This window comes from Amblyomma mixtum, chromosome 10, assembly GCF_055824585.1.
Source record: "Amblyomma mixtum isolate Tamu chromosome 10, ASM5582458v1, whole genome shotgun sequence".
Taxonomy (NCBI): Eukaryota; Metazoa; Arthropoda; class Arachnida; order Ixodida; family Ixodidae; genus Amblyomma; species Amblyomma mixtum.
The window spans coordinates 77,593,064-77,649,795 of NC_143021.1; the positions used below are offsets into that span (position 1 = coordinate 77,593,064).

Genomic DNA, 56,732 nt, shown 5'->3' on the forward strand with positions numbered 1-56,732 from the left:
AGCTTACATGTTTCATTCGAGTTAGAGGCTAACTTCGACAGGGGTTCGGGCCAATGACATATACGCTTTCCCTTAGGTCGAGTTGCATGCTCTAATGCGCGGTTGAGGTGTCTACCGAGATGCCGAGATTTGAGAGCTACTGCGACCTTTCCTTTCTTCAAAAAACATGCTTTCGTATTCCTCCATGCAAGCAGCTGACATGCGTTGCGCGTGGCGGCTCGGGCTGGTCGCGTTCTAGTGCTGTGCATTCAGCGCGTCGGCGGAGTGTAGTTTTAATACAGTGGAGAAGTATCTACATATATGATTTCTATTCGCGCAGTACGCAGTTACGACGAGTAAACCATCGCACGCGCAAGCTAAGCCGGATATAAAATTCAAGCGTTGCGCTGCATCGGGTGCGATAGCGAAACAAGAAGTGTCAAAATTCGGTTTTGCTATCGATCTGCCTGGAAGGTCACAGCTGGCAGCCAGTTTTCAGTCAACTATACCTTGCACACAGATCGAACTTTACTGCTTCATTAGTACTTAATTGAGGCTGTATACGTGGTCTTCGTTATCTCTTTTTTTGTAATTAAACGTGCCCGCCAACCATGCAGGGAAAATGTACGATGACGCAAGCGGCATCGGGGGCAGCATCAACAATCGCACTATGGAACTATAATAAGTATGAGGTGGTTAGAGGGGTATGGAAGTGAATCATGGTACCGGGCCTCACATTTGGAAATGCAGCCCTGTGCACCACAGTACAGTCAGGGCTAGAGGTCAGACAAAGAGGTGTAGGAAGGCTAGCCTTGGGAGCCCATGGGAACACTCCGAATAAGGGAGTCCAGGGAGATATGGGTTGGGCGTCGTTCGAGATTCGGGAGGCAATCAGCAAACTGAAATATGATCAGAGACTAAGCCAAATGGAGGAAACAAGGTGGGCAAAAAAGGTGTACAAGTATCTGTACATGAAAAGTATTAACACAAAATGGACTAATAGAACCCGAAAGCTAAGAACGAAGTATTTACGGGTGAGGGATGGGACGCAACAAAATACTAACGTGAAAGCGGAGGTAAAGGAGACGGAAAGAAAGATGTGGAAAGAAAGAATGCAGGAAAAATCGGCGCTAGGCATATATAGGACACGAAAACAGGACATCAAAAAAGAGCGATTATTCGATAATTTGCGGTGCAGTTCACTGCTTTTTGAGGCTACGGCAGGGATTCTGAGAACAAAAACGTATAGGTCCAAATTTGAAGAAGTGGATATTTTGTGCTCTGTTTGTAAAACGGAGACCATAGAGCACTTGGTTCTGAGGTGCACAGAACTCCGCCCAGCCCTCCCAGAGGGGGCAGCAACAGCCATAGAGATAGCGCTGGGATTTACTGGGGAGGACGGGCGAATGGATGGGAAAAGCATGACATTGACGAAGGGGAGGTTGGAGGATTGGTGGCGGAAATCAAGGGAGGGGTGAATTTGGAGGGGAAAAGGATAGCCAGACCAGACATTGTAAGAGCGAAAGTGAAAGAAAGGGAAACCAAAAATAAATTAACAGTGGGGGAAGTATATAGGCTAGGTGGCGAAAGCTGCCGCCCGGTACACAGGGTAAAGCCATTATCGTCCATCCTTCCATCCACTTTTCGTGTGTTGAAGGTTGTGCCAGTTCTTTAATCTGTTGCTTTACATATTAGATTTTGTGTGTTGTCAGTCTGTGAGAAGAACAAAGAAGCTTTGCAGAAGGAAATCTATGCGCATAGAGAGCAACGATAACTGCATGCGATCCGGTGAACGTCACCTTTGCATCGTGCGCGTGCGAAGATATGGCCTGTCTTTGTGCGTGCGTGCCCAAATGTTACCGCGCAGTCACGTAAGATATTGGCTTATTAGCGCCTTTGCCAGTAGCATGAAAGCCGCAGAAGTGTATAACCACAATAACAGACAAATTTGCTTCAATGAAACCTACTGGAGTTATTCCTTTAGATCTGCTACTTCAGTACATGCATTTGCACCGCGTCTACCGACGCAACGATAACTGCATGCGATCCGGTGAACGTCACTTTTGCTCATATTTAAAACTGCGCGAACAAAAACAAGGACCGAGCAAGAACACAGTAACACACACAAGCGCAGGAAATATAGTTCAGAAGTATCTTCTGGTGGGCTAGTTGGTCTGAATCGTTCGTATTTAAAACTGCGCGAACAAAAACATGGACCGAGCAAGAACACAGTAACACACAAGCGCATCGTGGGCGTGCGAAGATATGGTCCGTCTTTGTGCGTGTGTGCCCAAATGTTACCGCGCAGTCACGTAAGATTTTGGCTTATTAGCGCCTTTGCCAGTAGCATGAAAACCGCAGAAGTGTATAATCACAATAACAGACAAATTTGCTTCAATGAAACCTACCGGAATTATTCCTTTAGATCTCCTACCTCAATACATGCATTTGCACCGCGTATACCGACGCAACGATAACTGCATGCGATCCGGTGAACGTCACTTTTGCATCGTGCGCGTGCGAAGATTAGGTCCGTCTTTGTGCGTGCGTGCCCAAATATTGCCGCTCAGTCACGTAAGATTTTGTCTTATTAGCGCCTTTGCCAGTAGCATGAAAGCCGCAGAAGTGTATACCCACAATAACAGACACATTTGCTTCAATGAAACCTACCGGAGTTATACCTTTAAATCTGCTACTTCAATACATGCATTTGCGGGTAGGCGCGGTCTGTGCGCACGACGTCGTGATCTTGAACCGAGAAAAGTATGCGCACGACACGACCTTAGCGCCCTCAGCCGCGGCGGCGCGCGCTCGATGTCGGCTCGGCCGCCGCGCTAGCAGACGAAACTACGAGTCTTTTCGGTGGTGGTGGTGTAAAACATTTATTTATACTACATACAGAGGTATTGCTTGGACCGTGCACCTGAAGGGCCCGGCCCTCACAATTACTAGGAGGGATCCCTAGTCCGGGACCCCTGTGGCCTCCGCGGCGGCCCGGGCTCTTGTCACCAGGGCTCGTTGGTCCTGGAGAGTTGAGCACCCGACAGCCTCCCAGTCCTCTCGGGTGGGGTGGGGGTGGGGTGGGAAAGCAGGATTGGCAGGGCATGCCCACACCATGTGATACGTGTCCGCAAACACTTCCCCACAGTGTGGACACTCGCCCGAAAAGGCCGAATTGAAATATTTGAGCACTGCCGGGCACAGTACCGTGTTGGTGTAGAGGCGAAGTAGCCAACGCTCCTTTGCCTTATTGAGGCCTTTACAGGGGGGTGGGTATCGGCCGTGAGCGTTTTGATACAGGAGAGAGATCTCCCGAAAAGTAATAGCCGGATTAAAATCAGTAGCCGGATCAGGCGGCGAGAGAGGCGATGTCCGGTGGTTAAGCGCGCGGGCGGTAGTGTCCGCTACCTTATTTCCCTCTATCCCCGCATGTGCTGGGGCCCAGATGATGGTGCGCCGGGTTGGGAAATCCCGGTACTCACATCTGTGTAAAATTTGTAAAGCACGATCTGGAATTTGGCCCTGTTCAAAATTGCGGCAAGCTTCTCTTGAGTCGGTGATAATGACTCGGGACGCTGGATCCGCAGCTGCAAGTGCGATAGCAACTTCCTCCGCGAATGTAATGTTGGGTGCACGGAAGGTGAGGCCCTGAACTGGGTTGTTTTGGTGGACAACGGCAGCCGTGTACCAACCCCCATGGTGTGGACCTGCCGCGTCCGTGTAAAATACCCCTGGTCGAGCAGCGTACTGCTTGGAAATGGCCTCCGCTCGCGCGAGGCGGCGGCCATCATGGGCATCTTTTGTCATGTTATTGGGGAGGGGGCAAACCTTTAGTGCGAAGCGCCAGGCCTCGGGCATGGATACCCGCTTCTCCTCTTGGGTTGTGTAATTGATGTGGAGGCGGGTCAGTAGGCGGCTACCCGCACGTGTTTTGCTTAACTGCAAGTATTGATTGCTGAGATGAGCCTCGCGCAGCTCCCCAAAGGTGTTCGTCATCCCCAGGCCGAGGAGACGTTGGTTGGATGTTGTAATTGGGAGTTCGAGAGCTCTCTTATAGATTTTTCGGAGAATCACTTCGAAAGCGTTCTCATCGCATTTGCGCAGGTGGAGGTACGGTGCCGAATACAGGATTCGACTGGTTACGAATGCATTCGCCAGCCGCAGGGCGTCTTTGCATCGCAACCCCCCTCGTTTGTTTGATACCCGGCGGACCATACGGCCCACCTGATCCCCCACCTTGCGGAGTTTCTTCAGCGTGGTGTCAATCTTGCGGTTCTTTTGTATGTAGAGTCCCAATACTCTGATTTCATCGTGTTCAGGTATCGGGCCACTAAGCAGGGAGAGGGCAATTTTGGTTGTGCACCTTGGATTGGGACGTATGTGCACGAATTCCGATTTGTTCGGGGAGCACTCAAGGCCGCAGCGGTGTGCATAATCGTCCACAATAGCCGCCGCTTGCTGCAGGTTGGCCTCGATTTCTCCAACCGAACCGTGTGTTGCCCAGAGGGTGATGTCGTCCGCGTACAGGGCATGCTGCACACCCGGGACCTCACCCAGCAGGGTAGGGAGCTTCATCATGGCCAGATTGAAGAGAAGAGGCGAGAGGACTGCTCCCTGTGGAGTCCCTCGCGTACCAAGTTGGTACGGGCCATGTTCACTGTCTTGGAGTCGGATATATGTTTGCCGATCTGTGAGGAATTGCTTGATGTATTGGAATGTGTTGTATCCACAGTTCACTTGGGACAGGTGGGAGAGGATGATATCATGAGTAACATTGTCGAAAGCCCCCCGCAAGTCCAATGCGAGGACCACCTTGTCATCGCTAGGGTGCTCGACGGGATCAAGAATCTCTCTATGAAGTTGCAGCAGCACATCTTGTGCGGACTGGTGTGGGCGGAACCCGTACATGGTGTCTGCAAAGGCGTTGTGCGTTTCTAGGTAGGTGGATAGTCTGTCACGGACCATGGTCTCCATCAACTTCCCCACACAAGAAGTGAGAGATATGGGCCGGAGGTTGTGAGCGCGCGCTCGATGTCGGCTCAGCGGCCGCGCTAGCAGACGAAACTAGTCACAATGCGCAAATTTCAAAAGGGGCCAATTGTACTTTGGCTAGCAACCATGCAACCAATTAAAGGGATTGTATAACTCCTTTCATTTTGCAACAGTGGTATGGCAGGTGTTGACCTTTCGGATCAAGCTGCCAACTACTACTACATCGGCATTAGGGACAAAAGGTGGGGGCGGCTGTTGACACGAAAGCTCCACTTTGCAATTATGAACGCTAGGACAATCTGCCAAATTGCTAGAGACGATGCTGCTGATTATCTTGCTTTGGTAAGAAAGTTACTCGTCATTACCTGCACCCCGACATGCAGCAACCAGCGGTTCGCACACACTGTGGCTAAATCATGTATGGTTCCTCTTTGGAAAGGAGAAAGCTTCCAGCTCAAATTAGAATAACTGCGATGCCAGTACAGCCAGAAAAGATTCATGAGGGCATGCAAGAAGAGTTATATCACCCTGCATAAAAATCACGGACACATTAATAAAATTTACACCACCAAGTAGGAATGTAGCGTAGAAGCCACATGTGCTATGGGGAGGACCCAGAGTACTATAAAAAGTACACCTGTGTAACTTTGGAAAGAATGAAGCAATCGTAACGAAATTTACCTGTTTTTATTTATAAGAGAGGATTATGTCCTAAAAATGAAGAAAATCCCTCAGATTTTTCTTGGGCCCAAATGGGTTAAACAAAAAAAGGCAAACTCAAAAGAAAATAAACATGCAATAAAAGCAGGCATACAGTTTAGTATTGCTCAGCGTGGGGTATTGTGCGAAAGCATGGTTTTTTTGCAGTTGGATATCACAGCCGGGTACCTCAAAGGCCAGTTGAGGCGTCCACTGACCCAGGGAGCCTTTTCTTTCCGCAAAACCAACGTAACGTAGAGCTTCTTTCTGTCGTTGTTGTATGGAATAACAGCAGCCTCGCTGACTATCTCCATATACCTTACTTCTGCTGGTCGAATGCAGCGATCTCGGCACACAGCCTCACGCCACCAGCAGTCCACTACTCCGTCTGCACATGAAAATTCCGGGAGGAGCACACGTCACGAAAGGGAAACCCGACACACGATTCAACAGCGTGTTTATCCATCACACGTCTTTAATGCAGGCTAAGCAGTCCTATGAACACCAAAAGTTCACACAGAATCCGGGAGTCTTTCATCAAAGGGTGAAATCATATTGTGTAACGCCTGATCTCAAGGTCCTTTTTAGGAGTGCTGAAGTATGTCCCAAAAAAACAGAGCATCACGACACAACACAATGTATTGTTCAACAGTTTCTCATTGCTCGGACACGTAACAACTGACTGACCACAGCATAAACGTTCCCTTGGAGCGAAGACATATTTAACGCGAAAGGTGCATGTGTGGAGTCTAAACAAGGTTTCTGCGGCCGATTGAATCTGCATGCGCTGAGCGTCAAGAAAAGCTAGTTAAGGCTATAGATAGTTTGGTAGAGGAAGTAATGACCGGTCAGAACTTTTGCCATCTGCCTTCTGGAAAGGAGGTACAGGTGTTCTAGGGAAAAGCGAAGAGTCAGGAAATCAAATGCACCAGCACGAAACTTTCCCATGACCACGTCCAAAAAACACGAGTGCTTAGACGCCGGTTAAGCACAGCTGCCAGGAATTGAGACGTTTGTGGTTTTGAAAAATAAAAGCCCCAAACAAGTTAGTGTACAAAAAGTGCACGACAGATTCATGAGACAATCATCATCATCATCAGTTTGATTACGGCCAGTGCAGGGAAAGGGCCTCTCCCGTGTCTCTCCAATCAAGGGAGCAAAATATTCTATCGACACATAGGCTGCTTCTGAGAGCACCCCAGCACTCACAAAAGTCCTATGCAGCCCATGTACAGTCTTGGTCAAAAGTCATGAGGCCACAGCATTCAGATGCACTGAAATGAATGTTTCTAGAATGCTCCGTGTAGCGGATCATTCAAAACACAAGTCAAGCAGAAAGCTTCTCTACTGTAAGGAGAAACATTCTGCGAGCATTTCAAGGTCATTCGTTTTTTGATAGTGCCGTAATGGCTCTATTAGGCGGCTGTAGCGAAAAGCGTTTCGACTTTTGTACCTCCATCCTTGCGCAATGTGCACTCGCAGCAGTGCGGTAACGAAGATGCTGCAGATTTGTCCCAGTGCAGGCAGGGGGTGCTCCCAGCTTACTTAGGCCGGTTTTTTTACAATACCCTTTTTATCAGTACAAAAGAGGTCGACGTCATCTGCATAGCCAAAGATCTCAATTTTGCACAGCACTACAGCGAGAAGCCACGATTAGCTGTGGTTTTGAAGATGCTGAGCTACAGGAGCTCAAGATATATAAAGCGAACTACAAAGATGATGTCGAGCAGGTGATATAAGGAAGCTATGTGCTTTGCAAGTTCTTGATTGTTATTGAGAGCCAGTGTTCCCATGAGGCTCTTGTCGGGCGGTTCAGGGGATGCTTGCACATTTTGCAAAGGGTTGTCCGAAACTGCTGGAGCAGTTTTTTTGCAGAACATTGTGTTTATTGCAGACTTCCGAATGGGTGGTTCTAAATCCAGTCATGTTATTAACTCAGAAAAATACAGGTAGCATCTAGCAAGTGCTTCTCGCGATGTTAGAGTCAAAGTGATTTCTAGTAAAACAGCAGAAACCACGGCAGTCAAGTTGTTTGATTATTTCCCGACTAGGGGTTTAAAACTTGGGAACCTTTGCGCAGTGTGTCGAAGAGCGGAACGACAACTGATATGCAAAAAGGACAACAAAGCTTTGGAGATGGCATTCTTCTTATTTATTTACTTATTTATTCATTTCAATACCCTTAAGGCCCAACGCGGGCATTACATATGGGGGGGTTTATCAATGAAAACCACGGTGTAAGAATAATTTAGGTGCTGACACTCGCCGCTCCCCGTAGAGAGAAGGCGCGGGCAGATTGTGTTCGCAGATGACCTTGAGTGAGAGATAGTTTTCGCCGCAAGAGTACAGATGGCGCTGTAGTATGGGAGCCCAGGGGCCCGCGCTGCCCGCTCGCGTGCGTTCGGAAATTTCCTGAAACTCGTGTGCGTTTGTGTGAAGGCTTCTCCGGGTTCTCGAAAATTGTTTGTTGTGCCTGTGAGTCCTGTGAGTGCATTGTTCGGCTGATTGGCATTCTGCTGGGATTCGCTGAACGTATACCACGCCGCGGCATGTGACGCCGAGTGCAATTAGTTGCGCTCAGGCTTGCTGCGCTTCAAAATGGGCAAGAAGTGCTTTGTATACCGAATTGCAAGTCGGGGTATCGGACATGTACAGAGCGTGTGTCGCTTTTCAAGGCTCCGCGTGAACCCGAACGAGTAGAATAGTGGCGACGGGCGATTCCGAGAGCAGACAGAGTTTTGCAGCCTACCGACCACGTGTGCGCGAAGCATTTCCCGAATGAAGTGATCTCTGCAACATATCACGCGGAATACAAGGGGAACGTCCTTCTACACGCACAAAAAAAAAAACCGGTGCTCTCACCCGACACTGTGCCTAGCATTTTCCCGAACTGCCCAGGATACTTGACTGTGCAGCAAAAAACGAGAAAACCTCCGCGGAAACGGCAGGCTCTGCCGCAGACTTCTCAGACGCCTAAGAAGCAAGGACAGCCAGAAGCGTCGAATGCTTCTGAAGAGCTGCACCTGGATGTTGAAAATACACCAAGTTTATTGCTGGTTGAGATAACGAGGTCAGGACATTCTGATGCCGAATCAACAGACGCGCTTTGTAAGAGGCCACGCTTGGATTTCAACAGCGTCGCGCCCCCTCCACGTGAAGAAGAGGTACTTTTCAACACGATACTGACACTTTGAGTGGCACATGCACTGCCGACGCACCCAGTCACACAGCTGAAAAGGTAATTTCCTGTTTTAAATTCAGGTGGCATTCCTCCAGCCGCCTTATCTAGGCGCAACAAATCATGATATTGTTCTACAATAACTACTCAGCGGAAATTATCGTAAATACGATTTGGTTGCCGCAGCCGTGTTTTCTTCCCTTCAGTATATTTATTTGATTATAATTAATTAGCCAGGATCTCACCGGACATCTAATAGCACAGTGTGCTAGTAATCGCATAAGCTTTGCTCACTATTAGGTGGCATCCGGAAAGTGAACATTCATTTATTTAATTTCAGCGCCGGCGTTCACGCGTTAAAAAACAGGTTAGTAACAAGAAAATTTTAGATTAATAAGAAAAAGCAAAATAGCACGAAACATAACACCAACTTGTTTAAGAGAAGTAATGACATAATATAGATGACGTAAACAAAACTTTCGCTTAGTTGGGACGGCAGAAACATTCCTGATTCTATCATTTCTTTCCATTCAGCAACAAGTTTCTTCCTCATCTGAAAAAACTACGGAGCAAGAGAGAAGTCATGGACCAACGCAAGAGCAGTGACCCACCGAGTCCCTGTTCCTCGAGGACGGAGGACAGCAAATGGCAATTTCCGCTCTGTCATGCTGTGCTTCTAGCCTTAAACTCCCAAGTGAAGCCTGGGCACACCAGGTTTCTGATGACAGATTTGGTGTTAAATCTGTTGTTTTCAGTGAGCTATAATTGCCGAAAGATAGTAACCAAGCGCCTTTTCATAGACAAGTACTAGAAGTAACCACACCACATAATGACTCCTTGTCAGTGAAATGTTTTGTTTATGGCCGTATTGTTAACATACAGACAATAAGTTCTGGTTTGCCCATGAATTCCCTAGCTGATATAGAGTGTGCAGTGCGGGTCTTTCATGAAATGCATGTGTGTGCAGGTGGTCCCAGTGGTGAAATGTACAATAATATACGCCCCGAGTGCGCACATATTGACAAATGTGGAACCTGGCGGCACAACAGTTGCCTACTAGTGACAGAGAGTACAAGTTGCAATGCATGTGCTAAGTTAAAAGATGTACTTCGTATTCATGCTGCACGAAAGAAAAAGAATTCTCAACTGAAACACATTCGCATTCCGGCCAGACCATCGAAAAAAACACGCATTGAAATGTTGCGTCGCGCCAGGACTACCTGCTACAAGTCAAAAGTGCGGCTTCAAAAACAAAAACATAATCTTGAACAAGAATTGGCTAACTGAAAATTGGCTAACTGCGACTGTTCAGTCGCTCGATGGCAGCAGGTATTGAATTTTACAGAAACCGTGGTGTGCGCAGTCTGGGAGACACTGAAGCCACGCAAGAATTCACATTGTTTCTTAATAATCTTTTCGATGCCTTGAACCGGCTGTTTCCTCATGAAGGTGTCACAAAGCAGTGCTCTGACCTAGGCATACTGTCAGGTGGGGTAGAATAGTTGGATAACTGGGAAAAAGAGCTGCAGAGTGGAAATATCACGAAAGATATGTTCCTGACAAAAAGCACCTCTGAAGGGCTCCGAGTTACCTTGAGATCAACTAAAGAGCTTTGTGAGGTTCTTTTGCATCAGTACGAGTTCAGATACGTTCTTACAAATAAAATGAACCAAGATCCGATCGAAAGATTCTTTGGCAAGATAAGACTTGCTGGAAGCCAGAATGACCATCCTTCAATGCCAACATTTCTGCAACTGTACAATACAATGTCCATTTACAGCCTTCTGAGGCCTCCCAAGATTGGGAATTGCTGCGTGGTCGATGAGAAGCCATTACTAGACGCATCAGACTTTAGAGCCCTGATCGAACTAGGCAGTGCAAGCAACTCTTCGCCTGGCTTCATTGATCAGCTAAAAGAAAAGCTTGATAAACTGATTCTTGTTGATGACTGGGAATGTGAGGATGTTATCACAGTAAACAGAAAGGATACAGCGCAAGTCGTTGACTGCATACTTTACTATGTGGTTGGATTCTTGAGCCGAAAGTTGATGAAAGCCACCACGTGCGATTGTTGCCTGTCTGCTTTTACCATTCCGGAAAAACAGCTCTGCTGAAGCATCCCTGACCAACACAAAGAGCAGGGGTGGACTGTTGCACCCCAACGTGAATCTCTTTGAGCTGTTGAGAACAGCTGAGGAGCATTTTGCAAAAAATGCCGACAGTCAGTCTGTATACTGGGAAATGGTGGAGTATGTGCTTGACACAAAGACCTTGACTTTTCCATGTGTTCAGCACAAAGAAGAGGTCATTGCACAAATTCTGCACTATTTCTTAACCATGAGAATGAGGCAGCACTGCAAAGCTGCAACCATGAACTTGAAAAAACAAGGTCAAGAGAAAAAAAAGCTCGCAAAACTTTGTTCATCCTGAATCTTGTTGCCAAGTTTACAGAATGTACTAAGTTTTGTTAGATTTTTTGCGAATGTATGTTTTAAACAGTTTGTGCCATGTAATGTATAGTTTTGTGACCGAATAAAGTATATGTTCAGCCCCCCTTTCAGCATACAATTCCTAATATTCTACACAAATGTAACAGCACTGTACACACCACCTGACCTACTTCAGGTCGGACATTTTTTTTTCTAATATAAGAGCGCGCATTGTTCTCTTGAAATGACAGAGTAGGATGGAAACATTATGCCCATTCTTGGGCAACTAGCACAAGATATACTGCTTTGAGAGTTGCGATGGATTTAACCGTGTGACATGCCCTTCATCAACCTGTACTGCACACGTCTTGGTGTACTGGCGCAAAGTATAACCGCCATCGGCTTAACACTGAGCAGAAGTCTGCGTAGGGGTCGCGTGTCGAGCGAAGTTTGTGACCAAGTACATGTGTAAGCTAGAGGTGCAATGGTTCAAGGTGCTTTGAGGACGTTTATTTTGTAAAGAGGAAGATGAGCAGCGGCGGCAGCCGCACCGCCAGTGCACAGCGCAAGATCACTGGGTTAACGACCGAAGCTCGGAACGGCATTTTGGCTAGCTGTCCTTAGGCTATTTCCCTGAAAATCCTGCTAAAATTTATTTATTTTTGCTTTACTTAGCTAACATTGGCGGGCGCAACTAGAAAATACGATTGATATACTGGCTTCAATTTATGCTAGCTATCAGAGCTATTACAAAAACTTCGTCGAGAAATAAGTTGCGCATTCATTTAGATAATCAGTCTCGTTACTGCAGAATCCCGGTGTATGCATGCCTGTGCATACTTTTCTATATACCCCGATATCGAGCGCGACAAACGAGCAATGCTTAGCATCGATAACCTACGCAGCGCGAATCCGAGCCTCCACCTACAAGCGCCACCTGTCGCCGCGAAACGGAAACAGCGCCAGCGGCGAACACAACCAGGACGGTGCGCCGGCCGCAGTGTCATCACCTAAATTATTCTTACACCGTGATGAAAACTTAACAAATATGCAACACAGAATATAAACGGCTGAAAAGAGAAATAAACAAGTTAAGCAGGCAGGTACAGGTTAATAAGAGAAAGAGAAAAAAAATAGCTAGGTACAGGTACTTGAAAAAATGCACATGTAGCAAATAACAGAAACCAAAACAACGAAAATCCCACCTTCAGAAATTACAAAATATGGCGCCTAAGATTTCGCGGAGCGTTATCGCCGACGCGCATACTCAAACAAATGAAAAAAAAAGTGAAGCACAGCGATTAGGATTAACTCTGCCGTTCGACGATATACGAACAACCTGTACAGGTCGCAATGGGAATCCTTATCTTGACTGTTTTTTCGCCGATGACCAAAATATGGCGAGTTATTGGCAGTTTTGCTGGTCTCTCTCGCCCTACGTAGCCTTGCGAAGCCCTCGCTATGCGCAAACAGAAACCTTTTAGCTGATGCGTTTGTTGGTGCAACTTCAGGACTTCCCTCCTGTACTCTACCCACTGCGTCGAGATCTGTTATGTACGCCCCGTTCACTCTTCGAGAGCTCCAGTGCTCAGTGGCCTGCAGAGTCGATGTGCATCAGTTCCCGAGGGCATCACCAACCAGACGCTGCAGAACCTGCCTCTGGAACACAGGAAGATGCTCCTAAGCTATCTCAATCAATCAATTGGCTGCAATCACAGCAATCAACTGGCTGATAAAACAAAAACAGCAATAATTGAATTTATACGATTCAGCTGTTGTCGCTGAATACCACGTGGTCATCCATTTATATTGTAATGTGCCGCACAATATTATAAAGATGAAAACACGCAAGCAAAAATTTGACTATCCTTCAAGTTTTCTTCGTCAATCTCAAACACATTTAGGTTAACACGACAGCCTGGTGTCTATTCTCTACAGTTCATCCATAATTCTGTACAGTTACGGTCCATACTTGTGTATGTTAATAAAAGCCTAAGAAGCTGGTATTCACCGTTCTGGAAATGATCTCAACTGTAGTTTCTGCCTTTCATATGGACTTTGTCTGGCTCCTTGATCAAGGGTTTCCAGAATACTGGAAGTCTACAAGCACGCTTCTATCTTTTGTTATAATTCTCAATTCAAAGTTGTTTGGAGTATGCAATATCTTACGAAAGACGCTACAAAAAACGATATCTTTTCTTTCAAGGCATTTATTGCTCATAAGTGCTTTGTTAGTGGCCGAAATACAAAAAGAAGCGTTAAACTTGCAGCTCCCTGTGTTTCCCTAGGTGGTTCCTCCCAAGAACATCCAGGGACCCTGGCATCTGATAAACAGATCATAATGGAGAGCTAGATTAGATACATGGATGATGGGTGATGAATGTGTACAAAATTGCACAGTATGAAGGCATCAGAAAAGGGCCACACGTAGGCAAATAATGACAAGGAACAATTTTGTTGCCACAATTACATACTTCTAAATGAAACAAAAACATAATTCTCATTTCTATAAAAGAGAGATAACAAATCAGTAAAACTTTCATTTGCGAAATGTGTTGCATTTTAACTGTCATGCACAACACAATGAACTTTAACCAGCCTCTTGCTGCGTGGCGTGCAAGGCATGGGCTTTGCCAAGCTGCGACGACCGCTCAACGCTGAACTATATCGCAGCTCGCGAAAAAATTTCACAATGTCAGTTCAAAAGGTGCACTGTCTTGTTCCCTTATTCCATATTCTTTCAGGCTATCCACGAGGTTACCTCTACATTTATCACTGGAAAGCAACGTAGTCACTGTACTTTAATTTGTCAATTGACTTATCTTGGCTGATCCTCAGGGTAAAAGAAAAAAAAATGCTTAAAGTTGTCCTTATTTCCTAAAACTTGAGATACGGTATGGCTGCCTCGACGGAGGTACACATCAGATTTCCTCCAGCCAAAGCTTTGATCAGCAGGCGACGGCGAATAAACCAACTTAGGCAGTCTTAAGACGGCAGGTGTGGAAGTGGAAGGCATTAGAAGCACCTCATTCAACTGGACAACTCTGGCAGATCAGTGCGTCTCGCTCTGGAGGAAAGCACTTGTGACCATCACACGGTATACAACATATGTACTGATAGAATTACGCCTTACTTTCTTCAAGTCTGAGCGAGCTGCACAGATGACAAAAATATTTTCAATTCACATAAATAACTCCACCAGGTGTTTTCAGCAGTGCACTGTTACAACCACAGCTTTGCAGATATTTTGCAGTGCTTCAGAGCACTGTGAAATATTTAATGCTAGCATGGCTAGAAAGTCTTTTCAATTAACACCATGTCTCAATATCTCACACATTGCCTAGAGTTCACTAAACAAGAGTATTAGATCTCACATTCTGAAATTCGGTGCCTTTGGATCTGCAAACAGAATAAAAGGCACCGGGTTTGATAATAGCACTAGCATGAATAATAAATGTTCAAAAATGTTCAGGCATCGAAAAATCCATGAAACATATCAACTAAAATGTGAATTGCTGAGCGAGCTGGTTATTCAAGTTATAGCAAAAAAAACCCTGCGAAAACCAAGACACAGGACTACAATAAGTCACGCACACTTTTGCAGAACTCACAAATGATTTATTTTTGGCTCATGCACGCACTTGAAACCATTTTCTCGCACAAGCGGAGAAGCAGATGAAAAATCAAATGCGGTCATCTTTCCATCCCCGGTAAAAAGCGCCGCTCATTCCCTATGCTAAGGAGAGATAGCTGGATTATGCAGGACCACTCATTGCTTCCGACTAAAAATACTTCAAGCAGTTCTCGCTCGTGCTTGCATATCCCCCTGATAGTAATACTCGTGCGGGGAAACAAAGGCAAGCATTTGCTGCAGTACTGAAATGCAATGCAAGGTTGCTCCCTGTGCCCACACGCAATTTGTTTCCTGAGGAGTGCATTCAAGCATTGCCCAGTCTGCCCGATGCCTACTTTCCCACAGCACATGAGCATTTGATACACAACCCACGCCGAAAACTTTGTGAACATCGTTTGGTGGTTGGTCTAGCGGGCTTGTTCTCTTCCGCAGCCAGAGAGATGCAGCCGCAAAGACCAGACAGCTCATGAGGGGCTGAGAACACCATGTTGACATCAAATTTTTCAAGCACTCTTTCAGCTTATGGAAAATTTTATGGAAGTACGTGATCACCTCAATTTTTTTTGTTTCATACTTCCATAAAAAACTCCCAGGGGTTGAAAACAGTGTCAGAAAATTTTGGTATCAACTTGGTGTTTTCAGCCACTTGTAAGCTGTCTGGTCTTTGCACGCGCATCTCCGACTGTGAAAGACAACCAGCCTGCAAGACCAACCACCAAACGAAGTTCACAAAGTATGCGGTGGGAGTTGTGTATTCAATCCCCATGTCCAGTGGGAAACAATACATCAGGCAGACTGGGCAATGCCTGAATGAACGCCTCAGAGAACACGGCAACAATTTGCAAGCAGGCACAGGTAGCAACCTTGCTTTGCATGTGAAGGACTATAGCAAATGGCCGCCTCTGCGTCACTGCACAAGCATTACTCGCAGGGAAAAGTCCAGGCACGAGCAAGAACTGCTGGAAGCACTTCTAACAAATTTTATTTTTAAGAAATGAGTGGTCCTGCATAAGCAACCTGTGTGTCCTTGTCAGAGAGAAAGAGTGGTGCTTTTCATCGGGAACGGAATCACGACTGGACTTGATTTTTTCATTTGCATGTCCGCTTGCAAAAATAAATGAGGTGTAAGTCTGGCAGTACTGTGTGTGTACATTCTCATAAACTTGTGTGTCAGTATTTGCTGGTTTTTTGCTGGAACACGAACTGAAATCTAACAAATCTGGTACGCACTGTAAACAATGATGCATGATATGAATAGCGCCATCTTGCTGTGCTATGAGCTGCCAAGTTACCAGATTACTCGCTACTGCATAAACCAGAAATCACTGCAAGAAAAGATTTCAGTCCCGCACCTTGTACTGAGGAACCCTATACAAACCCACATAACCAAGGCAGCTGACCATAGGTGCGGATATCTTTTTCGTTCGCAGAAATATTACTCGATTTTCAGTAAGGCATATTATTTGAATAAATTTTTTCCAACCTTCCATCGAAAAGGTCCTTCGCATTATTTCATACTCAATTACCTCTGCAAATATTCCGTAGTGGGAGGGCAGACGGGTGGATAACAGGTCTTGAAAACAAGAAAGGCTCCAAGAAGGAGTCCCACTGCCCTGTGCAGACTGCGTGGTTCTGCAGACGCACTCCTCTCTGTCGACTGCAAGGGCGACTAGGTGGATGTCGTCCGCACCTGAGCCTGCATGGGAAGAAAATTACCAGCACGTTATAGTACTGAGTTAAAACTTCTGTTGCGTAATTTCAAGACTAACTTAGACAACGCATACGGCAAGCTTGGTGCCGTAGGCTATCAGAGATTATACTTGGTTCACCCTCAAGGTGACAGGGAAGTGAAGGCTCTCGGCCTGGTCTAGCCTGACCTTTCTGCTTATTTTGCAGTAGATGACACAATCAGCAGCAAAAAACAAGCAGAAACAACACTAAATGAACTGCTAAAACAGGTCAGAAAGAATTAACATGCTAAAGCACATCCTTGAGACATGCCTGAAAGGATTGGAACACCATAAGAGTTGGTTGCATTAACAGTCAAATGATGTGAAGTTAGAAAGAAAGTTAGCGATCCTGTAGAAAACCAAATAGTCATTGTTGAGGTGCCTTCGTCTTATTGTAGAAACCTGGAGCTTAACATAGAAACATGCCTTGGAGACGTCTAAAATCAAAGATCTTTCCAGACCCAGAAACTATAAAAGTATGTTAATCATTACCGAACATTATAAATTGTGCTTCATGAAAGCATTTGCGGAACCAAAGTTGGGACGAGTGGGAAAACAAGTTTCAAGTGAGTTAATGAGGCCAGTGAAACATGATTGCTTGAATTTTTATGTGTTATGTTAAGATGAAAGATGTGGCAGTAGTTGGCAATTAGCCTGTCTTTAATGAAGAACTAGAATATATTTGGTGAAAGCTATTTGTTTTCCACAGGTCATGACTAATAACCTAAGAATGAAGCACGAAAAACAAGCATGAAAAACAATCAGTTTCATACCAGCTCTTTGTCTTGATGGAGCAAATGCAGCTAGTGAGTGACAACATACAGACAGCCTCTTTTCTCAACATGCTCTCCAAAATACCTGAAAATGAACAGGAGAGAAGGATGGTCGCACCCAGTTGCATTACAGGTCTACAATTTGCAACTCTCATTTTATATAATGTAACCCCGTACTGGGGCACACGAACAGTAGAAAGAATTTTCACAGCACTGCTTGCATTGACACATTGCAATAAAAAGAAATTTTCAGCAAAAGTTATAGAAACCACAAGCTGAAAGACAAAAATATTCAAGAACCAAATATCATGAAGTGAGCAACAACTGAAATAGGAGAAAATTACAAGTGAGAAAGAACCCACAAAGGTTTTTTAAAAGCACAAAAATGAAAAAGCAATGTCAGACCACTAAAGGCAAATTTAGACAGAACAGCTCGACTAAAAATAAAGCCCAGTTAGCTTTGAAGAGAAAAGCAGCAACGAAAGGGGACCTGTTAGCAAATTTTACACCAACATATGATCTGCCAAAACTGTCTTCTTGCGCCGCCGGAGACTGGAAACTGTCTACCTTTGTAGTGAGGGTCATAGCATGCCAGGCGGCCGAAATGTGCTGTGGAATGTGTTCCATCAAAGTGCAGCCTATTCCAACATTAAGGCACAGCTAACTGCCACCAACCTTGTTCGCCACAGCCATTCCCGCGCCACTACTGTACCATGTCTCCGCTTCGGGGACAAATCCAGTTAACTAAACGCCACGCATTTTTAAGCTATCAATGCACTCCATGAACCGATAAACCGGCTGGTGAAATCGCCAGCACGAAAACTGCACAATGCCACAAACGAACACTTGTTTGAGAGAAAAGTGTGCAAAAACTCACCATTATTGCCGTTCTTCACGTATAGTCCCCCAGTACACTGCACAATGCTGGCACAGGACGGTATACGACGCGCACAAGCTTTGCGCCACAACGAAGAAAATGTGATCACGCGAAAAAATAAAATGTGCAAAGGAACGCTGAAAGGAACCAAGAAAACATCGCTCCGCGGTCGCCGCGGCTAATGATGATGCCCATGGCCGTTAGGCTGCCTAATGTCAATAGAGTTCTAGTTGCCGTTCTGGTTTTAAATTCGCGGCGTTTGTGGCTTTCAGTCTAACTTGAGAAGTTTCTTCAAATAATCGTACTGCACATGCATTTGCTTGCATAAAATAAAATCAAAGCATGTAATTGCTGACTGCTTAAATAATTCATTCCTGAAAACTTCAGATTGCGAAAGCAAGAAAAATTAAAATCTAAAGGCAACATAATTTTAATGTGTTCACATATATGGATGCCTCCAAAAAAATCTGGTTCTGGTAAGCTATTCGCGCATTTCCAAATCTTCCACTGTGATGGAAGAAAAACGTGTATGAATGTCGTCTGAATATCCACTAACTGATATCTGAATCCGACAGTCCTCTCAACATGCATATGATATCGATACATAGACATTGGACGTTAGGACCATTTGTGGACATCCTCTGCATATTCATGGTTTGCTGGGTGTTCTGCGGCGGCAACCAGGACTGCGGGCTGTGCTCTGTTTGGCGCCCTCTTCCACCCCTCTCTCCCAGAGGCCGCAACGCGAGTTTTGGCGGGAAAATTTTGCCGGGCCACTGTAATAATCACCCGGAGAAAGGGCCGGTAGTGGAGGACGCTGTACCTTGCGCTGTACCATTAGCGGGCAATTGGCGTGGCTTGGCGGTGCGCTCGACTATTAGGACAGCGCCCGAGGATGGCCATCGCGCTTGGAGCGCGGTTCAAAGACTTTGCCGAGTTCGACAGAGCGTTCCGTGAGTTTCAAGTGCAGAACAATGTCCTTTTTGTAGTTAAAGCTACAAAGACGTGGAAGTGGTGAATGCGCGGCTCAGTGCTGGCTTGGAGCGACTGGAGAAGAAGCTGAAATATGCAAATGCGACAAATTTGCAAGCATGGAGGAGAGCTCAGGCGCACAGCAACAGGCGTACGACCTCAGCAACGGTGAGATTCAATACTTTCTTGGATGCGGCGACTCCGTCTAGGACACTTTGTGGGCTCGGGCCTGTGTACTGATAATGGTTACTATAATCTCATATGGCAGAAAACAAAAAAAAAACAACGTCAGGTTGCAGCTATTTATTTGCACTGTGCAAACTTTTTGACAACTGACTGAAATTTTAGTGCAGCGGCACTACTAGACGCATTTTCCGGTTTCCGGCATACGTTCCCGGGTTCGAACCCGTCCGCGGCGGCCGCGTTTTGATGAAGGCGAAACGCAAAGGCGCCCGTGTGCAGTGCGATGTCAGTGCATCTTAGAGATAATTATTTCGGAGCCCTCCATTATGGCACCTCCTTCTCTCTTTCATCTTTCTCTCCCACCTTCCCCCTTCCCTTACGGCGCGGTTCCGTTCGGTGTCCACCGAGATATGTGAGACAATTAATTACTGTGCCATTTCCGTTCCTCAAAAAACGAAATACTCGCGCCTACGTCCCTGAAGCCAGCGTTGTGGTAGGCGGCCCACAGGGTTGTAGGAAACCTGCCAGGTGGGTACACCTGGCAGGCCTTCACCTGAGTGAAGGCCTTTAGTGTGAAGGCCTTCATGGTAAATGTGTTCTGGGACCTGCCAGGTGTGTGCACCTGGCAGGCCTTCACCTGGGTGAAGGTCTTCAAGGTAAATGCCATCAGGGTAAAGTCCTTTGTGTCAGTCTTTAGGTGAAATGCTTCTGTTTTGAAGGCCTTTCGTGTAAAAGCCTTTAGGTAAAAGAATGCTTTCATATTCGCAGCATGTAAAGATGTTAAGTGCCCATCGTAAACTAGTGCTACTGACAAATTTCTGTGCTTAGCCAGTCTGCTATTTTTGCGACCTGTGTGGAAGGACAAAGACAAAAGAGAGGGTCTGTCCTTACCGTGTCTTCCTTCCTGTCCATGTCTTTCCTTTCACGCTTTACCAGCCATAAATACGAACAAACTATCCCAACTCTCTGGTCTTCTAAGGGTTTACAGCCCTCTGTCTTTGTGCACGCTTTTCCATGTTTTAAGGTTTTACTACCAACTTGCCCCAATTGTTGCCACATGGAATTGAAATTTCTCAAGCATGCAAGTATGTCAGTTTGATTACAGTTTCTAAACTGTATGCAGGATAATGAAGAAAGGGTGTCTGGCTACAGTTGTATTCGCAGCACGACGCACAAGCCAGCAGCTTGAAAGAACAAAACTTGACTGCAACCACAACCACGAAGTCAGCAGAGAAATTTTTTAGTCATGTCCAGAGCGTTGTTGGCTCACAGAAGAAGAAAAAAAGTATGTGCTTCCGCTGATGGAACTGAATGTCCTGCCGAGTGTAATAGTTGGAAAGCTAGTCGAAAAGACAGGTAAGGAATGTGCTTGATTTTTCTTCTGATGAGCTCATTTTTTACTAGCAAAGCCTTGCTTTTGAAAGGAATAGTTTAGTAATGAATTGATCACATTACTTGCAGGAAAGACAGTGACAACTAAAGACTTGCACAACCTCAAGCATTCAATTTATGGAGCGGATGAGGTCCAACTACTGGTTAAAGAGATTGAGAAATGTCGTGAACGACACAAAGCAAAAATTATACCTGTCACTGATGATGATAAACAACTCCAGGTTCTTCTCATCCAGACACCGCACATGCAGCAGGCTTATCAGTCATTTCCAGAAGTGCTGCTACTGGACGCTACTTACAGAACCAACAAACTTAAGATGCCACTTTTTGTTTTGTTAGTACAAGACGGTTGTGGAGACAGCCAGGTGGTCGCATACGCTTTTGTTCCTTCTGAGCAGTGTCACCATGTCTCCAAAATGATGGAGCTTTTCGTCAAGGAAAACCCATGTTCCGAAAAGACAGGTGTAATTGTCGTAGACAAAGATTTTTCAGAGATCAATGCAATTCGAAGCACTTTTCCTAGTGTGCCATCGGTACAACTGTGCTAATTTCATGTTGTAAAGGCATTTAGAACAGCAGCCAGCCAATTTGCAAGGTCTATCGAAGAACGAGACCTTATGATGGAGGTATTCAACCAAATGTTGCATGCACCAACAGCAAACAAGTATGTTGAAGCAAGACGCGAGTTTGAAAGGCTTGCCAGTAAAGAAGCTGTGCAATACTTTGAGAAGAACTGGAACTCTATGAAGAACATGTGGGCCCATCACATCTGTGACCAAGAGTTTACCTGTGGAGCAAACACGACTAACCGGGTAGAAGCACATAATGGTTTCATAAAACCAGCCCTCTCATCGTCTACAAAGCTTCACGATGCCTTGAGCAGATTACTGAATTTAGAAACCATAATGCAACGAAAAGTGGCCCGCTCAGTAACCCTGCTGAAAGCTTGTCAGTTTTACAACCACATGACAGTGCACAAAGTTGAAGAAGTGTGTTCAAAAGTGCTGACACCATATGCTTGTTCACTGACCAGGAAACAGCTAATCAAAGCTGAATATAGTGACGCCGAAGTGAAACAGACGGCTGAAAAACAGTATGCTGTGGCTTCTACAACTGGTGAAGGCTGGCATCACATACCGCTAAAAGAACAAGTGTGCGACTGCACTTTCTTTTCCAAGATGGGCCTACTGTGTTGCCATTTCTTGGCCGTTTGCGTAAAGTTTGATGTTGAGCCAGACCTCCAACAGGCAGTTCGAAAGCGCTGGTTTAAATGGTATCAGAGTGACTTTGTGTCATCAAGTGAGCAAGCCAACAATGAATACCATGGGGCCACAGAAGATCTTGAAATCCTCTCAATGCCTGGACCAAGCTTTGAAAAAATGAATCGAAATCAGCGTTATAATTTTGCAATGCAAACTCTAAAAGCCACGGCTGACACTTTGGCTGACTGCAAGCCGGAAACCTTTGCAAGGCGATTAAGGATTCTTGAAGATTTAAACACAGCATGGCTGAAGGGAAGCGAGACGGACAAAATGTGCGGTTCTATACAGTCCGATGGCAGCAATGAAGATGAGGGAGCACCCCAAAGCGATCTTAGTACATTAGAAAAAACGGTCACAAAGGAAGTGGCGGAAAAAGTGACTGAGGAAGGATGTGCCATTAAACGTCCCATTGTCAAAGCCAAAGGGCGTCCCACCAAGCGCCTTCGTCAGCGGAAAATTCAGAAGCGCAAGAGACAGGGAGAACCAGTACCTTTTAAGGAACTGACAGCTGAGGCGCAAGACGCACGTAAGATATTTTAATGTGCTTCATAAAAATGGCCCAAACAAGTGTGATATCAGATGAACAGCAAAAGTGTAGCAGGCATTCGGTGCAGCTTTGTCCATCAGTGAGGCTGGCACTAAAAAGAGCACTTGCCCTTTTGGTGGTGACATTCACCTACAAATTGAGACAGTCATGTGCCTTTAACCAGTGGAACCAGTGGAAGGTTTAGACCACATTGATTTAAAGGAAAGGAAAGGCACATAACTGGCTCCCTGGGTCAGTGGAAACCTCAATCACATTTGAGGTATAAGGTGGTGCTTTCACACAATATTTTGTGCTTAGCCATTTCAAACCACCAGTTTCTTTTTTAATTTGTTAGCAGTAAACTGAGTACAGCTGAGAAAAGCCTGCAATTTTTCGGTACACGCGGGTTTAGTGTCATGCAGTTTTCATCTGGAGACTTTAAAGCAGAAAGAAAATCAAAACAAAATAAATGCTAGAGAGTTCACACAGCAAGCATTTACACTAAACAGATGTTACCCGAAGCCACAAAAGCACAGAAATGTTTTCATAAATGATATTAATGAAATTTTAGTACGCTGATGGTGCACTGTGAGAATTTAAGGCATATATTTGAAGCGTATACAATCGACAGGTAACGCGAGTTTTACACATGCAGTCTCATAACCATGAGGGAAGTGCAGGAGTCAGGGGTGTCCACTACTCTCATGTGTACCCCTCTTCAGCTGCTGCTGGCAAAGAAAACCGGCCCTGCACTCTTATCACGTCTCCACTCTCCTCACTTTTGGCATGCGTCAGCTGTCGGCTACGGAATCGTCTAAACTCATAGGCAGCTGCGTGCAATGCTCACCTCATAACTTTTTTGCACTGTTGCACGCTCCCTTTGAACACTTAATGCTGCGGTGCCATTTGGTGTCATGCAAGAAAAACAAAAAGCAAAGTGTTCTTAGAAGGCTACAAAACTATATCTTTGTTGACATTTTCTGATGCACACAATTGTAAATTATATTTCTCCATGAATTTTTTTTTTCATTGCTTTTAGCTGGCATAGCTGGCTAGGATGCTGCAGTACATGTTCTTAATGGACAGGGCCTCTTGGATGAGCAGGACATTGAAGTCCGTCCTGAGCAGCTGCTAAGTGCCCTTCTCAACTACAGGGTATCTTTACCCAAACTGAAAAAAGTATTTTACGCCAGATGCATGGCTGCTGCTCACGTCATCTAGTAAGAATGTTTTCTCTTGATTACATTTGTACCTGTACTACTTTGTCTCAGTGAATATTTATCACCTGTTTACAGTTGCAGCAAAGAAAAATGGAGCTGTCTGGTGCTGTGCACAATGCAAAGAGAAGGATGATGGCGAGTTGAAGATGGTTGCATGTTACCAATGCCTCGAATGTTTTCACTGGTAATAATTTGCCCTCACAACTTTGTCATACACATGCACTAAAATTCTCTTTCTGTTTTGCAACAGGTCATGCGTATCTGTGAAGGAGGAGGATACTGGGCGGTCCTGGTGTTGTCCCAAGTGCTCTGCAAACGAAAAATCTGGTGACACTTTGGCGACTAAAGTGGTGTAAGGCGAAAGCCTGAGTACAGCATTCTGCCACGAATGTGGTTGTGAATGATGATTGAAGTGCTGCCAGCGAATGACGCGTCCATTGGTTGTCTGCTTGTGTAACTGATGTGTGGTTAAGATGTTATGCTTCGCCTGTAAGAGTGGAATGCGACAGCGTCTTGCAACGCTGCCAGGGAGTCCACAGAACGCCATCGCCCATTCAGCTCTATGCCTTGCTGGACGGTGAATTTATTTTTGAGGAAAGGAAATGTATCTCTCTCGCATATCTGGGTGGACACCTGAACCTCGCCGTAAGGGAAGGGGGAAGATGGGAGTGAACGAAGACACCGTATTAGCTAGACGCGCCTTTGTTCATTCCAAACCATTCAGCTGGCATGGCGGAGTGGCTAGCGTGCTCGTCTCGCACTCTGGAGGCCCTGGTTCGATTCCCCAACTCGACCAATTTCGTACTCGGTTTTATTGATTTATGCGGTCTGACTAGAAAGGTTAATTAGGCTATTTGATATTTACATTATTGTAATTATATCCATCGTGTTCTGTCATTCACCTGTCAAATGTTGGAACTGTCTAGGATGTTCGACACAATGTATATGAAACGAGAAACGTCGGAACGAGCAACGTCGAACTGGGTGGGGAAGTGGGTGGTGGTGGAGCTTCGGCCGCTCATCTGTTTTTTCAGCAGCGTCTGTTTCGCGGACGCGGTTTTTGCTGCGACGCGCGTCTTTCTTTTCTTTTCCTCTTTCTTCTGACTTCTTGATTCTCCTCTATCTTAATTAGGCTAATTGATTAATTAAGCAAGTAACTAAACTCAGTCCCACTTAGTTGAAGCATCACTATACGATCCCTTTAATGGGTTGCATGGTTGCTAGCCACAATTGGCCCCATTTGAAATTCGCGCACTGTGACGTCACGAGCATTTTGACCAATTGAAAAGCGTGACATTTCTGTCGACAACTCCTGCTTACAACGATGAGGCATTAAAGGCTTCCGCGTTAATAAATAGCGTTGTAATAAAAAGCTTAACCATTTCATTTCAGCATTACTGAGCTTTTCTAGCAATGCTACATCCCTCTGTTCAGTGAAGTGGCTGCCTGCCTGAAATAGTGGAGCCGTGTGAACTGCAACTTTAAGTTAAAGAGTGTCACATTAAGTTCTAGCAGTTCACAATTAAAAAGCATAGCCAGGCATGTGAGGAAACAGAGGTAAAGTAGAACTAGTTTTCCGGCAATTTATCAGAAGGAACAATAATAATCATTGCTTTCCATTGAGTAAAAGTGCAGTGTGTGGCGTAATAAGTCGTAACCAAACTCCCGTGCCCGGTGGGCCCAAACTCCATTTGCATGTATCCGGCTTTTTTAAGTCCGCTGCTGCTGCGGCCGTACAGCCGTAGAGAGCCTACATGTCGCCTGGCTGTCGCCTGACATGTGGGCTCCCTACACAGCCGAACCGCCGAACCCGAACAGTCTTCATCGAGCGCGCGGCGCTACGGTCGCGTCGTGCACATACTTTTCCCGGTTCAAGATCACGACGTCGTGCGCACAGTAGATGCAATAGGCTGTAAAGCTGTAATTGGCGTTAATTTGCGTAAATTGATTAGGTGTTTATCTTCAGCCATGACCATCTCACTGTCTCGGTCGCCAGTGAGATTTCCATGTCTTATTTCTCTTGTATAAGGCTTTAGCAAAGACAGCACGTTCTTGGAGACCGCGCCATTCGCATTTCTTCTCGGATGTCTGTGTTCTTCTGTCTTCGCAATCGCATAGAAAATGCAACTATTAGTTCTTTTGCAGTCTATAGCTTTGCGGTAAAAAGGGTGATGATTTATGAATTCTGTGGCGTAATGTTTGAAAACTGTTAATGGTGCTTTATGGTGACTTGTGGAAGCTGATGAATCATATCCCGATGGCGTTACCTGTAACCAGCAGTTTACGCCCAAAACTGGTACAAACAGCTTCAAGGCATATCACCATAGTATTTTTTTTGTATACGGTAGTAGTCCTCTTGTCATGCAAGTATAAAATCCTTTTTCCACGTCCTAATACAGCCGCTTCAGAGGAATGAAAAATGCATGATACCTTTCAGTTCCACTGAATGGTCTATTTTAAAGAGCAGGACTACATCCCATAGTCATACTGAATAATTCTGCCGTCCTTTTTTTGTGTTTGTGCTGAGCATTTTTTGTGTCTTCTCGGTGTTGCAGGCAATAGAGAAACACCAGTAGCCATGGGAAAGAGCATTCCAGAGGAAGAACTGCAATCAGTCTCTGCCGATCCATAGCTTGATGCTCCTGTCCTATAAAACATTGTATTTCGAGACCTGTCTTTGTACTATGCACCAAGAGATCTTCCCTAGATAAATGGATAACTGCTGGCATCCCCTTTGTATGAGGCCTGTGGCGAGTCGCACCTCGCCTAGTAGGTTAAAGTGGTTCATTGTTTTTTCTACTGGCTGTTCTTTTCTTTGAGCTTTATTAATCCTAGTCTGTTCATTCTTTTCCCATTCTAGGCTATTTTTTATTCTATGCTGTATTTCCGATTTCTGTGACGTGTTGTACAGTTTCTTCATTCTGCTTTTTCTTGGTGTCTGATCGCTCATTTGCCATTGTGTGTTTTGTAAGAGTTTCTTGAAAGTTGTGCACTATCTCCTCTAGGTTCACAAATTGTTGCCTTTCTTAGTTGTGGTAACGCCTCTTCTTCTAGCCATCGTTTTATTTATTTCATATCTGCTTTTTTGTCTGTTATTTGGAAAAATATTTGTGCTTGGAAGTTTCAGAGGAAAAGAGTATAAAAGTAAGGCAGGAGTGATTTTGCATTCCAGTTGGATATTAAGCTTGAAATCGCAACTGAAGCATTCTTTTTCTGGTTGAGCAAATGTTTGGTTGGTTGTGTATGCATTTCTCATGTCCCGAATTGAAAATACTTTATTGAATTTGTATTGGCTTGCTGTAATGCATGAATGTAGCCATATTTTTGTGTTTAATCATACTTTCAAAGAGTCAGTGGAGGAGATCTCTTTCTGACCTACGTACTGTGTTGACACATGTCACTACAGGGACGATTAGGCCACAGCCTCAAACAGTCATGTGATGTCACAAGTCAAAATTTTTCTGTGGCAGCGCATAGGGTCGCATTGTAAGCTGGCAGTCGGTCGATGCCATGGCAAAAAAAACCTCAATGTTGGATGCACTGCGTTATCCCCTGATGACCCTGCTGCCGCATATGTGGCCAGAACGCGTGACCACTATCTCATCCTCTTATCTGCTGCCTGCTTGGTAATCTGGTCAAACTTTTCGGCCGTGCATATGTGTGGCTACAGAGATCCTAATTAAGGCTCACGAACGCATGGTCTTGGTCTGGCGCTGTTTGGGTCAAGTTTATGCCAAAAGTGGACAGCTTATCTACCTGTCACGAACGTTATGCTGATTGCAAATCATTGTAGTAATATGAACTGTCTGCAGCATGGAGGGACTCGAACTAAGCTACCGGCTCATTACTGCACCCACGTAAACTAGCAGTGGGGATGGGACGAAATCCTGTCTTCCTTACTTCCACGCTATTCCCTTCTTCGGTCACCCACAGACATCGCCAGCCTGCCTCGCCCTCAATCATCTTTTAATAGCGGCAATGAATCATTCCTCCTCTCTGCTGTCGGTAATAAAGGAGGCAAGAAGACCTTAAGCTTGGAACGTTGTAGCAAAAACAGATCATAATATGAGCCTGAGCTCAGACTTGCTATGGGCTCGGATCATAATCTGAATTTGAGTCCAGATCCGACTCGATTACCACTGAGATGATCATCTGTATATGAGCCTGAGTGAGTCTCCTCATGACTCAATCTGTTGATCTAGGACTGCATTATACGTATTCAATACACAAAGCATATAAACAATGCTGTTGTGTTCTTGGAGACTTCTCCTTACTCTACTACACGTTGTTTCAAGTTGCAGGCATGAGGAGCAGTATTTGGAGGATGCAGAGTACATGCCTGATGAAGAACCTGCTACAAACGTATGCAGAACCTTAGCTTCACTTCTATGCATGTGCAAAGTTATGTGCATGAGAATCCATCTGTCTGTGCCAAAAGAACTATCCAGACCAGCTGTGCTAAAAATATCACAAGTGACATTGTATTTTAGCTGTTAGAAAACATCAGTTGAAAAAATTTGTAATCGCAGTTTGCAATAGATTACCATTGCACTTCTTTTTCCCTACCCATGTCCTTTCACATTATGTGCTTGCATAAGAACGAAAACAGCAGAATGTGTAGTCGGACATGAAATTTGTGTATTCTCGCTTCCTTGTGCATTGCACAAAAGCACACAGACCCCACTGCTTGCGGCATTTGTGTTTGTTTTCTGGTGACGCTCATTTGTTCTCCGTTGTTTTTCAGGCCATTATTGACAAGCCGATGTGTACAAGTTTCCAGAGAAAGCAACCATCAATACCACACCTGACAACTTTGCATGACACCACTGCTTGATGCTCATGACCTGGAAAATTATGCGTGCAATGATCTCAGTGGACTGTATCAATGTACAAAGTGACATGGAAGTGTTTTCAATGATTTTGCTTGAATTAGAAGGATTTAAATAGTGAGGATAATGGGGACTGCCTTCTGAGCAAAAATTTTTTTAGTGAACTCTTTTCGAATATATCTTTCCACAGGATCGGCATTAGGCTTGAAATAGAAAAGGAAGGAAGGATTAACGAGAATTAAATTGGGCACCACATTCTTTCTTCTTCTTTGCTCAAGGGTTGTTTAGCAGAACTCACTGGCGTGCACTGGTTGAACAGCTTAAATTAAGCTGTCATTGGGATTCCCATTTGAGTTGTGGTAATAAGAGAACATCTGACCACATAGAGCAATAGAGTAAATAAAGCCTGCAGTGTGTGTACTCTAGTGGTGGGCAGTTAGTAGTAGTCATAGAATCATTATTTGGTCACTTAGAGGCTGAAAGGCCTTGGGGCATTCCAGAAGACAGCTTGTCAAATTGGCGCATGTTTTAGGGTAGATGGCTGTAGCTCTGCAATACCTGTGCTGTATTGTGTGGTGAATTATATATTCTATTGTACTTGCCGCTGTTTACTGGTTCATGAGTGTCCTTTTGGCTTTCCTGATGAGTAGGCTAGGATTCGGTGTCATTGGTCACTAGTGACCTACCTTATTTTGTCATTGCACATAGCATTAGTGACTTTCCTTACTGTATTCCTTGATGTGTTCATTTAGCCTGTATTCTGAGATCTTCCATTTCATTTTGAGGTCTTTTTAAGAGCAGGGTACATTTAGCTGTATGCAGTGTAACGCGACAGTGTTTGTTTTAGTTCTCTAACAATACTGAATGTATATCTACGCACCTGGAATTCATGGTGTACAGATTTCATGTCATGGTGTTGGTATGGGCTTTGATTTGTTTTTGAGCTGGAAATTGTTTTATTATAATGCAAAGCAATTTAAAAAAGTTGGCCTATGTTTTTGTTATGCTGTGCGCTCTAGTGATGCTATACACTATTGCACAATGTAGTGCCAGTTTTACGAGATTTACTGGCCCACAGTGTTCGTGTTTTAGTTTTCTCTGACTGGTTCCCTTGCATCACAAAATGTCCGTTGAACGAGTAAAGTGCTGCTATGATTTCCGCTAAAAATAATGCAACAACTAATCACAAGTCGCACTTTAATTCGTTCTTTCTCGCCACATTCACTATCGCTGCAGTGGTGGCCTAGTCATTGGAGCGTGCATCTCACATGTAGGATGTGCAGGGTTGGATTCCCTGTGCCACTGGGTACCCACCAGTACATTATGCAAGCTTTTTCCCTGGCTCCTTTTGGATGGAATGCTTGGAAATGGGTTTTAGACTTCCCCTGGTGTTGATGAAGGTCCCTATACCACGATGCTCTTTGACCAATGCTGCCCTTGCCTCTTAAAAAAATTCGTCACTGCCATCATCAGCCCCACACTCTCACTGCTTTCGATGAGCTCACTCACCTCATCATCATGTTCACAGAGATGAGCTTCCGTGCCATCCATGGTGTTAGAAAAGCTGGTCACCTTAAACGTTTTTCAGAGCAGCGCATTGAAAAACTCAGTCACGATAGTTTCTTCCTTTTTTTCCCCCGTTTCTCATCCCAAAATTGGTGATGCTGCTACTGCACAAGTAAATGTGGTATGCTCTAACTGCACCTAAGATAGAACAGCGAACAGTTTCAGATGTGTTCCTACTCTATTTGCACTATTGAAGACAGTGAGGGAGAACATCACGTTGGGAATTGGCAACATTCGTGCGCATGTTTAACCTGGACGTTTTCACCAGTCACCATTTTCTTGAAGCTTTTTTTCTGTGCGCAATACAGCTACCGCAAATGGTTTAGTAAAAAATACTGGCTGTATCAATGTTTTGTGTGATTAAGCAGTAATGACACTCGTTATATTTTAAACTTGTGTGGGCAAACTTTTACTGTCCTTCCCATGAAGACTGGAATTGTCCGAGTTCATTCTTCAATGCAATGGCTGTTGGCTCAGTTTTAGTAGGTGTATAAATTTGTAGGCAGTTGTCAGTCATTTGAGCGTAGGTATAGCAGTCATCTGCATGCAGAAACGGTCTGGAATGTTTGCTTTTGAGTTCACTTCTTTTCAGGTTCGCCCTACTCAATTTACACAACTTGGAAAAGCTGTTTTACGAGAGTGTATTCCATATTCACTGTGTTGTACACATGACACTACATGAGTTGTTGCACCTGTAATCTTTTGTCTTAGTGAATGTAATCTGCTTTTCACATGCAGGCTTGCGCTCCAGGGACCAGAAACATGGGGTTCCTTCATCGCAGAACTCTCCAGGTTCGAATCTGCATTTCTTCTCCATATATGCTTTCCTGAAAGTTATGTTCCAAAGAGCAGTTTGTAGGATACGGAAGCTGTAGTTTACTGAACTGTGGCAAATGACAGTGTATGCCTTTGATACTCTGTTATGTGTGAACTACTGACCGAACTGTCACCCTTGTGAGTTCAGTTCATTGATGCAAAAACTTTACAGGGCCCAAGGCCTCATCCGGGTTTTAGCCTTTAGTCTTTTCCTCCTCTTGGACACTGTGTGAGCAGCAAATGAAACAAAAAAAATGGTGTTGTCCTCTGTGCTAAGCATACGTCACTGTCACTTTTAAGACTACCCGTGTGGACTTTGTACAGTTTCTAGTTTAGTTTAGTTTATGGGGTTTAACGTCCCAAAGCGACTCAGGCTATGAGAGACGCCGTAGTGAAGGGCTCTGGAAATTTCGACCACCTGGGGTTTTTAACATGCACTGACATCGCACAGTACACGTCTGTCGTGTTGTGAATAGTGCAAGCCTTGGAGTCAAATGCAGGAACTGTGGATGGATTACAAAGGCTGCCCTATTTTTTTGGCAGTGATAACACTTCTTGTAGCCTAATTTTTTTTTGCCTGCGTGCAGAATTGATGATAGAGACATCTTGTTTCAGGCCTGATTTTTCCTTAAGGCAAATTTGTTGAATAAAACTTGATAGATACCCTTAGATATGATGAGTGTATCCTCCGCATTCAACGTTTATTTCTAATTCGAAGTGAACATTGGCTTGTTGGTTCATGCTGTTTATTTAAAGTACTCTGCTTGTGCAACACAGATTCAGTCGTGACACAGAGCGACCATGGCGCACCTGCTGTGCAAGATTCAACCAGTGAAAGGCACCCTGCGAGCCACTGCATGGAATCTGCTCCTCCTGGCATGGATAACGACCGGGGTAATCCCACAGGAAATAAGCTGCACAAATGCACCCACTGCAACAAGGGATTCAAAACAAGATCCCAGCTAGTCGTGCATCTCCGAGTCCATACCGGCGACCGCCCATACCATTGCAATTACTGTGGAATGAGCTTTGCTCATAAGTTTACCCTAAAGCGACACCAGCACATTCACACAGGCGAGTGTCCCTACCATTGTGACCACTGTGGCAGCAGCTTTACACAATTTACTGCTCTGAAGAGACATGAGCGCACTCACTCAAGCGACCGCCCATACCGCTGTGATGACTGTGGGAACAGCTTTGCAATGAAGAGTCACCTGATGGCACACCAGCGCACTCACACAGCCGGACGCCCTTACCGTTGCGACCACTGTGGCAGCAGCTTTGCACAAAGGAGCAGCCTGGTGGTGCACATCCGTACCCACACGGGTGAAAAGCCGTTTCAGTGCCAGCTGTGCCCCATGGCTTTTGCGGTACGTTCAGTCCTTGTGAGTCACGTTAGATCCCATAAGGGTGAAAAACCCTACCAATGTGACTTGTGCCAAAAGAGATTCACTCAGAGCCATAATTTGAACTACCACAAGAACGCTGCTCACAAAAAATAGCAATGGTCCATGGTGCCCCTGGTATAAGTGCTTTGCTAACTGCCAATTTGTGTACAAGCTAGCAAGATTCTAGCTGACTACCCTTTAAAAAGTGTAGCTAATCTGCATCATTAATTACATTTTAAGCTTTGTTCATTTCGACAAACTTGTCAGAAAACGACATTTTTTGTGTCTTTAGACTACACACCCGCTCCGAGTCATTCCTGAAGACGAATAGGAAGCCTGCTATGCTTATAAACCCGCATAAATGGGAATAAAATCACGGTCATACATGAATGCCATCACTTGTTGTTGGACTGAGACTTTCAAGAACATTGTACCCGGTATTATTCACTGGCGGTAGTTGTCACCTTGCCTCAATAAAGAGATTTGGGGGAGTGACAGGTGGCAAACAATTCATTTTATTTGTGCATTCTGAGTGGGATAATTCTTGTGACCCTAATTATAAATTCATTTATTAATATCTCTGAACCTTTAAATGTTTGTATTACAATAAAGGAAAACTTGTCATTGTGTAAATGTTTGTTTATTCCAGCAGTGTTAGTGGCAGGAATGAATAGCGACATATAGGTGTCCAACATCAAAATCATGTGTCTTGCATTAATTTGCAGGCTTTAAGTGTTCTTTGTTCCTTGGAATGAAAGCCAACAAAAGAGTTCGCTAAATCTGCATCACCATTTTTCAGAGCACTGTCTCCACAGGACATAAATGGCATAATATTTGTGGAGTATTTTTTCCACACCATTTTTAATCTGTATCATCTGTGAGAGTAGAAACTTTGTGACCATTTCACATTCTGCTAGCTTCTAAGCTGTGATAGTGTTATTTGAAAGAGCCTTATCGATTCACATAAGGTGTTCGTGTCACCACGCTGCAAGGGTCGTGGCTGCTGAAAGAAAAAATACTGTGATTAGTGCCTGCGAAAGACATTGTAATCTTATAATCTTGTAATCGTAAAGCTCGTAATTTGGGTCCATTGTGTGAAATTGATCCGTGCACACTAGAATTTTATTGCAGTTTCCATTCAAAATGTTGAACACATTCTGTGGAGTGAAAGGTCGCACGATTCGATCCTGGCTGCTGCGGGATCAATGTCAGTGCACCTTAAATAACTCCAGGTGATCAAAATTTTCGGAGCCGATTGATATGCCATCCCTCATAGCCAGAGTCCCTTTGGGACATTGCATCCCCATAAACTAAACTAAGATAGTTTCAAAGCCAACTGTGTACACACAACGCCCTCTCTTTGAATGCGTGAAAAGCAAATCAGGTGCTTTTGAGTTCTTTTGCCCCACAATTTCATAAGAAAAAGGGTGCTAAGCAGTGTCATTAGGTGATGGTTCTCACTTATAGGGATCCCATTTGTTATCTTAAAAATCCAATGACATGACTCTGAAATATGCACGAGGGACTTTTTTCAGTGTACACACCACAACTTTGAAATGCTTCATCACCATAGGTAATGTTAAGTGAGTGCTCACACGCATATCAGCACGTCCTTTACACAGCAGAACCACAGGAGAGAGACGTTGCTCTCAGCCTTGAAGCACCATGGTAGTTGCATGTGAAATTTACCTCCGGTGTAATAGCTCACAGTGCTGGCACCTCGGTTTCTCCAGCAGGTGTGCACACCATGTTGTGGGACAGGTTTGACCATTGGCACGAAATTAACAAGCAGATGAGACTTGAGTGCAGGCACAGTTTTGGAGTGGATGTGCATTGTTGTGTGTTGACGTCACAACAGTGTGACGAGGTACACTTGTGCCTCACAGTTTTGTTGCACGTGCAGAAGCTGGCATTGCTCTGTCTAGTGCACTCCTGTGCAGTTCAGAGCTGTATTGTTGCAGTGAATCATGGAACTGCTGACATGCACTGATAGGCTTTCTCTTGGTTAATCATGGCATAGACACAAACACAGAAAATGTAGTCGTTTTTTATTAGATTACATGTGTGGAAAAAGCACAATATCTGAGCAGGTACAATCAATAAAAAATCACTCATGCTATACATGTTAGGAAAACAGTACAAAGGCATCGTCTCCATGCTATTTATAATGTGGGCCGGCCACATTTGGACACTGTGAGGCTTGGACCTTGTGCGCAGTTCTGTTGGTGTACCTTCCCGCATACCAAAAGTGATGAGAATAAGATGGCTGAATGCCCCTTTTGAACAACGACAGCATCAGAGCCTGCAGTTTTTGTTTTATCCATATTATGATACATGCTTAGCGCCCATACCCACGGCACTTGTCTCACCGCCTTCACATCTCTTCTAACATGGGCTCCGCTATCTCTTGGTAAACTAAGGTACGTGGTAAAACACCCTTGTTGCCTTGCCCATTGGGTTCCCAGCGAAAGGGGGATGTGTTGAGGTGCTGCCGGCGATGGAAACGATAGTGCAGAAATCCCACCTATTGCATGGTGCACTGTAGTCCATGCACCTCTGGTATGCCTATAGCAGAAGTAGTGCCGACGATGCAAGGAGCTGCCTTGTTGCTAGCCTAAGAAATAACCTAGATGTAGATTCAGTTTCTGAGCTTAAGTGCTAACCCGTGGTTATGTCAGCTGGCTTGTCAAGGCTCATATCTTTTTATATATACATATAAGCAGTCTCTCCGTTTTCGATGCGAACTTGTGTTAACCTCATTTACATCCACTTATTTCTTCGGACACACCGAAGCTGCTCGTCACATGCTGTTTGTTGTTTGGGCAATGGAGCCTCCTCGTAAGTTGTCATCGCATTTTTGGTAGTTATTATTCTTATTTTTTTTTAGGGTGGCGGTGGCATTTCATGTGTCAACCATCAGATAAATCAGGCATTTCTTCTGGTCTCTGGAAATATGAGTTATGAAGATTTTACTACCCGTCATTATGTTAGTCAAGAAGCACACACTTCTGTGCATATCATATTTTCTTTTGCTTTGTGCTGTGCCTGTATAACTTTGCTTACTTGCATTCTAAAGTCAATACACTGTTCTGAAAATAATAAAGGTTGCCTGTTGATCTTCTGAAATTTTTTTTAGAGTGAACAGATATGTGATACTTGATGCGATATTCAAAGGCATTTTGAATTCATATTCCAAAATTTCAATATTTGCATGTCCCAAATTGTTTTGCATTTGATGACCTGATGACTCTTCATAAGGGAGCCAAAAGTAAAAGCTTATTGTAAAATTTTAAACACTTACGGGTGATAGCACAAAAGATTGTTACAGAAACAAGTAGTGTTCTTTCCAGAAGTTTATACAAGCAGCTGGGCGATACTACAAAAGGGTCGTTATGAAAGAAGCCAAACATAGCAGTGGATGGCCGGCAATGGGTCGGGTTAGCAGATGATATTTGGAACCTTGTGGGGATGAGATGGCTCTGGCTGACAAAGCAGTGGGTGTGTTCGAGGTGAGCGGGAATGACCTTTGTGGTGCTGTAGATGTGGTTAGGGTCACAAAAATGAAGAGAAAAGGTTTGTTAGTAGTTATTTTAGTCACCACATTTCCATGAAGCCATAGTGAAGCTGCCATATTGTCACGCACTACCTATCAACTCTGAAAGAACAACGAAGAAGTGCGCATGCAAAAGAAGCTCGGTATTTTCCCGCTGACGCATGGAGTTCGTGTCCACCTGCCTATGTAAATAGATTTTGTAAATAGAACTTGTAACAGTGTGGTGGAGATGCTGGGTTTATCACCACAGAACCCTCTCAATATCGCTGGAGCGGCAGACTTGTCGGACTGCCCCGTTGCCCATGCCAATGACCCAGGAAGCCGACGCTTGTCATTCCTTGGACATTTTCCGAAAATGCTGGTGAAGACGTAGATGAGTGGCACACCAATTACCAGTGGGTGAGCAAATACAACCACTGGGATATCGCCGTTAAGCCGGTCAATGCTGTTTTCTTTCTGGACGGTAGCGCATTAACATGGTTTGAAAACCATGAAGCATCCTTAACGAGTTAGGACCGTTTCACTAAAGAGATCTGCAACTGCTTTCGGGATACCGCTACCAAGAGGAAATATGCTGAGCAGTCTTTGCTTCAGAGAGCGCAAATGCCTGGTGAAATGTTCATGACCTACATAGAAACGGAGGAGGTATTGAAGATCTGCAGTCGTTAATCCACGTATGTCCAAAAAGATCGCATGGGGCATCTCCGAAGAGGCACCGCGGAGGTCATCTACAGTTTTCTTATAAGTACAGACACCTTAGACTCTCCCACGGGCATCATCAAGCATTGTCGCACCTTTGAAACTCTTAATATATCGAATTACTCCAACGTTTGGCTGCCTGCCTGACGTCAGCACCATTGCTAGCATGAATTTCCATGAGCCTGTGAATTTGTGAATCTCCCTGAAGTCATTCATCAAATTTTCTGCGATGAACTCTCCCGGCATCAAGATCTTGGGTGCTGCAGTGAAGTTTCGTACGAGAGCTGTCCTCTGCAAGGAGCTGCAGCTCATCGCTCCTCCTCTTGAGGTTCGTCCACTCACTCCTCTCCCTGTGAAACTTGCATCGATTACGGCGACGATTCCATGATCACCCGTCCCTACCCCAGTGCACCAGCTCGCCCTCAATGCCACTAGCAGCAGCAGGAGTATGATGGCCTCTTCGATCGAACAGTGGCTACGAGGAGTGTTAATCAGAGTGCCCTCGCGACCCACCAGTTTTTTACCAATGCAGTCTGGTCGGTCACGTCTCCAGATTCTGCCGTCGCCGGGGACAGATTTCCCACTACCAGTGCCAGTGGTCGAACCCCCACTCGAGTTCCAATGCACCTGTTCGTGACCTTATCTTGACATCTCCCCAGCACCCATCCAATTACGCACTGCCACGAAATGACTCCCCTGCCTCTGACCGAAGCCTGACTCCACCCCCGCGTTCTCCCCAACGTGGTTGCCCCACCATCACCGGGAAACTACCGTGTGCGGCCGATGGAGGTGCGGTCATAGGGTCATCGATATTGTCACTTCTTCTGCCATTTGTTAATTATGTTAAAGAACCGCCTTGAAGTGTTAGTGGATGGTATTTCTATCGTGGCCTTAGTGGACACTGGTGCCAGAGTCTGTGATGAGTTCAGCTTTCAAGAACCATCTCGGTCATAAAATAATGTTTGCTTGGGATAGTGCTTTGATATTCTGTGGTGTAGAGGGAGAATCATTGGTTCCGATTGGTATCTGTTTTGTAAATATAGTGATCACCGGCCATGTGTTCCGAACTTAATTCATGGTGCTCCCTCGGTCTATGCATGACATCATCCTAGGTATTGACTTTTTACACCACTGCAGTGCCACTCTCGACTTCCACAGTGGCAGCACATCATTAAGTACTAGTCTTCTGTCGGCTTTCATAGAAGCACGTGGTCCCTCCTACGCGCTCTCTTAGATCCAACAACCACTAAATCTCAGACACAAGTAAACACACAACGTCTAATACAACTGGAGCTCCAAAAGGGCACCGACGTAATTGGCCAACTACGGGACACTTACATACCCACACCCCTTCAGTCAGCAGATGCACCCAATCTACCTCCACCTAACCCAGAAGTTGATGCCGACATCACCTTAAACGAAGTCCGCCGAGCACTCTTCAGTATTCGCTGCTCTACGGCGCCAGGGCCGGATGGCATAACGTACAAGGCACTACTCAATCTGGACGAAATCTCCCTCCAGGAAATCACGGAGCTCTTTAATGACCACTGGCAAGCTGGGACGCTCCCATCAGCCTGGACCCATGCCAGCATGCGATTTATACCCAAACCGGGCAAACTCCTCACCCTTCAAAATTTGCGCCCCATCTCCTTAACGAGCTGTGCCGGCAAGCTCTTCGAGCATCTCAATCTCAATCGCTTGCAACCGTTTCTAGAAACAACAGGCTTTCTCTCCAACGTTCAATTCGGATTCCGCCCAAACATCTCGGCGCAAGACGTACTTCTTACCCTCCAAGAGTCCCTCTTTTGCACCAAGCGCCGTACAGCCTGTACGCGAGCCATACTGGCCCTGGATATTCATAAGGCTTTCAACACAATAAGCCATGACCATACCATCATGACATCAGCCACCACGGGGTGCGGCACCCGCATATGGCAATATATATTCGGGCCTTCCTTCAGGGACGCACGGCAGAACTCCATCTTGGGGATATTACCTCCCATCCTTTCCCCCTGCCTAACCGGGGTACCCCACAAGGGGCGGTTCTGTCACCTTTACTTTTTAACATTGCCCTATAGCGCCACTGGCAAAGGCCCTTGCTGCTATCCCAGGGCTCCACACAGCCATATACACAGATGATATAACCCTCTGGACAACGGGAGGATCCCTTGGAACAGCCCAGGATATCCTGCAATCTGCCATAGACATCACCACCACTCATTTAGCAAACACAGACCTCCGTTGCTCTCCAAATAAATCGGAACTCCTGCAGCTACTCCCTACCCAGTGACCCCCAGATTGAACTGCACATGTATGGGAATCCAATGCCCATTGTGCCTCAGGTGAAGATTGTCGGCCTTCTCATTAACACACTCGATGCAACCGCTACCCTTCAGCTCTTGCAAAGACAGACCAAACAGGTCGCTCCACTTATCAGGCGGGCGGCAGCACGCAATCATCGGCTGTCTGAACGCGAGACCCTCAATATGACAAATGCACCAATAATTAGCCGCATTACATACCACCTCCCATACCACATACTCACTCAGCGGCAAACACAACAGGCAGACATGCTAATACGCACGGCTGTCACATCCGCCCTACGTCTTCCACGGACGGTTAGCTGGAAACATCTCCTGGCCACTGGTACCCACAATACAGTGATCGAATTAATAGAGGCTCAACGCACCAACCAATTAGTCCGCCTGAGTCGCACAGAAACAGGACAACGCCTACTGCAACAGCTACGTCTCAATCCACCCATTCCCACCTCAACAAGTCCTACACCTTACATGATTTCTCTGCGCACTCAGGATCACATATATCAGAAGCCCCTACCGCGCAATATGAGCGCTAGTCTCCATCAGGGTAGGCGGCAGGCACGAGCGAGCTATTACACGAAAACCTACAGCAACCGCTCCGATATCCTTTATGTCGACGCGGCAGAAAATTCGAAACAAGGATATTTCACGGCAGTCGCAGCCTATGAAGACGGCACAGTGGGGGCCGCCGCCATTATCCGGACTAATTCGCCTGCATAAGCGGAAGGAGCCGCCATCGCACTTGCTCTGGCCCACTCCTCCATTGACAAAAACGTAACCGAAATTTGCACAGATTCCCAGGCCGCGTACCGCCACTACATAAAGGGCGTGGCGACGCCGGCAACACATCGTATTCTTGCCACAGTCACCTCTCTCGACCGAACGGTTACTCTGTCGTGGGTCGCTGGGCATGCCTCGATCCCCGGTAATGAGCGCGTTCATGTGCTGGCCCGAGAACTCTCCTCCCGGACCCCGGATGATCAGGCATCCAACCCTGCGAAAGAGGCCCCATCGGTCCTCTCTACATATCATCAAATCACAACATTCTACAAACTCAGCCGCATGACACTATACCACCACCCCACAGTACCTTGTCGCCCTCATCCAGCGCCACATGGCGACAATTACAGACAGGCTGCTTTATTTTCCCCCACCGTCTCATGCTTTCACCCCACCTTTCCTCCTGATTGTACCACCTGTGGCGCGCCCAGATCCACATTTTTCCACTATCTTTGGGAATGTCCTTCCCCAAAGGCAGTACCCCCATCCCCAATCCCACTCATTCTTCCTGGGAGGCTGCTTTACGGACCGCTCAGCCCGCCGGCCAGAAATGGCTGGTGGATCGGGCTTTACGTAAAGCACAAGCCCGTGGACTCCTGGACCAGTTGGGGAAGATTTTTTTGTGTCATAAAGTTGTTTCCATCCATCCATATGCAGGTTTGGGAATGTTCCTGTCTGCAATCTTCGCCAATACACTGCCTCTAGCTGATTTAGATGAGGATGAGGCGGCGGATAGCGGATCCGTACGCCCTTATAGTAGTTGAGAATGTCTAAGTACGTAGGGCCGACTCGGTCGGGTAGATCGTCCGATTGAGAGGAAGCTCGGCTCATATACCCTCGAGCTACCTCGTCGGCGCGTTCGTTCCCCGCTATGTCGGTGTGTCCTGGCACCCAGTAAATGCTATGTGTGACTTTTGGTGGGGTCGCGCTCTGGAGGAGCCGGAGCGCGGCGCAACCTATGCGGCCGGTCATGTAGTTACGGCACGCTTCTCTTGAATCTGTAAGGATGGTAAGGGACGTGTTGCTTCGATAACCGACTACCGCCGCTAGAGCTACGGCCAGCTCCTCCCCTTCAGTTACCGTGCAATCCCTCACTGAGGCGCTAGCTAATTCCTTTAGGTTGGAATCAATAGCTACCGTCACTGTGCTGTTATGTGAGCTTCCTGTATACGGAGCCGCGTCCGTGTATACTGTTGTGGATTTTGTAGCTAGATTTTGTTGTACGTACCTCTCCCGGGCTGCCCTACGGGTCGCATGCAAGTTGGGGTCCATGTTCCGGGGAAGGGAGCGAACCTTTAGCGTCTGGCGAATTGCGTCCGGTATGCTCGCAGTACGATTCTCGATTTCCGCAGTTCCGCCTAGCCCCAGTCGCCTATGAAGCAAGCGCCCCGTAGGAGTCTGCTGGAGCCTGGCTAACTGCGCCACCGCTTCTCCTCCTCGCCACCGTTTGACCTTTCGCCCCAGCCATGTGCAGTGCGCAGTTTAAATAAGGGGTATATAAGGCGCGCTTGCCCATAGAACAGGCGCACGCTGCCGCGCGCTATGCGTCATCGTTGGACGCTCGCCGCAAGCGCGTTTATTGCGTAACAGCTAAATTTACAGATTAATGCATACTGAAATAGCAATCTGTATAATACCTACGCGGAAATATAGTTATGCTCACAGTAGTGGAGCTACATTATTTGTTCCTGGGAACGGGTATGAGAGACGGTTGCATTAGGGAGGTGTTTGTCATTATTAGCGGTGTAGATCTTTTAATTTCCATGTACCTTTTACGACGAATGTTTTGTACCTATTAACGCCGAATACATATTGTCGCCGTGTATCATGAATGAAAAGAAAAGAATGCCTCTAATGAGCTCAGTCTGTATATGGCTGTGTTGGGAGGCTTATTGTGAGCTGCGTCACAAGTTTCGAGCACAAGTGAATTAGAACAGTGAGAGAAAAAACTACTTTACGAAAGAAGTGTTTATGTTCCTAAGGTCTATAACACTGGCCGTTCGGCCGATGGCGATGGTCAGCACGACCGGGTCCTCCGAGCACAGCATGGTCTCCCAGGTCTAGAGAACCTGCGCAATGTCTGCTTCTGACCTTCAGCCGCTCAGGAGCTGCGCCGAAACCGATTAAGAGCGGGAGCTTCAAAAACAGATGTACGCTGCATGCGTTGGCATTGAGAACGTTGTGACTGAAACGCGGCACTGAAGCTTAGATCTTCGGCGTTCATTAAGTTAATTGGCGTTGTCGTCGACGTTGTAGACACCGATGATTTTGAGGAAGGGAAGAGCGCATGGCTGGCTCCCTGGTCAGTGGGCCCCTCAATAGCGCTTTGAGGTACGCGGCGGTGGGGCCGCAGCGTTCACTGGGTGAGCAACCTCTCTCGACAGGTATGCACTAAACATTACGCGTACGCCATGCAGTCTAGTTTCCTGATACACCACATATTACGCTCTCTAGCAAGGCTCAACAGCCGTTAAACCACAGCTAATTTTTTATAACGCAGCGCTTTGGCGCCCGTTCCTGTGTTTCGTAGCGTCGCCGTTGTCCCTCGTAACCAGCTCTGCAGCCGGGGAAGCGCGCTGCTCTAGTTGCGCGCGCCATCTCCCGCGACCTCCCGTTAACTTAACTGCTCTCTTCAATCCTCCTCGAATGCCACCCCTATGCGGCGGCAATTAGAGCGCCGGATCGGTGGCGGCGGATCTCGATATGAGCACCGCCGGAGCCGAAATACAGAGCCGCCGCCGTTCGGCACTGCGAACCGCCGTCCTATATATAAACAGTTTATTCTCTGCCGGTTATTTCTGAGCCATGAGAGAGGCAACCGGTGGATGTCCATCGTCTGCCGCTGCTGCTAAACGAACTGCATGAGCAGAGGCCCAGCGCCGTCGCCTCCAGAATCCACAGGTGCGTATCGCCGATCGAAGCAGAAGCTTACCGTCACCGCCGTCGAAATCTTTTCCTCAATATATCGAAAAGCTGTATCAGGTGATTAGTTGTGCTCAAATTTTGCATTAGGAAGTAACGTAATCGTCGGCATTTTTTTTATCATAAAGCATCTGAGGTGTCCCGGATGGCTTAAAGCGAACACACCTGCGTCCACTGCGTTACCTCATCAGCAAAGTTTATCTCATTAACAGGAGCGGCTCGTCCCATGCCAGATATGGACTTCTCTATCGAATCTACATGGGACAGTAAGAAAGTGCTAAACGTGGAGCCTACACAAACGCTGAACATTTAATATACTTATTCACGGATTGATGTCTGTAGCGCCTGGATTAGGGTTTGTTGCTCTCGGATTAAACTCCATAATAGTTGATAGCGTCAAAAGGAATGGTACAGCAACTCTCTCACTCTCATCTGAATGAATGGTTTTTGAGGAAAGGAAATGAGCAACAACCGTTTAACTTCTTGGTGGACACCTTAACCGCGCCTCAAGGCGCGGTTAGGGAGGAGGTAAGTGGGAGTGAAAGAAGCATTAGGGAGGAAGAGATGTCGTAGAATTCAACCACCTAGGTGCCTGATCTGTTGCGCCTCCAATAAAACGTGGCCACCGCGGCAGGGACTGAACGCGGGTGTTCTCCGGCTCGATACCCGAGCGCCTTAACCACTGAACCACTGCAGCAGGTGTCACACTTAACCCATTAGCGCCCAGCGTACTTTTAAAAGTACAGCTATAATATTTATGATTTCAACATGAAAGATTGAATTTTTCTTTTCACATCGGTCATGCTTTTGTCACCAGGGGATCGGCCGACGCCCCTTAACTAAGAAGGCGCATGTCCTCTTCTCAGTATGTCATTTTTCCACGGTGAAACTTCAGGATGTTTGTTTCCCCCGAACTGCACCGGCAGTCGCTGGCTTACAATTTTCTTGCTGCCACGTTCATGCACATATTATGCTAGTTTCAAGTATAAAGTAGCATGAAAGATGAAAGTAAACAATGGATGCTTTGAATGTCCCGCAACTTTTGCTTTATTTGCGCTATGATGAATTATAAGCTGCCGTACTTTGTATAGTACACTGGGTCTTCCTGTGTGCACAACGGCTATGTCTTCCAGGTCATAGATCTTATGGTTCCTTGCAATCCTTTGGGAAAAAACCCCTTTGTCTGCTCAGCGCCGTCTCAGAGACTGCTGCACGTGCCGCTAGCTATCCTCAATATGACGATGGTGTCATTTTAATTGGTCACAATAATGTTTTGGTTATAAGAACTGGATGTTCTGCAGAGCGCCGGTTACTGTTATGCATTTCACACCTACTGTGGAAAGTCCTTGAGTTTGCAAAAGAAACTTTTGTAAGCGCGCACTGTTCTGTCGTTGCCAGAGGTTATTTCAACGCTTAGTGGCCATTTCATCTTTTTTGGCAATTTTTTTAACAGTCAAGACATTCTTATAGCGCTCCGTCGGGAGGAATTTCAAGCTACAGGAACCACCGTTCAGCAATAGGGTTTAGGAAGAGCTCACTTGATCTAAAGAAAGCAATGGAATAGAATCAGCCAGGAAAAATTGGTTCTTGCTTCAATAGCGCTGGTTACTTGCTTTTATTAAAGTCTAAGGAGGACCGTGTACTCGGTATGGCCTGCAGCTATAACAGCATTGGCCCTACATGTTTTGTAAAGCGGTTGCCTAGAGCGCATGAAAAAACAGGACTTTTGTAAGCCGAAACTCCTTTCATTTTGCAACAGTGGTATGGCAGGTGTTGACCTTTCGGATCAAGCTGCCAACTGCTACTACATCGGCATCAGGGACAAAAAGTGGGGGCGGCTGTTGACACGAAAGCTCCACTTTGCAATTATGAACGCTAGGACAATCTGCCAAATTGCTAGAGACGATGCTGCTGATTATCTTGCTTTGGTAAGAAAGTTACTCGTCATTACCGATGCATTTCACGCAGCAACCAGCGGTTCGCACACACTGTGGCTAAATCATGTATGGTTCCTCTTTGGAAAGGAGAAAGCTTCCAGCTCAAATTAGAATAACTGCGATGCCAGTACAGCCAGAAAAGATTCATGAGGGCATGCAAGAAGAGTTATATCACCCTGCATAGAAATCACGGACACATTAATAAAATTTACACCACCAAGTAGGAGTGGAGCGTAGAAGCCACATGTGCTATGGGGAGGACCCAGAGTACTATAAAAAGTACACCTGTGTAACTTTGGAAAGAATGAAGCAATCGTAACGAAATTTACCTGTTTTTATTTATAAGAGAGGATTATGTCCTAAAAATGAAGAAAATCCCTCTCAGATTTTTCTTGGGCCCAAATGGGTTAAACAAAAAAAGGCAAACTCAAAAGAAAATAAACATGCAATAAAAGCAGGCATACAGTTTAGTATTGCTCAGCGCGGGGTATTGTGTGAAAGCATGGTTTTTTTGCAGTTGGATATCACAGCCGCGTACCTCAAAGGCCAGTTGAGGCGTCCACTGACCCAGGGAGCCTTTTCTTTCCGCAAAACCAACGTAACGTAGAGCTTCTTTCTGTCGTTGTTGTATGGAATAACAGCAGCCTCGCTGACTATCTCCATATACCTTACTTCTGCTGGTCGAATGCAGCGATCTCGGCACACAGCCTCACGCCACCAGCAGTCCACTACTCCGTCTGCACATGAAAATTCCGGGAGGAACACACGTCACGAAAGGGAAACCCAACACACGATTCAACAGCGTGTTTATCCATCACACGTCTTTAATGCAGGCTAAGCAGTCCTATGAACACCAAAAGTTCGCACAGAATCCGGGAGTCTTTCATCAAAGGGTGAAATCATATTGTGTAACGCCTGATCTCAAGGTCCTTTTTAGGAGTGCTGAAGTATGTCCCAAAAAAACAGAGCATCACGACACAACACAATGTATTGTTCAACAGTTTCTCATTGCTCGGACACGTAACAACTGACTGACCACAGCATAAACGTTCCCTTGGAGCGAAGGCATATTTAACGCGAAAGGTGCATGTGTGGAGTCTAAACAAGGTTTCTGCGGCCGATTGAATCTGCATGTGCTGAACTCGCATTAATACACTGGCGTCAAGAAAAGCTAGTTAAGGCTATAGATAGTTTGGTAGAGGAAGTAATGACCGGTCAGAACTTTTGCCATCTGCCTTCTGGAAAGGAGGTACAGGTGTTCTAGGGAAAAGCGAAGAGTCAGGAAATCAAATGCACCAGCACGAAACTTTCCCATGACCACGTCCAGAAAACACATGAGTGCTTAGACGCCGGTTAAGCACAGCTGCCAGGAATTGAGACGTTTGTGGCTTTGAAAAATAAAAGCCCCAAACAAGTTGGTGTACAAAAAGTGCACGACAGATTCATGAGACAATCATCATCATCATCAGTTTGATTACGGCCAGTGCAGGGAAAGGGCCTCTCCCGTGTCTCTCCAATCAAGGGAGCAAAATATTCTATCGACACATAGGCTGCTTCTGAGAGCACCCCAGCACTCACAAAAGTCCTATGCAGCCCATGTACAGTCTTGGTCAAAAGTCATGAGGCCACAGCGTTCAGATGCACTGAAATGAATGTTTCTAGAATGCTCCGTGTAGCGGATCATTCAAAACACAAGTCAAGCAGAAAGCTTCTCTACTGTAAGGAGAAACATTCTGCGAGCATTTCAAGGTCATTCGTTCTTTGATAGTGCCGTAATGGCTCTATTAGGCGGCTGCAGCGAAAAGCGTTTCGACTTTTGTACCTCCATCCTTGCGCAATGTGCACTCGCAGCAGTGCGGTAACGAAGATGCTGCAGATTTGTCCCAGTGCAGGCAGGGGGTGCTCCCAGCTTACTTAGGCCGGTTTTTTTACAATACCCTTTTTATCAGTACAAAAGAGGACGACGTCATCTGCATAGCCAAAGATCTCAATTTTGCACAGCACTACAGCGAGAAGCCACGATTAGCTGTGGTTTTGAAGATGCTGAGCTACAGGAGCTCAAGATATATAAAGCGAACTACAAAGATGATGTAGAGCAGGTGATATAAGGAAGCTATGTGCTTTGCAAGTTCTTGATTGTTATTGAGAGCCAGTGTTCCCATGAGGCTCTTGTCGGGCGGTTCAGGGGATGCTTGCACATTTTGCAAAGGGTTGTCCGAAACTGCTGGAGCAGTTTTTTTGCAGAACATTGTGTTTATTGCAGACTTCCGAATGGGTGGTTCTAAATCCAGTCATGTTATTAACTCAGAAAAATACAGGTAGCATCTAGCAAGTGCTTCTCGCGATGTTAGAGTCAAAATGATTTCTAGTAAAACAGCAGAAACCACGGCAGTCAAGTTGTTTGATTATTTCCCGACTAGGGGTTTAAAACTTGGGAACCTTTGCGCAGTGTGTCGAAGAGCGGAACGACAACTGATATGCAAAAAGGACAACAAAGCTTTGGAGATGGCATTCTTCTTATTTATTTACTTATTTATTCATTTCAATACCCTTAAGGCCCAACGCGGGCATTACATATGGGGGGGTTTATCAATGAAAACCACGGTGTAAGAATAATTTAGGTGCTGACACTCACCGCTCCCCGTAGAGAGAAGGCGCGGGCAGATTGTGTTCGCAGATGACCTTGAGTGAGAGATAGTTTTCGCCGCAAGAGTACAGATGGCGCTGTAGTATGGGAGCCCAGGGGCCCGCGCTGCCCGCTCGCGTGCGTTCGGAAATTTCCTGAAACTCGTGTGCGTTTGTGTGAAGGCTTCTCCGGGTTCTCGAAAATTGTTTGTTGTGCCTGTGAGTCCTGTGAGTGCATTGTTCGGCTGATTGGCATTCTGCTGGGATTCGCTGAACGTATACCACGCCGCGGCATGTGACGCCGAGTGCAATTAGTTGCGCTCAGGCTTGCTGCGCTTCAAAATGGGCAAGAAGTGCTTTGTATACCGAATTGCAAGTCGGGGTATCGGACATGTACAGAGCGTGTGTCGCTTTTCAAGGCTCCGCGTGAACCCGAACGAGTAGAATAGTGGCGACGGGCGATTCCGAGAGCAGACAGAGTTTTGCAGCCTACCGACCACGTGTGCACGAAGCATTTCCCGAATGAAGTGATCTCTGCAACATATCACGCGGAATACAAGGGGAACGTCCTTCTACACGCACAAAAAAAAAAACCGGTGCTCTCACCCGACACTGTGCCTAGCATTTTCCCGAACTGCCCAGGATACTTGACTGTGCAGCAAAAAACGAGAAAACCTCCGCGGAAACGGCAGGCTCTGCCGCAGACTTCTCAGACGCCTAAGAAGCAAGGACAGCCAGAAGCGTCGAATGCTTCTGAAGAGCTGCACCTGGATGTTGAAAATACACCAAGTTTATTGCTGGTTGAGATAACGAGGTCAGGACATTCTGATGCCGAATCAACAGACGCGCTTTGTAAGAGGCCACGCTTGGATTTCAACAGCGTCGCGCCCCCTCCACGTGAAGAAGAGGTACTTTTCAACACGATACTGACACTTTGAGTGGCACATGCACTGCCGACGCACCCAGTCACACAGCTGAAAAGGTAATTTCCTGTTTTAAATTCAGGTGGCATTCCTCCAGCCGCCTTATCTAGGCGCAACAAATCATGATATTGTTCTACAATAACTACTCAGCGGAAATTATCGTAAATACGATTTGGTTGCCGCAGCCGTGTTTTCTTCCCTTCAGTATATTTATTTGATTATAATTAATTAGCCAGGATCTCACCGGACATCTAATAGCACAGTGTGCTAGTAATCGCATAAGCTTTGCTCACTATTAGGTGGCATCCGGAAAGTGAACATTCATTTATTTAATTTCAGCGCCGGCGTTCACGCGTTAAAAAACAGGTTAGTAACAAGAAAATTTTAGATTAATAAGAAAAAGCAAAATAGCACGAAACATAACACCAACTTGTTTAAGAGAAGTAATGACATAATATAGATGACGTAAACAAAACTTTCGCTTAGTTGGGACGGCAGAAACATTCCTGATTCTATCATTTCTTTCCATTCAGCAACAAGTTTCTTCCTCATCTGAAAAAACTACGGAGCAAGAGAGAAGTCATGGACCAACGCAAGAGCAGTGACCCACCGAGTCCCTGTTCCTCGAGGACGGAGGACAGCAAATGGCAATTTCCGCTCTGTCATGCTGTGCTTCTAGCCTTAAACTCCCAAGTGAAGCCTGGGCACACCAGGTTTCTGATGACAGATTTGGTGTTAAATCTGTTGTTTTCAGTGAGCTATAATTGCCGAAAGATAGTAACCAAGCGCCTTTTCATAGACAAGTACTAGAAGTAACCACACCACATAATGACTCCTTGTCAGTGAAATGTTTTGTTTATGGCCGTATTGTTAACATACAGACAATAAGTTCTGGTTTGCCCATGAATTCCCTAGCTGATATAGAGTGTGCAGTGCGGGTCTTTCATGAAATGCATGTGTGTGCAGGTGGTCCCAGTGGTGAAATGTACAATAATATACGCCCCGAGTGCGCACATATTGACAAATGTGGAACCTGGCGGCACAACAGTTGCCTACTAGTGACAGAGAGTACAAGTTGCAATGCATGTGCTAAGTTAAAAGATGTACTTCGTATTCATGCTGCACGAAAGAAAAAGAATTCTCAACTGAAACACATTCGCATTCCGGCCAGACCATCGAAAAAAACACGCATTGAAATGTTGCGTCGCGCCAGGACTACCTGCTACAAGTCAAAAGTGCGGCTTCAAAAACAAAAACATAATCTTGAACAAGAATTGGCTAACTGAAAATTGGCTAACTGCGACTGTTCAGTCGCTCGATGGCAGCAGGTATTGAATTTTACAGAAACCGTGGTGTGCGCAGTCTGGGAGACACTGAAGCCACGCAAGAATTCACATTGTTTCTTAATAATCTTTTTGATGCCTTGAACCGGCTGTTTCCTCATGAAGGTGTCACAAAGCAGTGCTCTGACCTAGGCATACTGTCAGGTGGGGTAGAATAGTTGGATAACTGGGAAAAAGAGCTGCAGAGTGGAAATATCACGAAAGATATGTTCCTGACAAAAAGCACCTCTGAAGGGCTCCGAGTTACCTTGAGATCAACTAAAGAGCTTTGTGAGGTTCTTTTGCATCAGTACGAGTTCAGATACGTTCTTACAAATAAAATGAACCAAGATCCGATCGAAAGATTCTTTGGCAAGATAAGACTTGCTGGAAGCCAGAATGACCATCCTTCAATGCCAACATTTCTGCAACTGTACAATACAATGTCCATTTACAGCCTTCTGAGGCCTCCCAAGATTGGGAATTGCTGCGTGGTCGATGAGAAGCCATTACTAGACGCATCAGACTTTAGAGCCCTGATCGAACTAGGCAGTGCAAGCAACTCTTCGCCTGGCTTCATTGATCAGCTAAAAGAAAAGCTTGATAAACTGATTCTTGTTGATGACTGGGAATGTGAGGATGTTATCACAGTAAACGGAAAGGATACAGCGCAAGTCGTTGACTGCATACTTTACTATGTGGTTGGATTCTTGAGCCGAAAGTTGATGAAAGCCACCACGTGCGATTGTTGCCTGTCTGCTTTTACCATTCCGGAAAAACAGCTCTGCTGAAGCATCCCTGACCAACACAAAGAGCAGGGGTGGACTGTTGCACCCCAACGTGAATCTCTTTGAGCTGTTGAGAACAGCTGAGGAGCATTTTGCAAAAAATGCCGACAGTCAGTCTGTATACTGGGAAATGGTGGAGTATGTGCTTGACACAAAGACCTTGACTTTTCCATGTGTTCAGCACAAAGAAGAGGTCATTGCACAAATTCTGCACTATTTCTTAACCATGAGAATGAGGCAGCACTGCAAAGCTGCAACCGTGAACTTGAAAAAACAAGGTCAAGAGAAAAAAAAGCTCGCAAAACTTTGTTCATCCTGAATCTTGTTGCCAAGTTTACAGAATGTACTAAGTTTTGTTAGATTTTTTGCGAATGTATGTTTTAAACAGTTTGTGCCATGTAATGTATAGTTTTGTGACCGAATAAAGTATATGTTCAGCCCCCCTTTCAGCATACAATTCCTAATATTCTACACAAATGTAACAGCACTGTACACACCACCCGACCTACTTCAGGTCGGACATTTTTTTTTCTAATATAAGAGCGCGCATTGTTCTCTTGAAATGACAGAGTAGGATGGAAACATTATGCCCATTCTTGGGCAACTAGCACAAGATATACTGCTTTGAGAGTTGCGATGGATTTAACCGTGTGACATGCCCTTCATCAACCTGTACTGCACACGTCTTGGTGTACTGGCGCAAAGTATAACCGCCATCGGCTTAACACTGAGCAGAAGTCTGCGTAGGGGTCGCGTGTCGAGCGAAGTTTGTGACCAAGTACATGTGTAAGCTAGAGGTGCAATGGTTCAAGGTGCTTTGAGGACGTTTATTTTGTAAAGAGGAAGATGAGCAGCGGCGGCAGCCGCACCGCCAGTGCACAGCGCAAGATCACTGGGTTAACGACCGAAGCTCGGAACGGCATTTTGGCTAGCTGTCCTTAGGCTATTTCCCTGAAAATCCTGCTAAAATTTATTTATTTTTGCTTTACTTAGCTAACATTGGCGGGCGCAACTAGAAAATACGATTGATATACTGGCTTCAATTTATGCTAGCTATCAGAGCTATTACAAAAACTTCGTCGAGAAATAAGTTGCGCATTCATTTAGATAATCAGTCTCGTTACTGCAGAATCCCGGTGTATGCATGCCTGTGCATACTTTTCTATATACCCCGATATCGAGCGCGACAAACGAGCAATGCTTAGCATCGATAACCTACGCAGCGCGAATCCGAGAGCCTCCACCTACAAGCGCCACCTGTCGCCGCGAAACGGAAACAGCGCCAGCGGCGAACACAACCAGGACGGTGCGCCGGCCGCAGTGTCATCACCTAAATTATTCTTACACCGTGATGAAAACTTAACAAATATGCAACACAGAATATAAACGGCTGAAAAGAGAAATAAACAAGTTAAGCAGGCAGGTACAGGTTAATAAGAGAAAGAGAAAAAAAATAGCTAGGTACAGGTACTTGAAAAAATGCACATGTAGCAAATAACAGAAACCAAAACAACGAAAATCCCACCTTCAGAAATTACAAAATATGGCGCCTAAGATTTCGCGGAGCGTTATCGCCGACGCGCATACTCAAACAAATGAAAAAAAAAGTGAAGCACAGCGATTAGGATTAACTCTGCCGTTCGACGATATACGAACAACCTGTACAGGTCGCAATGGGAATCCTTATCTTGACTGTTTTTTCGCCGATGACCAAAATATGGCGAGTTATTGGCAGTTTTGCTGGTCTCTCTCGCCCTACGTAGCCTTGCGAAGCCCTCGCTATGCGCAAACAGAAACCTTTTAGCTGATGCGTTTGTTGGTGCAACTTCAGGACTTCCCTCCTGTACTCTACCCACTGCGTCGAGATCTGTTATGTACGCCCCGTTCACTCTTCGAGAGCTCCAGTGCTCAGTGGCCTGCAGAGTCGATGTGCATCAGTTCCCGAGGGCATCACCAACCAGACGCTGCAGAACCTGCCTCTGGAACACAGGAAGATGCTCCTAAGCTATCTCAATCAATCAATTGGCTGCAATCACAGCAATCAACTGGCTGATAAAACAAAAACAGCAATAATTGAATTTATACGATTCAGCTGTTGTCGCTGAATACCACGTGGTCATCCATTTATATTGTAATGTGCCGCACAATATTATAAAGATGAAAACACGCAAGCAAAAATTTGACTATCCTTCAAGTTTTCTTCGTCAATCTCAAACACATTTAGGTTAACACGACAGCCTGGTGTCTATTCTCTACAGTTCATCCATAATTCTGTACAGTTACGGTCCATACTTGTGTATGTTAATAAAAGCCTAAGAAGCTGGTATTCACCGTTCTGGAAATGATCTCAACTGTAGTTTCTGCCTTTCATATGGACTTTGTCTGGCTCCTTGATCAAGGGTTTCCAGAATACTGGAAGTCTACAAGCACGCTTCTATCTTTTGTTATAATTCTCAATTCAAAGTTGTTTGGAGTATGCAATATCTTACGAAAGACGCTACAAAAAACGATATCTTTTCTTTCAAGGCATTTATTGCTCATAAGTGCTTTGTTAGTGGCCGAAATACAAAAAGAAGCGTTAAACTTGCAGCTCCCTGTGTTTCCCTAGGTGGTTCCTCCCAAGAACATCCAGGGACCCTGGCATCTGATAAACAGATCATAATGGAGAGCTAGATTAGATACATGGATGATGGGTGATGAATGTGTACAAAATTGCACAGTATGAAGGCATCAGAAAAGGGCCACACGTAGGCAAATAATGACAAGGAACAATTTTGTTGCCACAATTACATACTTCTAAATGAAACAAAAACATAATTCTCATTTCTATAAAAGAGAGATAACAAATCAGTAAAACTTTCATTTGCGAAATGTGTTGCATTTTAACTGTCATGCACAACACAATGAACTTTAACCAGCCTCTTGCTGCGTGGCGTGCAAGGCATGGGCTTTGCCAAGCTGCGACGACCGCTCAACGCTGAACTATATCGCAGCTTGCAAAAAAATTTCACAATGTTAGTTCAAAAGGTGCATTGTCTTCTTCCCTTATTCCATCATCCTTTTGTCGATGTAGCCTATATCCACGAGGTTACCTCTACATTTATCACTGGAAAGCAACGTAGTCACTGTACTTTAATTTGTCAATTGACTTATCTTGGCTGATCCTCAGGGTAAAAGACAAAAAAATGCTTAAAGTTGTCCTTATTTCCTAAAACTTCAGATATAGTATGGCTGCCTCGACGGAGGTACACATCAGATTTCCTCCAGGCAAAGCTTTGATCAGCAGGCGACGGCGAATAAACCAACTTAGGCAGTCTTAAGACGGCAGGTGTGGAAGTGGAAGGCATTAGAAGCACCTCATTCAACTGGACAACTCTGGCAGATCAGTGCGTCTCGCTCTGGAGGAAAGCACTTGTGACCATCACACGGTATACAACATATGTACTGATAGAATTACGCCTTACTTTCTTCAAGTCTGAGCGAGCTGCACAGAAGACAAAAATATTTTCAATTCACATAAATAACTCCACCAGGTGTTTTCAGCACTGCACTGTTACAACCACAGCTTTGCAGATATTTTGCAGTGCTTCAGAGCACTGTGAAATATTTAATGCTAGCATGGCTAGAAAGTCTTTTCAATTAACACCATGTCTCAATATCTCACACATCGCCTAGAGCTCACTAAACAAGAGTATTAGATCTCACATTACGAAATTCGGTGCCTTTGGATCTGCAAACAGAATAAAAGGCACCGGGTTTGATAATAGCACTAGCATGAATAATAAATGTTCAAAAATGTTCAGGCATCGAAAAATCCATGAAACATATCAACTAAAATGTGAATTGCTGAGCGAGCTGGTTATTCAAGTTATAGCAAAAAAAACCCTGCGAAAACCAAGACACAGGACTACAATAAGTCACGCACACTTTTGCTGAACTTACAAATGATTTATTTTTGGCTCATGCACGCACTTGAAGCCATTTTCTCGCACAAGCGGACAAGCAGATGAAAAATCAAATGCGGTCATCTTTCCATCCCCGGTAAAAAGCACCACTCATTCCCTATGCTAAGGAGAGATAGCTGGATTATGCAGGACCACTCACTGCTTCCGACTAAAAATACTTCAAGCAGTTCTCGCTCGTGCTTGCATATCCCCCTGATAGTAATACTCGTGCGGGGAAACAAAGGCAGGCATTTGCTGCAGTCCTGAAATGCAATGCAAGGTTGCTCCCCGTGCCCACACGCAATTTGTTTCCTGAGGCGTGCATTCAAGCCTTGCCCAGTCTGCCCGATGCCTAATTTCCCACAGCACATGAGCATTTGATACACAAACCTCGCCGAACACTTTGTGAACTTCATTTGGTGGTTGGTCTAGCGGGCTTGTTCTCTTCCGCAGCCAGAGAGATGCAGCCGCAAAGACCAGACAGCTCATGAGGGGCTGAGAACACCATGTTGACATCAAATTTTTCAAGCACTCTTTCAGCTTATGGAAAATTTTATGGAAGTACGTGATCACCTCAATTTTTTTTGTTTCATACTTCCATAAAAAACTCCCAGCGGTTGAAAACAGTGTCAGGAAATTCTGGTATCAACTTGGTGTTTTCAGCCACTTGTAAGCTGTCTGGTGTTTGCACGCGCATTTCCGACTGTGAAAGAGAACGAGCCTGCAAGAACAACCACCAAACGAAGCTCACAAAGTATGTGGTGGGAGTTGTGTATTCAATCCCCATGTCCAGTGGGAAACAATACATCAGGCAGACTGGGCATTGCCTGAATGAACGCCTCAGAGAACACGGCAACAATTTGCAAGCAGGCACAGGTAGCAACCTTGCTTTGCATGTGAAGGACTATAGCAAATGGCCGCCTCTGCGTCAGTGCACAAGCATTACTCGCAGGGAAAAGTCCAGGCACGGGCAAGAACTGCTGGAAGCACTTCTAAAAAATTTTATTTTAAAAAAATGTGTGGTCCTGCATAAGGAACCTGTGTGTCCTTGTCAGAGAGAAGAGTGGCGCTTTTTATCGGGAACGGAATCACGACTGGACTTGATTTTTTCATTTGCATGTCCGCTTGCAAAAATAAATGAGGTGTAAGTCTGGCAGTAGTGTGTGTGTAGATTCTCATCTACTTGTGTGTCAGTATTCGCTGGTTTTTTGCTGGAACACAAACTGAAATGTAACAAATTTGATACGCACTGTAAACAATGATGAATGATATAAATAGCGCCATCTTGCTGTGCTATGAGCTGCCAAGTTACCAGATTACTCGCTACTGCATAAACCAGAAATCACTGGAAGAAAAGATTTCAGTCCCGCACCTTGTATTCAGGAACCCTATACAAACCCACATAACCAAAGCAGCTGACCATAGGTGTAGATATCTTTTTTGTTCGCAGAAATATTACTCGATTTTCAGTAAGGCATATTATTTGAATAAATTTTTTCCAACCTTCCATCGAAAAGGTCCTTCGCATTATTTCATACTCATTTACCTCTGCAAATATTCCGTAGTGGGAGGGCAGACGGGTGGATAACAGGTCTTGAAAACAAGAAAGGCTCCAAGAAGGAGTCCCACTGCCCTGTGCAGACTGCGTGGTTCTGCAGACGCACTCCTCTCTGTCGACTGCAAGGGCGACTAGGTGGATGTCGTCCGCACCTGAGCCTGCATGGGAAGAAAATTACCAGCACGTTATAGTACTGAGTTAAAACTTCTGTTGCGTAATTTCAAGACTAACTCAGACAACGCATACGGCAAGCTTGGTGCCGTAGGCTATCAGAGATTATACTTGGTTCACCCTCAAGGTGACAGGGAAGTGAAGGCTCTCGGCCTGGTCTAGCCTGACCTTTCTGCTTTCGAAAATCTATTGGGTTAATATACCGAAATCGTCACATACTTGCCCCCAATATTGTCATGTTAATTTATAATTCATTGGCTTCCTGCAGACTGAACTATTGCCATTTAATCTGGTCTACCACAACACATAGAAATTTGCTAAGGCTTCGCAAGTTGCAGAAGAGGTATCTTAGAATAATAGAATGTTTGCATTTCTGTTCTCAAACACAGCATCTTTTTGACATATACAATGTTATCCAAGCTGCCAAATTCTTCGACTACATTTTATGCAGATCATTCAGAAATGAAAAAATAAATAAGAGCTCATTTTTAAAACATTTAACCAACTTGCAGGAAAACACTACAGCCCACCAGACAGGTAACACTCAGCCCTGGAAAGTAAAAACTTACAAAACAACCTATGCTTTAAAGAGACTACAGGACAACTTGCCCAGGTTACTAAACAGATTACATCTAGAACACTTACACGTTGAAGATATCACATTTAAAGCACTTCAACAGCATTTTCAAACATTGTACGCTGTTTTATTTCATTTTCAGCCCTCCATGTTTGTCTAGTCCCATA

The 56,732-nt window shown here is 45.4% G+C and overlaps 1 protein-coding gene, 1 long non-coding RNA gene and 1 pseudogene across 2 annotated transcripts; 2 read left to right on the forward strand and 1 right to left on the reverse strand.

Moving 5' to 3' along the window:
* Positions 1–13,105: 13,105 nt before the first annotated feature.
* Positions 13,106–18,452, reverse strand: LOC149326204 (uncharacterized). Its single transcript, XR_016285967.1, has 4 exons — positions 18,292–18,452; positions 17,415–17,499; positions 16,438–16,607; positions 13,106–13,601 (listed from the first exon to the last, which is right to left on the reverse strand). It is a non-coding gene; the product is annotated as an uncharacterized LOC149326204 (long non-coding RNA).
* A 2,121-nt stretch (positions 18,453–20,573) lies between these two features.
* On the forward strand, positions 20,574–26,408 carry LOC149326205 (uncharacterized; annotated as a pseudogene).
* Positions 26,409–30,406: 3,998 nt separating this feature from the next.
* On the forward strand, positions 30,407–32,840 carry LOC149326206 (uncharacterized). The gene is made up of 3 exons (XM_089564497.1): positions 30,407–30,440; positions 30,953–31,033; positions 31,835–32,840. The coding sequence occupies exons 1-3, from the start codon at positions 30,407–30,409 to the stop codon at positions 32,557–32,559; spliced, it is 840 nt and encodes a 279-aa protein (XP_089420623.1). The 3' UTR covers positions 32,560–32,840.
* Positions 32,841–56,732: the final 23,892 nt, after the last annotated feature.

Bases quoted from the DNA above. Each gene is read 5' to 3' on its own strand.
- LOC149326206 (XM_089564497.1), top strand. From the start codon at position 30,407: ATGTGTTCCTACTCTATTTGCACTATTGAAGACA. The intron at 30,441-30,952 runs GTGAGGGAGAAC...CTTTTGTCTTAG, and splicing joins TATTTGCACTATTGAAGACA to TGAATGTAATCTGCTTTTCA. The intron at 31,034-31,834 runs GTTCGAATCTGC...TGTGCAACACAG, and splicing joins TTCATCGCAGAACTCTCCAG to ATTCAGTCGTGACACAGAGC.